Genomic DNA, 72,089 nt, shown 5'->3' with positions numbered 1-72,089 from the left:
CATTCTAAGCAAATGTTTTCTACCACTGAGCTATATCCCTAGCCTTTTTCAAATTTTATTTTGAGACAAGGTCTGTACATTACCTAGGCTGACCTGGAACTTGGGATCCTCCTGCTTCAGACTCCCTTGTAGCTGAGATTCTGGGCATGTTCCCAGCACCCAGCTATTATTTGTTTTGAAATCAGGAATATATGCAACAGAGCAACTGATTGTGGCCACCTTTAGAAGTTATAGTTCAGATTCTGTTTTCAATGATTTTCTCATTAGCACGGCATCTCTCTCCTTGTTACACATATAATGAACTCTCCATTGTTTGGCAGCAGATTTACTGCAGTGTGGAGTTATTTGTGAGATTCAGATCATATCTTCATCTCATACTCAGACTGCTTAGCAGCCCCCAAGCCAAGATGCTTGGAAACACACTAAAGACATCTGAATCTGTCTGCTTCAATTTTATCCAAGCAGCTTTCCTTCTTTCTATTTACAAATTACAGCCAAGAGAACAAACCTTCATCTTTATGGAGATCATGTTTCCAGAAGGTACAATTTAGTGTATTGGCATACAACTCACCTGACCCTATTTATAACACTCATACCTGTTTCTCCATAACTTTCCCTAGAATGTTGGGAACCCCTAACTTCTCTAAAGAGTTTTAAATAAAATCAAGCCCATTTAGGAAAGTATGGACTTGGAATATTTTTGAAGCTGGAAGTAAGTGCAATACAGGCAGTAACAATATAAGGTAGAAATTATTTGCTTTAAAGACAGAATCAAATATTATAGAATGTTCCATTGTGAAAAGCAGTTTAGCACAGAATTAGCAATCAAGGCATTTTGCCAGCCTCCTTAGCAGCTGTTAAAACTTGTTTGGAATCTTAGTATGAGAAAAGCTACAGCAACTGTAAACTACAGTGGTTCATCTGAAATACATTTAGGGTTATGAAAAGGCAAAACACCTGCAAAGGAAAGAAAGCACAAGGGGGGCAGGGTGGAAGGGCAAGTTAGTAAAGTTTCCCAGAATTATCTTAGGGCCTCTCAGGGAAGGTTTATTAAAAAAAAGGGGGTTCCCCAACAGCTGCCAGAGACAGAATTGGAGCTGCCAAGAGTTAAAGGAATCAAACAAAGGGTTGAAAGACCCAAGGGATTTCTGTCTTGTAGTGTCTGAGTATGGAACTACACTGGGGTGTAGACAGGCATTAACCTTCTAAGTAGAGGAATATATGAAGAAACCAGATGGACTAGGCCACATAGATGATCAGCATAGTCTATGCACAAGTAAGAACATATATTCCATACACATTGTGTGAAGTTCTCATTGCAGTAATTCCCAAAGAACAGCTTTTTTAAATTTTTTTTTCTTTTGTTTTTTGTTTTAGTTTAAAATGGACCTTTATTTTATTCATTTATTTATATGGGGTGCTGAGAATCCAATCCAGAGCCTCACACATGCCAGGCAAGCACTCTACCAGTGAACCACAACCCCAGCCCCTGCAAAGAATAACTTCTAAGCAGAAACTTTAGACGGGATAAAACTGAATTTAGCATGTGCTAATAAATCAGGAAGTTGATCAGTCAGAGTCAAAACTGTGTTTTTAAAAGGAAACAGAAAATATGAGGGCAAAGTCCAAGAAGATAGTATAGAGAATTCCAATTAATACTAGTAAAGAATAATAATAAAGAGAGAGAATAATAATAAAGAGAGACATAGACAAGGTGTAGAGGCAAGGAAGGTGGCAGAGTGGCTCCTTGTCTAAGTGGCCATATTTATTTATATAATAGGTTACATTAGGTCATTAGCACCATAACCATATTACTGTTTAGCGTATCAATAAGGTTGTTTATTCTATAGTTTACATTTTATAGTTACAATATGTAATGTTAGGAACTTTATGCAGTTCTCAAGAAAGTCCATTGTCTGAAGTTACTGATAGGTGGCAGCTCCAGGAACACCGGAGCTTAGTGAAACATTGTAGTTATTAGCAAACAAGTTCTATTCCCAGGAGCTATGTGCCTGTAATCAAGGTTGAGGCTTGATGAGGTTCTAACACAGAGGCATTTAGGGCACTGAAATACCAGCTAGACACAGCACATATGTTACCTATATTATTAGATCCTAAGAGAGATTGTAGGACATTCTAAGGGTGGGAAACAGGGTGCCTCTTACCCCTGAGAGTTTTCTCACCAGGGGACTGCTTCCCTGTACATTTCCACAGTCAGAATCCCTACAAATACTGGTAAAGATTGATACACATTTGAGTCAAGTTCACAATAAATTCAGGAAAGTGAATTCAGGAATTTTAGAATACATCAACTATTATCAATGGGTTATTTTTTGCTTCAGTTTATATTGGCCAAATGATTTATCTTCTCTCACTCCTTTTTAATATAATCTTCTAAGTCATTCATGGGCCAAATACATGAAAATATCCTGAGAATTATGTAGAAAACTTTCACAATAAAATGTAAATCTTTGTTGATTATCTTTCCATTATTAAGTGTTTAGTAGTAACTATAGACATACTGTAGAAATAATGTATAAAATGTTCAATGGATTTATTCTGTGAGGAGTTATAAATCTAAGATTGCACTGGATAGCTGCCACTGTCTTCTAAATGTATTACAAGACAATGTTGGTAAGTGCTGTGCATTTAAAGATTACTTTGTTATCAAAACAGCCAGATAACTGGATATTAGAGAGCTTGCTTAAAGCCACACTCCATAAACAAAAAAAATATTTTAAGTTCCAATATAGTTCATATTACTTTCTTTACTCCACCCACCCCCAGCATTAAGGATTGAACCCAGGGGTATTTTACCCCTGAGCTACATCCCTACCCAACCCCCATTCCTTTTGTAATTGGTTCTTGCTAAGTAATTGAAGCTGGTCTCAAACTTATGATCCTCCTGCCTCAGCCTCCAGATTCACTGGAATTCAGGTACACACCATCAGTGCCCATCTGTTCATATTATTTTTTACATGTTGTTGTTACATAAATCTAGAATACTAAGTAAATAAATATGTTGATTAATAATCTTAATAAGGTGGTGATCATATGGTAGCAGGACATTTAGCAAAAACAAAAAATCAGAACAAGATGAAAGTCTTTGTGTTACACATTTCTATTGTTTGTTTATAGAGAACCTTTCATAGACATGTTAATCCTTTATCCATATTCCCATTTTCTTAACATCAGGTCTCCCACATTCCAACTTCCTCCATAGGTAGGTCAACCTATTACCATCATTTAAACTTCTCATAATTATTTTTATCTCTGTACCTTCCTACATGAGTTTCCCCCATTATTAAATATTTTCATAATGCCTCCTGAATCAATTCCCAAATTCTCTAATTCTTTTATAATTCAGCTCAATTTTCATGCATTTATCAAGACTTCTGACTAATGCCAGCTCATATTTAACTTCCACAACATCAAATTCCTCTAGCACTTATCAGCTGTTCATATAAAATCATGATCTTGCTTGGATATAGAAATTATTTTCTTGGAATAACAAAAAATGAGGCATGTTCTCACAAATGGATTTCAAATTCTTTGAGGAAAGAGCTCAAATAATGCATTTGATCTCCTATAATATCTGCCACAGTAATGCTACCATGCAACCACGGGCATCTCTTTGTGCTCTTAGCACAATACAGTGTATTTTAGATATAGAAGTAGGTAAAAATATTGTCTGTGCATAGAGTAGATTATAAATAATGTTTTATATACAAATGAGTCAATGAATTAGTGGATTGTGTATAGCCACCTTGTGTACCCTTCTTGGATTTGGGTATTTTTCTCCTGGGCTCTAGAATTTCCATGGAAGGGCCTCCATTCCAACCATTTTCTTTTCAATTCACCTTCCAATGCAAACATAAAACTGTAACTCTTATCATTAAATTAGCAGCATTTAATTCTAACAATTATTAGAACTTCAAGTGTGTGCCTAAGGCAAATAATAAACTCTAATCTTCAGAGCAGTATGAGTACAAGGGGGCACTGAGCTAAGAGTCACTAAACTAGCCTTTATCATAAGATATTGGACAGGCCATTGGCAACATTAGACTTGTTTTCTCACATGTTCACTCTCTCAATGCTTGTTTCACAAAGTGTTGTACATGATCCAACAACATGAGCATCACCTAGGAGCATTTTAGAAGTGCAGAAATTCAGGCCCCAGCCAAGACCTACTATATTAGAGGTCTACATTTTAACAGGATCCCCAGTGGATCTATATCACATTAAAGTTTGAGAAGAACTACCCTAGACTATGAGATTTTTGAAGATGGAGACTATATCTTTTTGCAATTGTATCCCCTACATCTATTACTAAGCCTGGCACATAGCAGCCATTCAATAATTTGTCAAAAGAATGAATTAAAATGTTAAAAAAGGGGGAGGGTGCCTAAGGTTGTTTGTTTCTCTGGTCCTTTCCAAGTTCAGTACTCTACAATTTTAGGTCAAGACTGGCTTATTTCAACATACACAAAATGGGAATTACAACTAAATCTTGCTTGGCTAATATCTCTGGCTTACTTTTTTTTTTCATTTCCTCAGTGATAATGTATATGCCAATTCAAATAACAGTATTTAAAATTAAATTAATTGAAAAACACAGGAGACTAAAGGGGTTGTGTGTTCTTTCTATAATCTGTATTTGTAAAATCTCACAGAGATACAGTATCTTGGCATTAAAAATATTCAATAAGTTTTTAGAAGTGAAAAAAAAGTTATCCTAGCCAGCTGTTTTTATAGCTCCTGTCTACTAGCTGGCTTTAAATAATAACAAGAGAAAGAGAATGTATACCATTATTTACAGATGCTGTCAAAACTTGTGCACTGAATTTCTTACCCCACTTCCACTACTTGTCTCTGGCTTTCAGAGAGTTTAAATAATCTCACACCCACTCATGAGCTTCTGGTTGTCCCAACTCACTTGGCTTTCAATTTTCTCTAAATATAAATTTCACGAGCTCATATCATCTCTAATAAGACTCAGTTATTTTAGTAACATTCTAAGAACAAAAAAATGCCAAAATATTCATATTGTAATAACATCTGCTAATATGATACTCCCACTGCAGTTTGAAAATACAGGGTTTGTTATCCATTTATCAATAATGCTGAACAGGAAATATCTGTATGTAGGATCACTGGGTGCTAGCTTGTAGGCATCCAAAATACATAAAGGCTTTCACTTATTTCTGAAAAATCTGAATAAATGAGCTACTTTAATTCCTAGTTTTATTTATTGAGTCCCTACACAAATTAATGTAAATGTGCTACTTGCATAATTTCTATGACCAATAATGGTTTCTTTCTGAAAACCTCCAGGAAATTCTCAGTCTTTGACTTTCCCAAGTTCTAACCCCTTATCAAATGAGTGAACTGCTTACCTTTGTGGATCTGTGGGAACACCTGGTATGGTAAGCAGTGACAGCTGCTGAAGCAGAGAAATGAAAATGGGTGGGGAGGAGGAGTACAGCTTTGTAAATGTTCTACACTAAAACACCATTGCTATTTCAGAGCATATAGTGTGAAAGTCAGGATATAGCAAGAAGGTAATATTTCTGTAGGATGAAGCTTTATGTTTCTGACTCTTTTTTGTGCCCCAACACCAAATGGAATTACAAGGTTAACTATATGCCTGTCCCTTCTATCCTGTATGGTCCTAAAATTTATAATGCAAACTCCTCAACTATTCAATGGTATTATAAATATACCCATAACTGACCTTGCTAAAAGAATGGTGAGGAATTGATCACTGATGTCAGAATGCTAATCAATCATGGATGAAAATAATGATGTTTGTTTATTACTACTAAGATTTAAGCAGAATCTCTGCTAGAATGTATAATAGCCTAAAGTTGAAAACCTTACAAGGGAAGAGACATGAACCAGATTGCCACAAATGAATTTGAAAGCTGACTAAAAAGCAAACCATCTAATTCCACACATAGCACTATTTGTACATTTTGAATCTATTAATATCTTAGTTCAGTTTATTTAATGGAATACCATAGACTGAGTCATTTAAGCGGCACACATTTATTTCTCATGGTCTGGAGGCTGGCAGAATCCAAGAACAGAGTGCCAGTATAGTCAATCTGTGGAGGGCCCACATTCTGGTTTGTAATCAGCGATTTTCTGGTTGTATCCTCACACAGCAGAAAGGGAAGAGGGAAGAAGATCTCACATGTCGTCTCCTCATTTTATAAGGGCACTAATCCTGATCATGAAGGCTCTACCCTCATGACCTACTTTCTTCCCAAAGGCCCTGCTTTCAAATACCATCACATTGGGATTAGGGTTTTAACATATGAATTTGGGGTGAGAGGACACAAACATTCAGTCCATTGCAGTTGATAATGTATATAAACAGAATGATTTAAGAATCCAACCTCCTTCTTTCTATACTTATAATATTCTTGAGACACACACACACAAATCCAGCAGCTTAAAAACTCCAGTCACTCACAAAGGAAACATTATTAGCTGCTCTCAGTCATTTGACTGCATTTTCCTGAAAAGTCATTAATTTTATATGGTAGCTTAGGTCTCTGTGGCTTTCTTCCCCCCAGAAATCAAACTCCAGAACTGACCAGTTGCCAGTGATCTTTAAAATTGCTTGGCAGGCTCTAAAATCTAATTGACCCTGTTTAAGTACAATTCTGACAAGAGATACAAAACTGGATGTACTAGTTTCCTAGGACTGCTGTAAAAACTGGACCATACACTGGGTGGCTCAAAACCACAAAATCTTATTCTCTCATAGTTCTAGATGATAAAGGTCTGAAATCAAGGTACTGACAGCTGTCCTCGATTTGTGGCAGCATTACTTTTGTCTGTACCATCATCTTCCCATGGCCACCTTCTCTCTGTCTAGATTGTCCTCTTCTTTTTTTTTAATTTTTATTGTTGGTTGTTCAAAACATTACATAGTTCTTGACATATCATATTTCACACTTTGATTCAAGTGGGTTATGAACTCCCATTTTTACCCCGTATACAGATTGCAGCATCACAATGGTTACACATCCACTGTTTTACATATTGCTATACTAGTGTCTGTTGTATTCTTCTGCCTTTCCTATCCTCTATAGATTGTCCTCTTCTTATAAGCACAACAGTCACATTGGATTATGGTCCACCCTCATTCCATATGACCTCATCTGAATCTGGTTATACCTACAAATACCCTATTTCTAAATAAGGTCACACTCACAGGTACTATGACTTTAATGTATCTTTTAGGAGGAGATAATTCAACCCACCACACTGGGCAAAATGATGTCTGGATACCCCTTTGGGTTCTATCTTTTCTTAATTTTTCTATTCAAATGTTGAGCAAGAAACCCCATTACATTCTAAATCATTAATTTTGCTGTTTTATTTTAAAACACTGACTAAATATGAAACACAGTAGATGTAAGCACAGAGATTCAATTTACTTTACTAACTTTTATATCACTTTTTAAGTATTCTCAGGATCCTACACTGGATAAATACATATCTCGGAATTAGAATCAAGTACACAGTCATTAAAGACCAAAACCACAGATGTCACAGGCTCCATGTGGTCAATGTCTTTAAGCAGACAGTCTGCTACAATCTGTACCAACTGACACTTCCAGGTGGTTTACAAGAGAAGCCCCAGGGAGCCTGCATTGTTTCAGTGTAGCCTCAGGACAACATATATCACAGAAATAAACTTTAATTTTTTTTCTTCTCTTCATTGATCCAGGTGCTTCTTAATTGCCTTCCTTCTTCCCTGTAAATTTGTCCTCGGAAGAAGTGAGTACATAATTTCTATTATTTGATGAAACGTGAATATTTACATGTATGCTAATGTTAGATGAAATCACTATCCCTACTCTGAACTGACAACCAGTCACACTGGCAGGATTGTGTAGGGGTGTCTTAAGAAAAGTACAGTGTAAGACAAGCTCTATTATAAGCCAGTGGGGTATGCATGTAAAAGAAAATGATGAGTCAATTCAGCACTGCCAAGGAAAATGCTTTTCTAGAAGCATTTTTGGAATATTTTGCTCCTGGTTCTGATTAACCAAAATGCAAAATGAAATGAACAGATGGCTATGACATTTGTTATACCATAGGGACAAATGGTGTACTGAGTCCCTTACAACTAAGCCTTTCTGGGCCTTTTAACTCTCAAAACTCAGTTTATTGCTTACCCCAGACTCTCAGATCAGTTATGCTCCTAGGCAGAAGAAAGTTAGGAAGCTCTAGGACAGCCAGAAGCTGACCTGTTCAAAAATCAAGCTGCTTTGCTGATATCCCTATGCTGTGCTATACTGTTTGTGTGTTTGTGTGTGTGTGTGTGTATCAAATTCCAGTATGTGGCCTAATACCTATAATTAGATCTTGTTTTTTCTGCCTCAGCACCTAAGTCTCTGACTTAGTTTTTAGAACATGTCTCTAAGTCTAGGAATATGACTGATTATTGAATCCTAAGAGAACCTCAAGTCCATCCAAAATCTCAGTTCCTATTGCTGGCTTCCTGATGCCCACAGGTTTATCTGAAGCCAGGAGCTTCTACTGATGTCTGCACTGTCTCTCAGGACTCAATAGTAGACCTCCTTGAGACTAGGGCTGCAGCTCAGTGGTAGAGCAGTTGCCTAGCACATGTGAGGCACTGGGTTCAATTCTCAGCACCACATATAAATAATTAAAGTTACTGTGTCCATCTACAATTAAAAGAATCTTTAAAGAATTAGCAGACTTCCTCTGATCCCATTTTTGAGTCTCCTATCCTATATTCTTCTGTTCCTCTTCTAGTAATCAGATAGAGGGTCTGGTCTTCCTTGGTGTGACCCTTTCTAAAATCCAGTTATGATTTAGGATAATAATTTTTAGAGCCATAACTCAAAATAAGCAATTGGCCAAAATATAAGAACCTTACATAAATATTAAGTGTAGTCATATATTCATTTTCTTCAGAGATCAACTGGGATATTGTGACATTGTCTACTAGTATTTGTGTTGCATATTGTGCAAGTTTGGGAATTCTATGTCTTCCCAGATTATCTAGTTGCTTTTTAACTCCCTTCTTTCTTCTTCCTTCTACCAATGGATAGGTTCAAGCTTATGTTTATCTGTTTATTGTGATTCTTCATTTCAAAAACTGTTTCAAGCTTAAATCTTGATGATGGCTCTAATTTATACAGGTTTCATAGTCATTCTGGAAACTTCTTTTATTTGATTATAGCTTTCAAATCTACCAGATGAGGAACATTTACTTAATAGGAAAGCACTCATTATAAACTAAATTATGTTCCCCCAATTTTATATGTTAAAGTCCTAACCCACAGTATCTCAGAATGTATATTTTGAAATAGGGCCTTAAAAAGGTAATTAAGGTTAAATGAAGTCATATGGCCAGGCCATAATGCAATCTGTCCTTATAAGAAGAGGGAGAAACACCAGGAATCACACACAGAGATAAAAAGGCATGTGAACTGGGCATGTGGCACATGCCTGCAATCCCAGCAATCTGGGAGGCTGAGGGGACGGGGCTCACAAGTTATAGATCAGCCTCAGAAACTTAGCGAGACCCTGTCTCAGAATTTTTTTAAAAAATGGGATGGGGATGGAGCTCAGTGGTAAAAAGGGTAAAAAGGAAGCTACCTTCCAGTACCTTGATCTTAGACTTCTCACCTCCAGGTTATGAGAAAATAAGATTCTGTGATTTTAAGCCACATGATTTAAGCCACCAGTACTTTTTTACGCAACTCTAGCAAAACGAATATACCTCCTTTAACATCACAAACCCTCATATCAAGAACAAAGAGAGAAAAGGACTTTCTTTTAGTAAAAGGTAGGAATTGCTGAACATTTATAAAGGGTCTTTTTGTCCCCCCATATTCATCAAATGTTGAAGAATAACTATGAGGAAATGATGAGGTAATGAATTGTACACAAAACAAAAACAATAAAAAAGAAGAGGCCTAAGAAGCCCGTAATCTTGTAGTATACTTGAGAATGGGAAAGACAGTAGAATGAATTGGATATAACTTTCCTAATGGGAATTTATATTCCATGTATTTATGATATGTGAAAATACATTCTACTGTCATATATAACTAAAAAGAACAAACAAAGAAAAAATTTTAAAAAGTACTAGCATTGACCTAGAAAACCTGATCCAAGCTTTGCAACTTACTATTTGACTAATGCAACTCTTTATACTTGTATTTTCTTTATTAATCAGCTTTTCATTACTATCAAAATACCAGATGCAGGCTACTTTATAAAGAAAAGATGTTTCTTTAGCTCATAGTTTGGGAGACTGGAGGTCCAAACAGCATGGCGTTTGGACTTCCATTGGTTGCATCACATCATAGTGGGAACACATGTGTATCTCTGTGTCCTTATAAAGCTATCAGAATTCAATCATAGTAGTTCTACTCTAATATACTAATCTTATCAATTCCAAGGCACCACCTCTGAACACCATAGTTTAATGCATTTTTCACTCTCAACACCATTAGGATAGGACTTTGGGGATTAAACTTCTACACAAGTTTGGGCATAAACCATACTCAAACCATATTATTTTCTCATATATAAAATGGAGAAAATAATAAAATTTCCTTATAAGCTATTTACTATATTAATTAAGATAATAATGAATATAAAGGAGTTAACAGAGCACTGGCCCAATATATGCACTCATTAAATGCAAATTATTATCATTGACAATATTCTTCTTACTAAGCTATTAAGAACCTAGAAATTATTCAGGATATCAGGAGTACACTCACTGTTTCCCAGACCTCATTTGCACTATATTTTTACACCCTCAACCCTTATATAGCTTGCAGAATAAAGAAATGCAAAACCTAGAATGTGATCATGGCTAGGAAGCTGGTTTAAATATTTGAAAAGGCATGTGGTTTTCATTTTCCTGAAAGAAAAGTCAAAGTCTGAGTTTATAGTGTCAGGCCACATATAATGACACAACCCAACTTTGGATTCTACATTAGTGGATCCAGGCGGTCAGGCATAAACCATTGCAAATCTGATCAGTCACAGGTCAGCATTTGACCTTTGAAGTTCAAACTGGGTTTAAATAAAGAAACAGCAGAATTTAGGCCTGGAGATGAAGAAAAGGAGAACAGATGGGATGGTTCACATAGAAGCATGGCTGAAGTAGGACACGAAAGGTGACTGGCAGCCTGCTCTCTGTTCTGACTCACGCGTGCTTAGGGACAAGTAGGAGTATACTGGATGAGACAGTGTTCTCTACATACTGGTGACAACAGAAGAGCTTCATGATTCCGAGGGAGTCCTGAGAGTTCTAAAAGACTCCTTACCTATTTTTACAAGGGTATATGACTCTGGGAAATTAACATATAGATATGTCAGTGTATGGATCAGGTATAACAGTAGAAACTAGCCTGAGCTTCTAGATTATCTGCACTTTGACTGTAGCTTTGATCTTGCTCACTGTATCCACCATGTATTTTTAAAATTTTATTTAAATTTTGTATATGTGAGGTATTCATTATTTTTTAATTTTGGTGCCAAGGATTGAACCCAGGGCTGAGTCACATCACCAGCCCTTTTTTTATTATTGATTTTTTTAAATAAATGACAGCAGAATGCATTATAATTCATATTACACATATAGAGCACAATTTTTCATATCTCTGGTTGTATATAAAGTATATTCACACCAATCTGTGGCTTCATACATGTACTTTGGATAATGATGTCCATCACATTCCACCATCATTGCTAACCCCCTCCCCACTCCCTTCCCCTCCCAACCTTCTTCTCCAACTCCATCCATTTACCTGAAAATGACATGACTTTATTCTCTTTTATTGCTGGGTTATATTCCATGGTGTATATATGCCACATTTTTTTAATCCATTCCTCTATTGAAGGGTATTTAGGTTGGTTCCACAGTTTAGCTATTGTGAATTGTGCTGCTGTAAACAATGATGTGGCTGTGTCCCTGTAGTAAGTTCTTTTTAAGACCTTTGGGTGTAGCCCGAGGAGAGGGATAGCTGGGTCAAATGGTGTTTCCATTCCCAGTTTTCCAAGGTATCTCCATACTGCTTTCCATATTGGCTGTACCAATTTGAAGTCCCACCAGCAATGTATGAATGTACCTTTTCCCCCCACATCCTCTCCAACACTTATTGTTGTTTATCTTCATAATAGCTATCATTCTGACAGGAGTGAGATGAAATCTTAGAGTAGTTTTGATTTGCATTTCTCTAATTACTAGAAATGATGAATATGTGTATATTTTTAGTTGTTGTTGAAAACAATACCTTTATTTTATTTATTTATTTTTCTGTGGTGCTGAGGATTGAACCTAGTGCCTTGAACGTGCTAGGCAAGTGCTCTACCACTGAGTCACAACCCCCGCTGCCCAGCTTTTTTTAAATATTTTATTTAGAGACAGTGTCTTGCTGAGTTGCTTAGGATCTTACTAAATTACTGAGGGTGGATTTGAACTTGCAATCCACCTGCCTCAGTCTCTGGAGTCATTGGGATTATAGGTGGTTGCCACCAAACCCAGCCAGAATGTTGTTTTCATATACTTAATTTGATATGTATATACACAGTGAAAGGATTACTGTTGTCAAACAAATAAACATGTCAATTGTCTCATGTAAATACCTTTCTTTTTACAGATATTCTTTTCTGTTTATACTAGGGTTGGTTAGGGGAGAGAATATACTGGAAAGGAAAACAGAGGCTTTGATGAGAATAATGAGTGAGATATAGTGTTTATCTTGTGCTGTCCTAAACGCTTTGCACATAATTATCTAATTTAATCCTCCCAGTATCCCTGTGAGGTAGGTATTATTATTATCCTTATTTTCCAGATGCTACTCTGAGGCACAGTGAGACTGAGTAGTAAGTGGTTGAATCCAGGATTCAAAACTTATCAGTTGATCTCCAGTTTCCCTGGTACCAATACTGAGCATCTACTAGTACCTTAATAAATATTTGCCCAGAGTGAATAAATAAATGTCAAATACTAAAATTGGTTGCAATTTTATGTGTGTGCCCTGATTCTCTGAGACTGAAATTATATTGGCTATAAAGAAGTGTTTTCTACAGTTCTTCACTATTTCCCCCTGTAGTCATTGCTAACAGGTAACTGGTGCTAATAGTAGAAATAAGATTTAGAGTCAATGCTTAATAGGCAGTTTACACTTACTATGTTTACAAAAACACTCTTTTATTCCCTAAACTTGCCTTACCTTCAGCCTTTCTGATCTCAATCCTAGTGACTTTTTCTTCAAAACATCTGCAAAAACTGACCACATCTCACTATTGCCATTGCTACTACCTTGGTCCAATCACTGCCAATGACTTTATAGATTATGACAAAAACTGTCTTCTTCCATTTTGGACATTTCTTTAGCAGCCAGAGATATCCCATTAATCATCTAAGTCAGATCATGTCATTCCCCTGCTCCACGTCAATGGCTCCCAAAGACCTTACCTATAATGACCCACAAACCTCTACAAGATCTCCCTACCCACCACCATCTTAGCTCCCTGACCACATTCTCTGAATTTCTGTTCCTCCCATATTCATTGCACCCCAGTCATACTAGTCTCTAATAACTAATGAGGAATGTTCCCCACATGGAGAATGTTCCTCTATCTGCCATATATCCCCCATACCTATATAGCTCATTCCTTACCCTCTTCAAGTCTATGCTTATTATGTCACCTTAGTGAGACACATCCTGACCACCCTGTTTAAAATAACTTCCTAGGGCTGGGGATGTGGCTCAAGCGGTAGCGCGCTCACCTGGCATGCGTGTGGCCCGATCCTCAGCATCACATACAAACACTGTGTCTGCCAAAAACTAAAAAATAAATATTAAAAGTTCTCTCTCTCTCTCTCTCTCTCTCTCTCTCTCTCTCTCTCAAAAAATAAAACAACTTCCTCTCCTCATAGTCCTGATCTCTTTATCCTGCTTTACTGAATTTTTCTGAAAAAATTACTTTCTCTTCTCATAGTCCTCATCTCTTTATCCCACTTCACTGAATTTTTCTATTGAAGGGCATCTAGGTTGGTTCCACAGTGTAGCTATTGTGAATTATGCTGCTATAAACATTGATGTGGCTGTGTCCCTGTAGAAACCTGTTTAGAGCATACAATTTACTGATGTGCTATGTTAAATGTATCCCTCTGCTTTAGTCAGCTTTTTCATTAATGTGAGCAAAAGACCTGCCAATAACAATGTAAAAGAGGAAAAGTTTATTTGGGCTCATGGTTTTAGAAGTTCAGTCCATGGCCTGCCAACTCCATAGGTCTGGGCTTCAAGGGGAGGTAAAACATCATGCTGAAAGGATGTGGCAAAGAAAAGCAGCTCAGGACTATAGCAAAAGGAAGCAGAGAGAGCTCCAGTCTCCAAGGTCAAAATATAAACCCCAAGGGAACACACCACAGTGACCTACCTCCTCCAGCACACCTACCTACAGTTACTAAGCAGTAAATCCATATCAGTGGATTAATCCACTGATTAGGTTACAGCTCTTGTAACCTAATCATTTCACCTCTCAACATTCTTATATTTTCCCACATATGAGCTTTTGTGGGACACCTCATATCTAAACCATAACACTCTCCCTCCACTGGACTGTTAACTCTACCAGGGCAGGTCTTTTTGTTTTTCATACACTTATATATCCCAAGAAGCAAGAAGAGTATTTGTCACAGAGTTAGCACTCAATTAATATACGCTTGGTAATTAGACGGAAGATTCCTATGTGAGCTATTGATAAATACATCTCAGGTTTAAGACAATTTATGTGGTTGTACTTAAAGTGATATTTCAAGCTAATTCAGGCCAATGATAAGCTTTTCCAGTAGGTAAATACCACCACTACTCCCTTATTACCACTCCTGAATTTGTTTAAAACTAGTATAGGTATATTCAGAGTGTACTCGTATATTCTATTTACATCCAACAAACCTTATGGTATGCACAAAGCAAACCCACCATCCAGAATAAAATGTAAACCAGCAAACAAAAATGTCTAAATAAAATGGCACTTTCAAAAACCTGACCTACATATGAGCATATGAAAATAGACTGTTCCAAATGTTAACAGTAAAACTGATTAACTTATGAATTAAAATCCATTTATACATATATTTAGGCTAAACTCATAAAAATTGTTTTTAACTTAAAATTTTTGCATTTTTTTCTTTGTTGTTAAAAAATAATTCACAGTCAAGTGTCATGATGTGTTCCATAAAACTTTTCCATTTGCAGAAAATTAAAAATGCAATTAACTGTTGCAAAATAGTATATGTGCATTATAAAAATATTAGAAAATAAAAGTAAGCAAAAACTTAAAACTAAGCCTTCACATTGCTACCCCCAAAGATTCCCTATGTCAATTTTATAATGAATATATATGCTACTTAACTTTCTTTGGAATGTATAGATACAATAGGTAAGTTTATATAGTTTTGTCCCAAATAAGATCATACTGTTTAACACCTACTTTTCTTCCCTTTTTTGCGGTACTGGGGATTGAACACAGGGGTGCTTTCCCACTGAGCTACATCCCCAGTCCTTTTTACTTTTTTATTTTGAAACAGGGTCTTGCTAAGTTGCCCAGGCTGTCCTCAAACTTGTGCTCCTCCTGCCTCAGCCTTCCAAGTTAACACCTGCTTTTCTTAAGTCAGTGATCTATACTTTTCAATATTTCATCTCATCTAACACTCAAACCACACTGAAATTTCTCCCCAATTGAACAACAACAAAAACAATTTTATAGCTGGTTTGTCAAAAATGGCACCTAAGGGCTATGGCTATAGTTCAGTGGTAAAGTGCCTGCCTCACATGTGGAAGGCACTGGGTTCAATCCTCAGCACCATATAAAAATAAATCAATAAAGATAATTTGTCCATCTACAACTAAAAAAAAATATTTAAAAAATGGCCCCTAATTCAGGACAATACATTGAAAAAATATTTTTAAAGTAATAGCAAACTGAACATTTTATAACTGCATTATTTTTATTTATATATTTGATGCTGGGGATCAAACCCAGGGCCTTATGCATGCTAGGCAGGCATTTTACCACTGAGTTATATTCCCAAGCTCTGCATTATTTTATCTTAAAAATTCTAAAACACTCATTTGAAAATATTTTAATTGCTGCATTTATATGAATGTAATTTAAACCTCATTCAAAATAAATTAATCAGTGATTAAGTGAATAAAATAATAGGCTAATTATTAAAAATTAAGAGAACTCAACTCTAAAAACAAAAAAAACTTATTTAATTACAAGAAAAAGCTTTAGATCATTATATTTGTTCAAAAATATATATAGTACCATAGAACAATTCACTTAAGTTTTGATCAGCATGGTCATTACTCATCAGAAACTGATTGTTTAAACATTTATTCATCACTTTTGCCATATGATAGTGTTCTGTGGCATTTTATTAAACATTTTCAGTCAGAACTTGATTCTGTAAATCTTAGTGATTATCAAGGGTCATGTGATAATATAAGCAATACCCTAGAATTAATGGAAAGTATAAATTATTTGTATTCAACAACTGTTTTTCTTAAATGAACTTTAAATTTACATTTTATTGTTGTTAAGAACAATGAGAGAGACCAAGATTGTGGCTCACTGGTAGAGCGCTTGCCTAGCATCTGTGAGGCACTGGATTTGATCCCTGGCACCACATAAAAATAAACAAATAAAAAATAAGGTATTGTGTCCATCTACAACTAAAAAAATATTTTAAAAAAGAACAATGGGAGACTTACTATCACGATTTTCTGAACAAATTTTCTTTCTAAATATAAAATACAAGTACACAATATTTATAAAATTAATGAATTCATTCATTTGTGAAGACCCTACTCTGTCCTTGTATGTTTGAGATTTATCTATTATGTAAAAAAAATCCCATTACTCTCAGGTGTCACTTTGCATAATGTTTGTTGTTGTTGTTTTTTAAGTCTGGAAATAAGGTATTGAAATCTTTGTTAACACTAGAGGGTTACCCCAAAGATAAAACTAGCATATGGTCAGATTAACGTGTTATTTATTGAACAAGCGTACGGCAGTTTCTTATAAACTAAAAATGGAACTGCCATACAACCCAGGAATTGCACTCTTGGAAATTTATACTACAAAATTGAAAACTTACATTCATGCAACATACCTACACTGGAAGGCTCACAGCTCTATTTAAAGTAGCCCGAAAGTGGGAACAATTTAAATGTCCTCCAGGAGGTGATTGGATAAATAGATTTTGGTATATCAATATCATGGAAAACTACTCAGCAATAAAAAGGAAGGGCCAATTGATAAACAAAATGATCTAAATGAATCTCCAAAGATTTCAGCTGAGTGAAAAAAAAGTCATTCCTAAGAGGTATGATTTATTTTATACAATATTATTGAAATGAATAATTCATAGTAATGGAAAACAGATTAGTAGTTAACAGTTTAGGAACAGTGTAGATGTTGCAGAAGATAGTAATAGTGGTCAACACAAGGAAGCCACATGAATCTGCTTTGTATCTTGTCTTTGCTAACAGATGCAAGAATCTATACTTGGGATACAATTTTGTAGAAATAAATAAATATACACACATAAATCAATACAAGTGAAATTGGGGAAATTTGAATGACATCAGTGGATTTCTTTCCATTGTCCATATGGATTTGAATTTATAACTGAAACGTTGCAAATTCAAACATTAGTAAGATATGGGGAACTTCCTGGATAACCTTGTTACATCTGTTAGCTTTGGTGTTGGATAGCACGAGTGATAACTGGTAATATAAGTACAACCACAAAGTTGAAAACTTTAGCAAGATATTAGAAGTTTTCTGGGTAGAGCTACAGGGTTTTGTTGGCTTTGGTCTCTTTTAGGCACTGGCCTTAACTGGTAGTATTTGGCCAAGTCTTTGAGCACGCTATTTTCTCTCTTGCTTCCTTTCTGGAAAGCATGCCTTGGGATGAACATAACATAATGATGGCTAATATTTAATTCAAAATAATTCAGTGACAAGAGGCATTGGATATTTATAGACATAAAACAAGATTGGTCGTGTGTTGATATTCACCAAGGCTACATCATGAATACATGGAGGTTCGTGATAATACTAAAACTACTTCTGTATATACCTACAATTTTCCATTGTCAAAGGTTTAAAGATATGATTATTATAAAAAACAAGCTTAATGGGTAATAGGAGTTAACTAGTAATAAAGTAACAAATCTAAGTGCAAGTAACACATCTGGGAGATTTTACTTTTTTCTATTTTTGTATATATGAACATAATTGAATTTATTTTGTTGACCTAATTTTATATGAGATTGAACAGATAAAGTGACAAAAATAAATGTACCTTTCTGATCTGAATTAAAAAAAGAAGAAATTGCAAAATTTATGTGAAAATGCCAATTTTAACCAGGTGCTACACAATCTATGAGTTTAAAATTTACTGTAATTTTTATATACAACTTTTATTACTGGGGAGAAAACCACATTTATAAAATAAATAATGGAAGTGATGAGACTTGTAAAGTGGACAAAAGCAGAGGAATGTGGTCGATTTATTTTTTCCCTCTAGAACACTGAACAATCCTACAGTTGTGGCTGATTTCCTAAGTAATTAGACAATTCTTGCCCTGCCCTTTCTGGCTCTGCTCTAAAATTATTTACTTCACTGCTCTAAAACAAAAAAATAATCAACATGAAACAACTATGTAGTGTTTCTTTTTTAAAAACATTTTTATTATAAAATATAACAGATATAGAAATGTAATAAGATGAATATAAAGCTTATGTAATTGTTATAAGGTCAACACCCTTGTAAACAACCACCAAGATAAAAAAATTAGAATTTTTCCAGCCATATCTTCATCACAACTCTCTCCTCAGAAATAACCTCAATCCTGAACTTTATGGTTATCAACTCATTTTCTTAATAAGTTTGTTACGCCAATGTTTGTTGTAAAAATTTACTTAACTTAGGCCTCCCTTTGATAATTCTTAAATCTCTTTTAATCAAAGTTCTCCCTGTATCACTTTTTCTTGCAATTTATTTATTGAAGAAACTGTGTCTTTTATCCTTTAGAATTTTCCACAGTCTCAGATTTTGCTGTATCTATCCTGTGTTTCCTGTAAATCTGTAGTTGTTTCCATAGGCTTGGTCAGATTTTAATTAATTGATTCTTTTTTTTTTTGGGCTTCCTAGGTGGTGGTAATATTCCTTTATTGGAGGTATAAAATGTTTGGTCATCTCTTTTTTCCATGAATACTTCTTTTAGCCATCAGTGCCATCAGGCATGAGTTTGAGGATGTCTTCAGATGTTTTTGCTATCAGAAGTGTGTTCTCTAAATGGGAAAAGCCCCATGGGAACATTTCCTGAGTTCTTGCATGTTGATAAATATTTTATGGCCTTTTTATTTGAAAGTCAGTCTGGATGTGAAATCTTTGGCTCACATTTTCTTTCCTTGGCTGTGTTAAGTATGCTACTTTTCTGTTAACATAAAGCTTTGCTGTCAAAGTCTAATGATAATCTGATTTTCTCTTTTTTATGAGTGACTTTGATCCTTTTAACAGAAAGCCCTCCCCTTTAAAGTCCAGTAATTTTACTAGAATATATTTCTGTGTTAATTGATCTGGGTCAATTTCCTCAGGCACGTAGTTGTGCTCTTTTAATGTGCAGTTTTAAATCCTATTTCAGGGAAGTTTTCTTGCATCATACTTTGTAGAAATGGTTTTGTTTTCTTCCCATGATTTTCTTCTTTGGGGATTGAGAGCTTTTAGAAAGTAAAAATGATTTTGAACAGCTGCTGGGGGCATCATCACAGGGATGAATGAAGAATTGCCAAGCAGCATTGAAGGCCCAATTGAGATTAAATGGCATAAATTTGTAGTAGAGCCAATTGGCACTTTTCTTCAACTTTCTGTAGCAGAACTTAGCACCAGCAAACAAAACAGATGTTTGGGTTTATCCAATGCTGTATATTGGCAGGGTAGATAGAGAATAAGGTCAAGGGGATGACAGATTCTAGGTGTTAGTTGAAATGTAGTTGAAATTATTATCAAAAAGTTAATTGTACAACTAAGGCAAAAGTGCATTCTTGAATTTGTGGAAAATCTCCAATGATATACTATTTTATTTTCTATAAGAGGAATTGAAATGTATGACTGAAGATGATCTAGTTCTTATTCTTCTGTGAGAACACTCATAAATCATTTTTAAAAATCAGAAAAAAATGTTTAGTAGATTATTTGTCCGAATATTTGAGTTGGACAGAAATAGCTTTCTTTGGCCAGAGTATAAAAAATGTACATGGATTTTGTTGTGCAGTAATAATGTTAATAAAAACAGTGCTGGAGGAAAAAACACCCTTTAATTTGAGCCTTATTTGTATCAGTCATGTATAGTGGTATTGGTACATTTATAATTTGTGTTAATATTATTTCTGAAAAATTTTAGGATTGTGGAGCAGAAAGTACTGCAAACCTAGAAAATTTGTATTTGTCTATGGATTTGTCTATGGATTTCCTTTCTGAAGTTTGAGTTGATCAGTGTTTCCAAGTACTTTCTACATTCACATCCAGCATAAGGTGATACTAGACAAGACTGTAATAACAAACAGCATGTTGTTTTCTTGATTATTCATTCCTCATGGAAGTGGTTAAAATACCCTTTGTTTAAATCTCTTCTTATTCTCCTTTGAGTTTCTTAGTCATCCCTGCTCTTTGCTTGTGACATCCTTTATGCCTATTGACTGGTGGCTTTCTTGATCATTGTACCCTATCTTCCTGTTAACTAGCAGCAATCTACACATTTACTGTTTATTAACTGGTGGTGGTGGCCAAAGTTCCAGCAAAGTTAGATATACAACAAATCCTATTCATAAATCTGAAAAAATACTGTAACCAACTTAAAAAAATTTCATATAAAGTTTATTACCTCTAGTTAACTTCTCTTTGCTTTTCTTGTAACTATGAAGTCCATCCTTCTTTCCTAGAATTTCCTTGCAAGGATCCAATCAATATCCAATTTGTTATCTTGGTCATACTTTTGACTTTAATATAATGATATTTAGTTGTAATAAATTGGGATCAACAAGCAGAAATGTAATGTGAGCTTTTTGACAAATTTATCCAGATTCTGGCCTTTATTACAAGGATTTCTCCTTTCCTCAGTTTCTTTTAAGATGTTTCCTACTGCTGTTCTTTGCAGAGGGTTTTAGAATCCTAACATTTTTATTCAAGCTTCCAATGCCTAGCTTCTTTGCTGGAATGAGACAACATTACAGATGCTGAATCCTTTCTTATAATAGTACTATAGATGCCCATTTTGATATTACTAATTATAATGAGTTAATAATATCCTCCCCATGTTCCATGTTCACCTGGAATCTCAGAATGTGACCTTCTTGAAATGGGGCCTTTGAATATAGAACTAAACTAAAGATCAAGAAGGTATGAGAGCCACCATGTTTGTGATAATTGGATATGGTTGCCTTAGGAAACTAATACACTGATTATGCACCAAGGTTACTGCATCATATTCATGCCAAAACTGTTAGCACCAATGCTGTAAAAGTGTAGCCACTTCCCTAACTCCTCCCTGTAGGCTTAGGAACATTCTGACTCTAAGGCTGAGGAAGGTCCTTTCTGACACCCTGAAATACAGGTTTACTGTGGTCTTGGATGAGTAGCACTGTGGGTAGGTGTTTCATTTATTGTGAATACAACAAACCAAGCCTATATCCTCATGTCTCTCCCATTTTTGCACTCACCAGCCAGGGTAAAAAATCTCACATAGAATTCCAGAACAGGGATCCCTAACTCTTGTGGCTAGTGATATAAATACTTTGGGTTCTTGCTAAGGATACATAAAGAAGGGCTGGAGATTAGCACCATACAACATACAAGGTTGTTTTGAAAGTAGTCTGTTACTACTGCTCATTAGCGGAAACAGAGTAACCTATATATGGAAGTGATTCCCAATAACATCCAAGAAAGCAGATGCATTCCAATCTCAAGATAAGCCTGGGATAGTGGACTAAATAATTAATTCCTATTAGTAAATTAGTAAATCTATGCATTTTGCTTCTGGGTGGGATAGGTGGGACTGCTATGAATACTTTTATTGTAGAATGACCAAGTTAGCAGAGCTATTCATCCACTGTTATAGTATGCAACAATGACATCTAGATTTAAATACTTTTGCATATTTTAATTAAAAGAGGAGTCTCATTCCAACTCTTCTTTTAAGAAGATTCCAAGGAACTAAAGGTGTACAATAAGCTGCTTACAAGGAGGCTTAGGTCAAAGAAAAGCAGGCTTGCATATGTCCAGCTCACTACAGAAGGTGGCAAATATCAAAGTTATATGAATAAAGCACATTTCCCTTGTATTTCTTCCTGAATAACTCTTGTTATTCTCAAGGGCAAGATATATAATATTGTTTTTATATATTTAGGATGATAAAATATTGAATTCCTACCAAAAAGTTAAAAGCACTTTGTATTTGGGGTTGTGTGTTCTCTCAGTATGCAGACTCAAAGTATATTAACCCATACATGTTGGAATCTTTCCAGATTTCTTATTACTATCATGATAGGCAATTCGACAGTGGGGTTTGGTAATGATCCTCTTCCCCAAAAATCCTTTGATTATGATTCTCTGGCATAGCATTTTTCTTCCATTATTCTCAGAATCACCTTGAGTCATCCAGCTTTTGATGCACTGATCCTCTTGCTGCTCACTTCATATTTTATGGAAATAGAGAAACACCTAGGTCCTCACCCTAAATTTCCTCTTCAACTTCACCTTCTACCCTCTCTCCTGGCAGGTTACAAAACGACAGTCATTTCAATTCATGTTTTGGGATTTCCTGGAATGATTGTCAAGGGGGATAAATTGGACTTGGGAGTTACTCGCTCATTTGCTCTTATAAATTATTGTGCAATGTGTAGAATGATTGCTGGAAAATAGCAATTTACAACCTAATGTGGACATTCATATGTCAGGTGTTTAAAGTAGTTAGAGACAGTCCCAAATAATGCCACCACTTTCTCCACACTCCGGATATAGTCAGTAGCCAGTTTGCTTTTTAATTTCTGCAATCTCTTACAGAAGTTTCAAGATAACATTTAAAATGCCAGTTATCTACCTAAAAACTATCCTCTCTACTTGTCCTTAATAATAGAAGCTATTTTCCCCCAGGACATAGGCAGAGATCCCTTAATCTCAAGGTTGAAGGACCCCTTACCTTACTCCTGGGAATAAATTATTTGCTCTAATCATTTTAGTTCTGTTTTTTTCTAGGGTTGAGCCCATAGCCCAGAGACTTATGATCCGTAAGATGTAAAAGGAAATGTGGTAAGCTATGTAAGATTATGATTTCTTTTCTATCAAAGTTAACATCAACATGGTTACTATAACTTGTTTCCCTTGTATAATGGAGCCATATTAATTTAGGGAAGCCTGTGGTCAGAAGGAAGCCATCTTGAAACTAATCATGTGATTAAACTAGGACCATCTTGAAATTACAGAATCATGTGACCAGAGATGCCATTTTTTAAATTCCCTAACAAATAGCCAGTCACAATTGTAGCTCTTCCCTTTTGTCCACTCCAATTTTAAATTAGTTAATCACATAGATTATACCCTTGAGCTCTTCCTATCAGGAATGAGAGGCAGTATGTTGTGAGGGATAAATGTTGGCAGACTGCCCACCCAGGTGTGTTTGCTCACCAGATTCCCTTTGGGAGCACACCCTTCTGCAAAGTACATGCCTTGCTGACCCCTTCTGAACATGTATTTGAGTTCTCACTGTACCTTATTATTTTTTTATTGATTTAAAAAAATGACAATGGAATACATTAAATTCTTATAATACATATATAGTACAATTTTTTATATCTCTGGTTATATATAAAGTATGTTCACACCAATTCATGTACATACATGTACTTTGGATCATGATGTCTATCACATTCCACCATCCTTGCTGCCCACTCCATTTCCCTCCCACCCCTTTGCCCTATCTAGAATTCATCTATTCCTCCCATGCTCCCACTCCCTACCCCACTATGAGTCAGACTCCTTATATCAGAGAAAACATTCAGCATTTGTTTATTGGGGGGATTGGCTCACTGCACTTAGCATTATCTTCTCCAATGCCATTTACCTGCAAATGCCATGATTTTATTCTCTTTTGTTGCTGAGTAAAATTCCATTGTGTATATATGCACATTTTTTTATCCATTCATCAACTGAAGGTCATCTAGGTTGGCACCACAGTTTAGCTATAGTGAATTGTGCTGCTATAAACATTGATGTGGCTGTGTCCATGTAGTATACTGTTTTTGAGTCCTTTGGGTACAGTCTGAAGAGAGGGATAGCTGGGTCAAAAAGTGGTTCCATTTCCAGTTTTGCAAGGAATCTCCATACTGATTTCCATATTGGCTGCACCAATTTGCAGTCCCACCAGCAATGTATGAGTGTGCCTTTTTCCCCACATCCTTGACAACACTTATTGTTGTTTGTCTTCATAATAGCTGCCATTCTGACTGGAGTGAGATGATATATTTGAGTAGTTTTGATTTGCATTTCTCTAATTGCTAGAGATGATGAACACTTTTTCATATATTTATTATGGATTATATATATTCTTCTGAGAAGTGTCTGTTCAGGTCCTTGGCCCATTTGTTGATTGGGTTATTTGTTTTTTCGGTGCTTAGATTTTTGAGTTCTTTATACACCTGAGATACTTGTGCTCTATCTGATGTGGGAGGGATAAAAATTTGCTCCCAGGATGTAGGCTCTCTGTTCACCTCACAGATTGTTTCTTTTGCTGAGAAGAAAATTTTTAGTTTGATTCCATCCCATTTATTGATTCTTGGTTTTAATTCTTGTGCCATAGGAGTCTTATTAAGGAAGTTGAGGCCTAATCCCACATGATGAAGATTAGGGCCTACTTTTTCTTCTATTAGATGCAGAGTCTCTGGTTTAATTCCTAGGTCCTTGAACTACTTTGAGTTTTGTGAATGGTGAGAGATAGGGGTTTAATTTCATTTTGTTGCATATGGATTTCCAGTTTTCCTGGCACGATTTGTTGAAGAGGCTATCTTTTCTTCAATGCACATTTTTGGTACTTTTGTCTAATATAAGATAATTGTAATTTTGTGGGTTAATCTCTGTGTCCTCTAGTCTGTACCAGCACCTTATTATTTTTGATAGGTATTCCTAAGAGACATTTTGTTTCCTGGCAAAAGGACAGAGCATTAAAAGAGTTTGCTGATACTTTCCTTCTCTATTCTAGCCTTAGACTAAGAAGCAAAGCCTAGAATTCTGAATCATCTTAAAAAAGTGAGATGACAATTTTGAAATCAAAAATTTATAGAACAGTAATGTCTAGGTCTTCAATGGTATTTTTGACCAGCAAAACCAATACCAACAATTGCCTACCTGTAGACCAGCAGATCTCAAACTTCTAGGGCTCAGAACCCTTACAATTATACTCATTACTGAGGAATGTTAATTTCTTAGCTTTGACAAATGAGACATGGCTATGACATTAGAGGAAATTGGATAAATGGAACTCTTACATCTACAACTCTTCCATAAATCTAAAATTATTTCAAAGTAAAAAATTTAAAAACATCACTGAGGCTTCCGGCCCAAAAAATCTTTGACTTGCTTGGAACATATCTATTGACATTTGCCAATTTTCGAAAAACATATAAATAATATGTATTGGGATGAGGACATACATTAGTAGGAGAGCATTTGCCTAGCATGCACAAGGGCCAGAGTTTGAGCCTCAGCCCTATCAAAAATAAAATAAAATAAAATGTCTCTTATACTTACTTGGAAGCTTAAATGTTATTGGAAAGAAATACTGTTTTGTTTTTTTTAAAATAACAGGTTCACTTTTTTATTTATTTAAAAATAGTATCTGCCAAATACTCAAGTCTCTATTACCATAGTTTGCCTGTATGTCATTGTTTTAAGTAAAAATGATGTTTCATAAGAAAAACAGCCAGGTTAGTTTGCTTCTCAACTGTGAAAGCTCTTTAAGTTCCAGTGTACTGAGAAGTACTTTCTGCAAACTTTGCATTTCATCCCACAGAATATTAGAAATAATCAAGGGTTGAGATTTGATAAAATTATTATTTTTTCTTGCTTATTAAAGATCAGTTGAAAGTATATCAGGCATTCCCCAATCCACTCCCCACTCTTGTGATTTGTGCTAAATTTCTAGTAATTTCTTCCTTCTGTTATCATTTGGAATATGAGGTTTCCTCCCATAAGCTCCTGTGTTAATGCAGGAATGTTCAGAGGTAAAGTGATTGGACTGTGAGAGCTATAACCTAATCAATCAGTCCATACTAGTTTGAATGGACTGACTAGGTAGTTACTGTAGGCAGGTAAGATATGGCTGGAAGAGGTAGGTTACCAGGGGTGTGACCTGTGAGGGTGTATCTTTCCTTTGGCCCTTTCCCTCCCCCTCTGCTTTCTGACCATATCACAAGCTGAGAAGCTTTCTTCCCCGGGGCCTTTCCCCACTGATGTGCTGCCTCACCTTGAGGAGCCATCTATAGCCTGAGAACTTCGAAACCATGGACCCCAATAATTGTTAAGTATTTTGGTCACCGTGATAAAAAGCTGACTAAAACACCTCCTTTGCTTTGAATCATTGGTACCAATGTCGACACAGTGAAAACATCAAACCATTTCTTATTATTATTGTCCTTAAAGGGTTTCAAGGATTCATAGGAGTCCATGGATCACACTTTAAGAACCACACTGAGACTTATGTGAGGAAAATAAATCCTTATTTGCTCAACCCACTCTTAATCAGGTTTTCTGTAATTTGCAACTAAAAGCATTTCTGATACATTCAGCATTTTAATGCTAATCAAAATATCCATGCTTTCACTCTGCTTAAAGAAAAAAAAATATGGTTATCTTTTTTAATGGAGCCTTTTCCTATATGGATCCAGAGATAATTTACTCCTCAAATTTCTGTGGCATTTCCCTGACTGATCTGTATGAGCTATATTTCTCCACTTATTGGAACAATGCTAAACAACCCTCAGACTGCATGCAATCTATCTAGCTTTGAAATATTTCCAATGATTCAATTTCTGGAATAGAAATCTTAAATTATTAAAGTTACTAAGCAGTGAATCCACTAATTTTCATAAGTGTATTTAAAAAATCTTTCTTTGTATTATTGCTGCAACAGACAAGTTACAGAAGCTGCTTGCCTCAAGAGAGCTGAGTCAGAAACAAGGACAACACATTGCCAAAGGAGTGGCAACAGAGACCTTAGAAACAAGGTACATGACATAGTTCAAGTTGAAGGAAAAAAATAATAGACCCAGGAATAAAGATTAGCTACTCCCTGCTTCTATTTTGGGAACATATTGAAGCAAGGATGTTAGTTCCATTCTAACCTATTTAATAGTTTAGAGGTAGTAAAGAAAGTCTCTTGTTATTTTAAATCCCTACCCATTGCAATATGTAATCATAACAATTCACATTTGAGTATATTTTGTATTAAAAAAAATCAGTAGGTAACATTGGGAGGGAGTGAGAGATTTGGGGACAGAAAAATAAATTTCAAAAGTCCACCTCAAGAAGACTAGGGCATTCCAATATTCTGAAATGTTAAACAGAATAATGAAACCCCAAGTAATGTAGAAATAGTGTGTTTTAATGTCTAAATTTAATTGCAGATATTTTATTTTAAAAGATAATTTCTTAAAGCACTATAAAAGAAATTATTCAGTAAATACCTTTTCTGTTAAAGGCATCTATGAAAAATTCACAGCTAACACCATACTTAGTGATGAAAGACTAGATCTTAGAACAAACGTTCTAAGATCAAGACAAGGACTCCACTCTTCTTATTTGTTTGCAACTTTGTGTTGGAAATTCTAGCCAGAGAAATTTAAACAAGAAATAAAGTGCATCTGAATTGGAAAGGAAGAAATAAAACTATCTTTATTTGTACATTACATGATCTCATGTATAGAAAATCAAAAGGAATTTGTTTTTAATAATACTACTAAAACTAATAAACAAGGTTAACAAGGCTTCAGAAAAGAGGATCAATGCACAAAAGTAATTATGTTTCTACATTTGAAATGATCAATTTGAAATAAAATAACTTATAGTATTATCAAAAATAATAAAATATTTCAAAGAAATTATGCTAGAAAACATCCCAAATTTAGGGAAAGAAATAGCCAGATCCAGGAAATATAAAGGACATCAAAAAATATAAATCGAAACAGACCAATGTCAAAACACATAATGATCAAATAGTTAAGTTATAGAGAAAGTGTTGAAAGCAACCAGGTAAAAGTGATTGTCACATATAAGATAATTACTATAAGACTATTAGTTGATTCCTCATTAGAAATCTTGTAGTTCTGAAAGGAATAGAATGATATATTCAAAATCCAAGGGGGAAAAAATCGCCAACCAAGAATAATATACCCAACAATCCTTTCTTTCAAAAATAAAGAAAAAATAAACTTTCTCAGACAAAAACTGAGAATTTATCTTCACTAGACAAGCCTTATAAGAAATACAAAAGGGACATACTTAAGCTTAAAGAAGAGAATGCTAATTAGTAACATAAAAACTTATGAAAGTATAAAACTCACTAGTCAAACCCAAAACACTCTAATTCTTTAATGGCAGTGGATAAATCAAATTTATCTCTAAAAATTAAAAGGCAAAGCTACTTTTAAAAAGTGAAAGCTACAAGTTTGTTAAGGAGTACATATAAAAATGTGAACTGTGACATCATATACATAAAACTTTAGAAAAGGAGGTGTGAAAGTGTATGGCTTGTGTTTACAATCAAAATTAAGTAATCAATAACCTATTATAAGTATAAAATATGCATGTATGCCTCTTCGTAATCACAATGCAAAATCCTATAATAGATACACAAAAGATAATCAGAAAATATCCAAAACACACCACCGGAGAAAGCCAGAAAGACACAACAAAAGCAAGTATTTCATAAGGAAAGGAACAAAGAAGCTAAAAAAGAACAACCAGAAAACAATTAACAAAACATCACTAGTAAGTCCTCACCGATTAATAATTACTTTGAGTGTAAATGGATTAAACTCTCCAATCAAAAGGCAAGGAGTAGCAGAAATCTTGATTTTAAAAATGTGGTGACATAGAGGCTGAGGCAGGTGGATCACACATTCAAAGGCAGCCTCAGCAACTTTGTAACGTTCTAAGGGAACTTCGCAAGACTCTGTCTCTAAATAAAATATAAAAAAGAGTTGGCAAAATGGGGATGCAGCTTAGTGCTTAAGCAACCATGGGTTCATTCCCTGGTATCAAACAAACAACTATGTACCATCTATGAGAGACCCATTTTACTTAAAGGACACTCATAGACTGAAAGTAAAGGGATAGAACAAGATAATCTATGGCAAATGGAGACCAAAGGAGAGTAAATAGTTATTAAGTCAAAAAATGTAAAAAGAGACAAGATCATTATATCACGATAAAATGGGTGAATTCATCAAAAGGGTACAATAATTGCGAGTATATATGAAGCCAGCATTGGAGCCTCCAAATATATAAAGCAAACATTAAGAAATCTGAAGACAGACACAGTCTGCAACATGAAGGGAATTTTAATACCCCACTTTCAACAATGGACAGATCATCTATACAGAAAATCAAGGAAACATTTCACTTGAAATGTACTTTAAAACAAATGGACCCAATAGACATATACAGAGCATTCTACTCAATGGTAACAGAATGCATGTTCTTCTCAAGCACATTCAGAAATTTCTTCAGGACAGATCAGATATTAGGCCAGAAAACAAGTTTTAACAAATTTAAGAAGATCAAAATCATATCAAGGGGCTGGGACTGTGGCTCAGCGGTAGAGCACTCACCTAGCATGTGTGAAGCACTAGGTTCGATCCTCAGCACCACATAAAAATAAATAAAATAAAGGCATGTGTCCAATAACAAATATATATATATATATTCTTATAAAGTATGTTTTTCAACCACAATGATAAGAAACTAGAAATTGATAATCTGAGGAATCATGGAAAATTAATAAATATGTACAAATTAAACAATATGCTCGACAACAAATACTGGGTCAAAGAAACTAGAGGGGAATTTAAAAATATCTCAAAACAGGGGGCCGGGGATATAGCTCATTGATAGAGTACTTGCTTAGCCTGTGTGAGGCACTGAGTTCCATCCTCAAAACTACATAAAAAATTAAATAAAAATAAATAAAATTCTAAAGGTATTGTGTCCATCTACAACTGAAAAGAAAAAATACTCAAATCAAACAAATGGAAATTGAACATACAAAACTTATGGGATATAGCACAAGCAGTTCTAAAAGGGAACTTTATAGTGAAAAATACCTACATCAAAAAAGGAGAAAGATCTCAAACAAACTAACTTTATACCTTGAATAACTACAAAAGGAAGAGTAAATAAAGTATAATATTAGAAGATGAAAGGAAATAATAAGGATCAGAGTAGATGAAATAGAAACTAGAAAAACAATAGAAAAAAAAATCAACAAAACTAAGTAAACTTGACAAACTCTTAGTTAATCTAAGAAAAAAAGAGACTTCTCAAAAATGAATTAACAAAAACACCAAAATCAGAAAAGGGGACAGTACAATTGATAACACAAAACACAAAGGATCATAAGAAAGTATTATGAGCCATCATACACCAACAAACATGGCAACCTAGAAGAAATGAACAAATTCCTAGAAACATAGGATTTACTCAGACTGATTTATGAAGAAATTAGAAATCTGAACAGAATTAGTGTATAGAAATCAGCAGCATTTCTATGCACTAACAATTAGCTGCCTAAAAAGAAGTTAAGAAAATAAAATCATTTATAACAACATCAAAAACAATACTCAAGAAAAAATTTAACCAAGGAGATAAAAGATCTTTATAATGAAAACTGTAAAACATTTGTGAAAGAAATTAAAGATGACACAAATGAATGGAAAATATCCAGTGTCCATGAATTAGAATAATTAATATTATTAAAATGTCAATACTGCCAAAAGCAATTTATGGATGCATGCAATCCCCATTAAAAAATGTCATTCTTCACAGAAATAGAAAAAAAAATCCTAAAATTGGCATGGAATTACAAAAGAATCTAAACATCTAATGCAATTTTTACCAATAATACCAAGGCTGGAGGGAGTAATGCAAACAATAGAGTGAAGAGACAACCTACAGAGAAAATATTTGTAAATTATACACTGGAGCCAAATGTTCTCTCTCAGTGGAGAATGAAGGGAAGAGAGGAGGAATGGGAATAGGAAAGAGTAGAATGAACTGGACATAACTTTCCTGTGTTCATACATGTACAACAAAGGATGGGAAGGTATATTTCGTGTATGTATAATAATGTCAAAATATACTCTACTGTCATGTATATCTAAAAATAAAAAATAAAAAGTTTTAAAAAATCATACATGGGAGGGGGGACTATTATCTAAGATATGAGAGGAACTCAGATTATTCCATAACAAGAAAACATGTACCTGTGTTAAAAATAGCAAGACTAATGTAGACATTTCTCAAATGAAGAGACAGAAACATCCAATGGATACATGAAAAATGATTAACATCTCTAAAAATTGAATCAAAACCAGAAGGATATACTAAATCACACCTGATAGATCAGTTATTATCAAAAGTGTGGGAAAGGATAGGAGGGAAAAAGGGATCCCATATCATTGATGGTAGAAATGTCAATCAGTATAGCCATTTTGGAAGGCTGCATGAAGGTTCTTCAAAAAAATAAAAACAGAACTACTATATGATCCAGCAACCCCACAACTGTGTCTATATTCAAAGGAAACAATATCAATAAGCTGAAGGAATATCTGCACTGTCGTGTGTACTATGGCAATATTTACAATAGCCAAGAAATGGAAAGAACCCAAGGTCCCATCAAGAGGTTAATTGATTTTTAAAATGTAGTATATATAAACAACAGAATACTATTCAGTTAAAAAAAAAACAGGAAATTGCATCATTTGTGAAAACATAGAAGAACCTAGAGGACATTATATTAACTGAAATAAGCCAGGCATGGAGAAACATATACTGTATAATCTCAATTATGTGTGAAATCTTAAAATATCTGAAGTAGACAATAGAAGGATGATTATCTGAGACTGATAGGGGAATGGATACAGAAAGGGGAAACATTGGTCAATAGGTACAAAAGTCACAGTTTTATAGGAAGAATAACTCTTGATATTCTATTTTATAGCAAGGTGGCTACAGTTAATAATAATGTATTATTATTATTAAATATAACCAAGAGAAATGATTTAAAATATTCTCACCACAAAGAAAATGGTGTTTGAGGTGAAAGATGTGCCAATTACCTTTATTTTATCATAATATATACATGAATCAAAATGTTACATTATACCCCATAAATATATACAATTATTATTAACAAATTAAAATAAAACTAAAAGAGAATAATTTACGTGCAAACCTTACACTCTAAGATCTACAAAATGTTGTTGAAAATAAAGAAGATGTAAATAGATTGAAAAACATTTCTTGTTCATGAATCAGAAGATTTCACACAACAATCCTCATTTACCAACATCTTCAACATAATTCCTACCAGAACTTTGTAAAAATTCACAACTGGTTCTAAAGTTAATATGGAAATATAAGGGAATAATCAAAACAAACTTAAATAGAACAAAAGTTTAATGACACAATTTCCAATTTCAAAGCTTACTACAAAACAATAATAATTAAGACATTGTGATACTAGCATAAGGATAGACAAATAGACCACAGGAATATTACTAAGATTCCAGAAATAAACCATATGTATAAAGTCAAGTGATTTTCAACAAGGGGACAAGCTCATTCAATGGGGAAACAGTATATTTAACAAATTGTTCTGGGACTACTAGATATCCACATGCAAAGAATGAAGTCAGATACCTACCCCAAACCATAACCAAAATTGATTCAGAATTAATTGAGAATGGATCAGCAATCTAAATATAAGAGACAACACCAGAGACTCAGAAGAAAACATAAAAGTAAACCTTGATCTTGTGTTTGGCAAAGGAGTGTTAGATATAACATTCAAAGCATAACCAAGAAAAAAAAACACTGATGTTAGACTTCATCAACATAAAAAAAAACTTTTCTACGTTGAAGGACATTAAAAACAATGTGTTGAAATGATCTAAAGAAGAGAAGAATATATTTTCAAATCATGTATCTGATAAGGGTCTAGTATCTAGAATATAAAGAATTGTTAAAACTCCATATCACAAACATTTAAAAATGAACAAAAAACTTAAATGTTTCTCAAAAGAAGATATGTAAATTGCCAAAAAGTACATGAAAAGATTCTCTACATTATTAGACATTGGGAATAAAAATTTAAAACACAATGAAATACCAGTTGACAAATACTAAAGATAGCTATAATTGAAAAAAAGAAAAAGAGCAAGTATTGGTAAGGATGTGGAGAAACTAGAATCCTCAGACATTGCTGGTGGAAATAAAAATGGATTGGTGAGGTAGAAAACTGGAAGTTCCTTAAAAAGGTAAACATAGAATTACCATATAACCCTGCAATTTTACACTTAGGAATATATTCATAAGATTGGGAACAGGTAGTTAAATAAGAACATGTACACGCATCCTTATTGCATCACTATTCACACTAGCTAAAAAGCAGAAGTACCAGGCATGGTGGCACACTCCTGTAATCCCAGCAGTTTGGGAGGCTGAGGCAGAAGGATTGTGTGTTCAAAGCCAGCCTCAGCAACTTAGTGAGGCCCTAAGCAACTCAGCAAGACCCTATCTCTAAATAAAATATTAAAAAGGGCTGGCAGTGTAGCACAGTGGCTAAGCACCCCTGGGTTTAATCTCTGGTATAAAACAACAACAACAACAACCACAACAAAATGTCATAAGTGCATCAACGCAGGAATGGATATATATATATATATATATATATATATATATATATATATATATATATATATATATATATATATTGGTATGACCATACAATGTGATACTACTTTGTTATTTTGTCATAGAAAGGAACAAAATGATGCATGCTACCACAGGAATGAGCCCTCAAAATATTATGCTAAGCAATTATAGAAGCCAGGTACAAAAGACCATGTGTTATATGATTTTATTTATATGAAATTCCTAGAATAGCTGAACTTGTAGAGATAGTAATTTAGTGGTTGCTTAGAACTGGTGAGGTCTTGAGCATGAAGACAATAGCTTAATATGTACAGGGTGTTTTCTTGCTGTTGTTTTTTGTTTTGTTTTGTTTTGATTTTGTGAGGTGATAAAAATGTTCCAAGATTGACTATGGTGATAAATATTTTGAAAAACATTAACATGTATACTTTGAAAGAGTAAAACAAATGTATGATATGTGAATTGTATCTCAATAAAACTGTAAAATACAAAAATCCATTTTCTTAGAAAAATATTTAAATAATGAAGTTCACAAAAACTTCCTATTTCATTAATGTCTCTCAAGCCAAACAGACTTTTCATTGCGATATTCAGGGGTCATTTCTCTGACAATTGTCAGTTTGCTTGTGCCTACTTTTCCTAATGGGGAGAAACAGGCCTGGGAAAACTGCTTATGAAAAAAGCACCTGGCAATCCCCACTACCAAAATTATTAGAAATTGGGACAGAGTTGACAGCATTAAACAATCACAATATGTTGGGATAAGGACTTCACTGGTTGTACCTTGTAAGATATGAGCTGAATAGATTGAGAAAAAAGCATTCTGGCGCCATATCTCTTCCTTGAGCCAGAATCACAGAGGGCAATAATAAAAAGTTTGCATGGAAAGTTGCCATGCATAGAGTGAGTTCAAGCAGCGGGGAAACATGTGGATGGGAGAATCAGGATATATAAATTAAGGGATGGAATTGAATCACCAAGGACAGAAAATACCAGGTGACTTAATTGCAGAAAACAATTCTCTTTTTTCAGTGGCTCTTAACACCTTCCAGATCTTACATCAAAGCATCTTAAAGATGTTGCTTATAATTTGAAAAATAAAATTATTGGAGTCCCAACTTGAGATGCTACATGATCCAGACAATAATAGACATGTCCAGCACAGTATTCAAATAAACTCAATCAAAGTTCATGTGTATGAGGAGCCTATTAGAATCATTCCTCCTGAGAGAAGAGGGATCCAGAAGTCCTCTAAAGTGTGAAATGATATGGCAGGTGTTGTGGCTCAAAGGTAGGGTGCTTGCCTAGCATGCATGAAGCACTGGGTTCGATCCTCAGCACAACATGAAAATAAAATATATTGTGTCCACTTAATTAAAAAAAGATATTTAAAAAAATAAAAAATAAAGTGTGAAGTGATATTGGGTAAAATGTGGTGGCTGTTATTTGTTTTGGTATCTTGAATGTAGTCTCCAACTTGACTCATGTATAAGTCCTGAACTCCTAAGTTCTTGGGGGGGGGGAGGTGTAGGCATTTTTGCAAGGGTTCCCTTATATACAGAGGGTAACATGAAGACAAATAAGAGCAAAGGAAAACAACAGGTAATCTGGTAGAAGGCTGATGAGTTTAGTGATTTGTTCAGGAATACACATGAGGGAGCCCTTGAAACCTTCCAGAAATACCTAGGAGAGGGCTCTTTGAAGAAACTTGCTGTCATGTGTGATGTACGTGAAATATACTTAGTGAATATACTTAGTGAAATCCTGCCATTTGACAAAAGTAACTATTCAAAGTAGCTCAACTATTTCTCATAACTGTCAGAATTATTAAAATACTAGAATTGTAAAGAACCAAAGATACCGTCTATTTCCCCCTCCCATGCGAGAGGTAATTGCAAAGCTATTAGTAACCTCCAAGGCTCAATAAACATCTTGCTTATATATAACATCTGCTTGGTCATATAAATTTAGAGGAACTAAAGATCCCTGTAAGATTTAGAAGGCTGGAGGGATGCCAAAAATTGGTCAGCAGCTTCTAAGTTTTTCTTTTGTTAATCCTATGATCTAGTAATTTGACATACAATGACAGCAGAAGGTTACCTCTATAATTTTTTGAGGTTCAGACAGCATTTATACTTATGACACTATATTGGCATGGAGAAAGACAAAAGAAAATGCTAGGAAGGGTGTTATGTCTAATCGTTAATGGAGCACATAGTTTAACTCTAGCATCTAAATGTCTTCATAGAGCCCACAAACCAGACATTGTGATTCTAACAAAGTCTTTTTTGTGTCATTTTATAGTGCTTATTTCTTTTACAGTGTCTCAAATAAGTGGTTGAATTAATCCATCAGGAACTAAACAAAGTAGAATGTGCCTTATATAGAAAAAGAAGACAACCTTGTGTTAGTGAGGTTGAATAACCCAGAGCAAGCCCTGAATATGATTTCTCTGAAAACCCAGGTCAAAAAAAAGCAACTCTACAATTCAGTAAACAGATTAAAATAAAATGTTTCCATGGCTTTTCTCCTCCAATGTAATTTGACTATGGAAGTATTACAAAGATTATAAATGAAAACCTTGGTAACAACAATAACAAAATCTAAGACTACTTATATGCAAAGGCATGTGTATTATGTTTAGCCTTTCTATTTTGAGATTGATTATCAAAACCACATTTTTAATAGAATTAAACACCAAAAAGTTATGTGCAAAACTAACTAAATTAGTCACTAATATTTCAGTTTTAGTAACTTTAATTTTAAATTATTCTTGAGCTCATAGAGTAAAATTACTAAAGTACTCTTTCATTATTGTCAGGCATTATAAGCAATAAAATTACTTAGAATAAAATCTGTATATTATGCACCTTCCAGTAAAACTCTAAATTAACACCATCTATACATAGAATTGTTGGAGATGTGAAGCCTAATGCTATTTTCTTAAAGGACTTATGGTCTAATGGAGGAGATAAGATGCATACACAAAATGGGAAACTATGACAATACACCTGTCTCAAGTAAGTGTAACAGATGATAACAGGAATTCAGAGGAGGGTCTGAGATTCCTCTGTATATACACCTTTGCAAGCCTACAATTTTAAAAGTGCTTTCCTTATACTGGGTAGTTAAGCTGCATTACAGCCCAGATGATATTTGTTAGATAATAATGTACTGGTTATTATTTCATAACTCTGGGATAATTATGTCAATGTACTTTTTTCATTCTTTATTGGTATACCTAATCATATATTATCATATTTAAAATAAAACTGGAACAAAGTTTAGAGAAATTTAAAAACCCATGTATCTTATGGTCTTAATTTCTTAACAGCTGCACATCTTTTTTTTCTCTTTACCCGATGTGGCTTTCAGAAGCAGGATTCATTAAGTTTTATTAGCTTCTGTTTCCAAAGTTCATATAGACAATTTGACTTTGAGGTTTTTACTATGGTATAGATTTTAACTATAAAAAAAGAATATTTGCCTTGAAAATTGGTTTCCTCTTAGTACAATTTAGGAATTCACTGTCACCAACCAGTCCCTTTCAGTCTCTTTGCTTATAAAAAAGTCACCTATTCTTTAAATAAATGTGTTTTTTTGTGATAAGACATGATAAGAGAAATAATAGTCACATGCAAGCTGAGCTTTGTAATGATGTGGCCTTCCAATTGTGAGAGAGCTATTTTTCCTTTACTTCATTAATTCAACAAGCATTTATAGGGCACTTACTATATATCTGGCACTATACTTGACATCTAGGATACAAAAATGAAAAGGGAAAAATGTCTCTGTAATCATTTATTCAAACAATTGCAGTAGAATGGGATCAACACCCTTGCTTACCTTTCTAATCTCATATTGGTCTCTACCCTCTCAGCTCATTAGCCTCCTTTTTACCTCAAATGCTCTAAGTTTTAACTTCAGAGCCTCTGCACATGTTATTTCTTCTTCCAAAAATATTCTTTCTTACATTCATTGACTAGCTAAGTCTTATTTACTTATTATAATCTATGAAAATATTGCATCTGCAGAAAACTCTTTCCTAACCACTCAGGTATTCTTCATGTGATATACTCTCAGTGTACCCTTTACTTTCCAACTAGCCTCAATCTCAATTGTAATTAATTATCAGTGTAATTGTTTATTGTCTGTCTTCTCCATAGACTATAAACTCCATAAAGGGAAGACTATATTATATTGTTCACTACTGTGTCCCCTGTGGCCATTATAGTACCTGACACATAGAATTTGCTCAATACCCATTAGTGGAAAGAAAAAAAAAGGAAAAGAGGCAGGAAGCAAAGGAAGATTGAATAAAAGAAGAGTGGCCAGGCATGGAGGTGCATGCCTGTAATCCCAGTGGCTTGGGAGGCTAAGGCAGGAGGATTGTTGAATTCAAACCAGCCTGTGCAACTTAGCAAGCCCCTAAGCAACTTAGTGAGACCCTGACTCAAAAAAAATAAATAAATAAAAAGGACTGGGAGTGGGCTCAGTGTTCCTGGGTTAAATCTCTGGTACCAAAAAAGAAAAAAAGAGTGACTTACCCCTGTTTATGGGAATACAGAGAAGACTTCAAAGACCTGCTGTAAATTTTCCTTCGTCATCAGAGTGGGTCCTAGCTTTTGCATCACCTCTTTTCTGACTATAAACTTATATCTCTATTTTCAGACCCAAGAAAAATGTGCTAACACCATCTACAATTACTGCACCATTAGCATGAAATTTTAAAGAGACCTAAACACAATATGATCCCATTGGTTTTAGGTATATATAAGACCCACTGAATGAGTAGTTTCTTACTCATCCAAAATTCTGGATTTTCCCCTCCTTCCCTCTTTAGTAAAATCTCATATTATGTCTCCATGTGTCTGTACCTCTGTTGTAGTGATGGATAAAGTAGAAATAAACACAAAAATTATATCCTTGAGACCATTTATAAATATACTGCTTCATTCAGTGTGCCCTCCATTCCCACACATAATTATGACTTCCTTAAATAAAGTGATAGTCATCAGTCTTAGGGAAATTATACAAGCAAAACCAATACCAATAGTTCTCTTCTCTTATAGTTAATTCCTGCAGTCAGAGGCTTCCACATTTATTTTTTTTATTATTAAGAGACAAGACAAAATCAGTCATCTTAGAAGGTTAAACAGCAACCTAGTCTCTTTCAAATATCAAACAGCAACTCTTCTTCCCCATACTTCAGAAGATTAATATAGCATTTGAAATTATCTTTTCATTCCACTTTCATTGTAATTCTGCAATTTTAAGTTACTATAGTAACTATTTTTTATTTGAGTGAAAGCTTCATTATTGTCACTTTGTTTGGTTTGTTTTCCATTTTAGCTTCATTTGAATTTAAAAAAATAAAAACTGGATTATCTTTTATCATTCTCTAAATATTATGGAACATAAAGACAATTAAGATAGTGATTCTGTATGATTACTACTGAAAATATCTGTTTGTATACCAATCACCAATGTCTATTTTGGAAACATTAGACATTGTAGTAGAGCCGATCATTGTTCCACATAATTAAAATATTTGTACTAGTAATTAATTTCTAACACTCCACTGAAAGTATATAATATGCAACTGCTTATACAACACCTAATTATTAAAAGAACATCTATTTTCTACTTCATATGATATTGACAAACATACAGATATTAGCCATGATATTTATATCATTACACAACTTGTGGATTAGGAGAACCTCATAATGGATTTAATCTGATTTTTCCATGGTATTCAATTAATATAATATAAGTTGTCCATGTCTGATTAACTTTTTAATAAGAGCTACACTCATGGCTCAGTGCATATCTAGGCAAAATAACCAATTTTATTCCTGAAAGGACAAATCAGTAACACTAGGCACCACAGGATATTACAGTGAAAGTGGCATTTTTTTGTCTTATAGAGGCAAAACATACCCTTTTCATTAAAGGCACAATTTGGGAATTAACATATCTCAAAATATACACTTAAAACTTGGCTAAATTACCCAAGGTTTACCAAATGAAAGTGTAGAAATGCATTTTAAAAGTAAAAAAAAAAAAAAAAACACCAAATTTAAAATTACAATACTTCTTTGAACATAGAGGTAATAATAGACGAAATTCACTGAGCATCGATTTATTGTTTTTGAATGTACATAAATAGCACATTTCACCCTAAGAAACTGGAGTGTTTTTGCAAATAACTCATCTGTTAAAATCATTTCAAAACCTTCAGAAATGAAAAGACTGAAATACAAAACAAAGTCTATTCATGAACAAATTCAAACAATATTTGTATTTAATGGTAAAACAAAGGTACTAACCTGCTGGGAGCCATTAGCCAAGTAGGTATGACAATTTCCTTGCCAGCATACCCCATGTTGCTTAGTGGAAGGACTCATGGAAATAGGACATTTTGCGGTGACCTTGCTCAAGGACCAGGGCGGATCCAGGTTTAGGGCGTTCCCGGTTTAGGAAGGTTATTCCTGCTGGGAATAGGGTGTATTCTGCTGCCTGAATTCCTCTTGAGTTCTCACTGGATTCAGACAGTATTTTTTGGAGACAGAAGCCCAGTGGTGGTGTGGATTTGGGCAGAGAACGTGGATTTCCCCAGAACGTGTTTGTAAAGGGCGGGTGTGAATTCGGGAATAAAGAATTGCTGTTTGAATCTACAAGCTGTGAGTGGCTTGTGATTTTGTGCCCAGCCAGACTGTGGCATTTGGTGGCTCGTATGCAGAACGCCTGAAGCTTGGGGGTAAGTGAAATTGCTCGCCCCTGAGGGAAGGCGAGAGAATGGGTGACCATTTCAAAAAACAATGTGTTCTTGTTTTGATTTGTTTTGTTTTTATTTCAAGTTGCCTGTTCTTAGAACTTTCTCAGGCAAACTGGGGAAAATGGTTGACTCAAGGTTTGAAGTTGTTCGCCTCTGAGGAAGAGAAATTGTTAGAGAAAGGAGGCACCCCAGTAAGACCAAGAACAGTTAGAACATAGGTTGATACAATACAAAAATGTAGCCCATGGCTTTTTAACGAAAAGTTGTTAAGTATATCAATGGGACCATCATGGTATCCTGTAGAAGGATTTTTCTTCAACAAGAAAGAGATGGCTAGTTCTGTTTACTACAATTGTCTAAGATCTTGTTTTTTACAGACATCTGATTAATTTACAAAGCTAAAGTGTTAAAATATCAACCACTAAATATGAAATCAAGTACTCTTTACTTATTAAGTTCCATAAGGTAATATATTTAAACATTATGTGTGTTTTCATAAATTGGTAAATGGAAAAAAGGTTTATTATTGCTTTGGTCTGTGTCTTTGCCGAAACAAGGTTACTAAGTGTTAGATTCTATCATGTGTAATTTATATACAAAGAGTATAAGAAGTTTCTGTTGGGTTTCAATTATAGTATTATAGTACCATTAAAAAAAAACATGAAAGTGTTTCATCTTTTTAAAGTGGAGTAATTTATCTAAATCAGAAATTTTATAAGAGTTGTTTCAGAATGTGAATTTATAAAAAGGGTTAATGGCTAGAAAATAGATAAATAGAGTCAAGATGTGGAAATATATTTTAATATAAAAGGTTAAAAGAATAAGAAATGTTTCTAGATGAGATAATCTCTATGTGGTAAAGTAAAAAGTTGTGAAATGCCATTTAAAAAGATTTTGAGGAAACTAGACTTACTTTAAAAGCTTGAGAAATGAAGAAAGAAGAAAAAGGTATTTGTACATGGCAGATTGAGACAAAGCTTCTCAATGGAGTAAAAAAGGCCTTTGGTTGAAGGGCAGCCATGTAAACTAATATTAAGCAATTTAAACAGAGTCTAAGCAGGATATAAAATCAACACGCATAAATCAAAGGCATTCCTGTATATCAGCGACAAATCCTCTGAAATGGAAATGAGGACAACCACTCCATTCACAATATCCTCAAAAAAAAATAAAATACTTGGGAATCAACCTAACAAAAGAGGTGAAAGACTTATACAATGAAAACTACAGAACCCTAAAGAGAGAAATAGAAGAAGATCTTAGAAGATGGAAAAATATACCCTGTTCATGGATAGGTAGAACTAACATCATCAAAATGGCAATATTACCAAAAGTTCTCTATAGGTTTAATGCAATGCCAATCAAAATTGTAGAAATAGAGAAAGCAAACATGAAATTCATATGGAAAAATAAAAGACCCAGAATAGCAAAAACAATGCTAAGCAGGAAGTGTGAATCAGGCGGTATAGCTATACCAGACTTCAAACTATACTACAGAGCAATAGTAACAAAAACAGCATGGTACTAATACCAAAACAGGCGGGTGGACCAATGGTACAGAATAGAGGACACAGAAACCAATCCACAAAATTACAACTATCTTATATTTGATAAAGGGGCTAAAAGCATGCAATGGAGGAAGGATAGCATCTTCAACAAATGGTGCTGGGAAAACTGGAAATCCATATGCAACAAAATGAAACTGAATCCCTTTCTCTCACCATGCACAAAAGTTAACTCAAAGTGGATCAAGGAACTTGATATCAAATCAGAGACATGGCGTCTGATAGAAGAAAAAGTTGGCTATGATCTACATACTGTGGGGTCGGGCTCCAAATTTCTCAGTAGGACACCCATAGCCCAAGAGTTAATAACTAGAATCAACAAATGGGACTTACTCAGACTTAAAAGCTTTTTCTCAGCAAAAGAAACAATAAGAGAGTTAAATAGGGAGCCTACATCCTGGGAACAAATCTTTACTCCTCACACTTCAGACAGAGCCCTAATATCCAGAATATACAAAGAACTAAAAAAATTAGACAATAAGATATCAAATAACCCAATCAACAAATGGGCCAAGGACCTGAACAGACATTTCTCAGATGAGGACATACAATCAATCAACAAGTACATGAAAAAATGCTCACCATCTCTAGCAGTCAGAGAAATGCAAATAAAACCACCCTAAGATACCATTTCCCTCCAGTAAGATTGGCAGCCATTAGGAAGTCAAACAACAACAAGTGCTGGCGAGGATGTGGGGAAAGGGTTCACATGTACATTGCTGGTGGGACTGCAAATTGGTGCCGCCAATTTGGAAAGCAGTATGGAGATTTCTTGGAAAGCTCGGAATGGAACCACCATTTGACCCAGCTATTCCCCTACTCGGTCTATTCCCTAAAGACCTAAAAAGAGCACACTATAGGGACACTGCTACATTCATGTTTATAGCAGCACAATTCACAATAGCAAGACTGTGGAACCAACCTAGATGTCCTTTAATAGACGAATGGATAAAAAAAAATGTGGCATTTATACACAATGGAGTATTACTCTGCATTAAAAAATGACAAAATCATAGAATTTGCAGGGAAATGGATGGCATTAGAGCAGATTATACTAAGTGAAGCTAGCCAATCCCTTAAAAACAAATGCCAAATGTCTTCTTTAATATAAGGAGAGTAACTAAGAACAGAGTAGGGATGAAGAGCATGAGAAGAAGATTAACATTAAACAGGGATGAGAGGTGGGAGGGAAAGGGAGAGAGAAGGGTAATTGCATAGAAATGGAAGGAGACCCTCAGGGGCATACAAAATTACATACAAGAGGAAGTGAGGGGAAAGGGGACAAAAATATAAGGGGGAGAATGAATTACAGTAGAGGGGGTAGAGAGAGAAAAGAGGAGGGGAGGGGGGAGGGGGGATAGTAGAGCATAGGAAAGGCAGCAGAATACAACAGACACTAGTATGGCAATATGTAAATCAAAGGATGTGCAACTGATGTGATTCTGCAATCTGAATATGGGGTAAAAATGGGAGTTCATAACCCACTTGAATGAAAGTGTGAAATGTGGTATATCAAGAACTATGTAATGTTTTGAACAACCAACAATAAAAATTAATTAAAAAAAAAGAAATCAGTGTCCTATTTGTGATATGCCTATGTTTGTTAGATTAGCTATGGTTGTTAACAAGGAGCAACTGACACTAGCATTCCTCAAAAAATGGCTTGCACTCAAGTTTGGGAAACATGATTATCCAAATGGGAAATTTGTGGGTGCTAAATTTGGAAGTGAATAGAAAAATGGTAGGCTTCAAAATCCCATTTGGCTCCTAAACTAGACACAACTACAGGGCTGTGTGGGGCTTTTTTCTCCTGTTTTTCCCCCTTTTCTATTTTATTCCCATGGCAGTTTTAGAAGAAGGAGCAAGAATTCCTTTCAAGCAAGAATGTTTATTGCCTGCATAATGCAGGCTTCCATTTAGTTAGAAAAACATGTTTTTCAACTAACTTTCCCCTGATAAACAATGATTTATTTTAAAGGATGACTGTTTTTCAAATTGAAATAAAAGACATTTTTGTTGTTGTAAAAGAAAACTTTTCTTTTTAAAAGAAGAAGCAATTAGTTGCCAAAGTCTGTAGAAGCTGAGTAATTTTTGAGCTCTTGTTCTGATTCCAAAATATTTTTAGTAGTATACCTGGAATGCAAATGTCTGTATAATCTCACTTGAAGTGTCTAAGAAGATGGCATCCATCCAACCTAATCCATTTGAGTTTTCTCTCCTCTGCCTTTTGGTGAACAAATTATCTCTGCTGATAGCAATTTACTTTAAAATTGACACTAGATCTCAATTTGATGAAGAGTGAATAACTCATTGTTTCCTCTCAAATAATCACATTTAATTTTCTCCCTTCTTTCACTCTTTCTCATTTGCTATCTAGATGCATGAGGATCATGAGATTTCTTTTCCTTCTTTGATTACCAAGATAAGTAATTAAAATATGTATCTCTTGAATTCAATTCATTTATTGAAATATAGAGAAGTCCAGGTGGTTTTATATACTATGTACATTAAATATCTAAAATAATGAGAAAAAAAAACCCTAAGGATAAAGTATTCATCTGGAGAAAAATCACTGCATAAGAAATTACAGTAAATGTTTCTTCCATAAAGGCAAATGGAAAGTACACTCATTTAACAAGAAATGATAACAATGATAGTAATTAGCTGAAGATCCTGTTTCACCCACTCCAAAACAAAGAACCTTTCTCTCCCACGTGCTCCTCTCCTCCACCACCACCAGAAGGTGTGGGGAAGAAAAAGTCATGTTTAAGAACTTATTCTCTTAAATGTGACATTTAAAAATCTTTAGCTTGGTATTTGCACAACTAAAGTAGTAACACTAGGTAGGATTTGATCCATAGAAAGGCTTATCTTTTTTAATTCTAGCATGGGTATGCACTTTGAGAATGGGTATGCGATGAGAAAACTACCTACACAATTATAACTAAATAATAACTTCACTGTAAGTTAGATGGTCTTACCTATTTGGGAGGCTATTAGGAAAATATATTCCACAAAACATATTTAGGTGCTATCCTGAAATGTGTCTGAGAAATGGGTGTGTTCAGGTGTAAGTGTACATATGTTGAAGACATTGAATAAAATACAAGTTGGACATAAAGAAGAACAAAACTATGTGCCTATGTGCAGTTTATACTTTCCAAAAGAACTAACTTGGTCTGTTTGTGGCTGCTCTAAAATTTACTCCAAGTCTTAGTGTTGCCCCCTGGCTGGGCTGGCAAGTAAAAGACCACACAAACACAGAAATACCTTTTTCCAGGGGTCAGGGACAGCTCTGAGACTTTAGGTGTCAGCTCCCAAGCTGGAGGACAAAGAGACCAAGGGAAACAAGAGGCAAAAGAGTAAGCACACCCGAATGCCAGTATTTATTAGGGGAAGACATTTTATAGAATACTCCACCCAAATAAGGCAAGGCATTGTGTTACAACAAACAGGGTGGTGTGTAGCCCAGTCCCATTGAGTGACACCCAATCCCAGAGCTTCACTTCCTTGTCCAGGAAAGGTAAGGCCCACTTGCTTCTCACTTCATGGGATGCCAGTTCCACACCTCCATTACTCAAGGCTAAGGGGGTGTGCTCAGCTCCTGTTCAGGGGGGCCCACCAACTAAGGGTATCTAAGCAACCACATAAAACTGGACAATCCTTGAGTCTAGGAATGCCAAAGGTCACCATGAACTATCTTGGTAACACCGTAGAGTGTGTTCTTAGAGTAAGGAGAACATACTCAGGAGGGAATTCAAATCAATGGGTACATAGTAGCCTTTCTTTTTTTTTTAAAAAAAAAATAGACATTTACAGGGTAGAAATTTGATATTATCTGTGGGGTTATTTTTAAAAGGTAAGTGTGAGGACAGGAACATCAAAATAGGAACTGGAGACATCTGTGAAATTCCCCCACTGAAAGATGTAACGCTTTTGATGTCTTTTTTTTTATATAACAGTTAATTCAAATATAGTATAGTGAAAATAATTCATTTCCTTTCTTATGGTATTTAGGTATCTCAACATTCAGCAAAGATAGATATACCTGTATATCATCCTGTGATGTTTTCATGGAGAAAGAGTGACTGTGAGGAGGGGTCATCAGTCAACAGCAATGATTAATCTTGAATTTTAGGTAGTTAATAGAAGTGAAGTGATTGGTTGACTGTACATACTGAGAAGCAATTGTCAGATGAATGACTCAAGACGAATATGAGTACCATAAAATTCTAAGTGTATCTTGACCAAAATATAAAAGAAGAATATGATTCTTAGAGTGGAGAAAATACTTAAACTTGTTAAAATTGATAAACTTGTGTTTAGTGTGTACTGTGTGCTCTTCAAATATTATTTTATTTTATAATCACGAAAAAATACCACATTACAAATGAAGAGAATACACTTCAAAGAGATGAAATGATGTTCCAAAGTTTACACTGTTTAATGGTGATAGACTCACCATCCATCTCAAATTTTTTGAACCTATAGCTTGACTATTAACATGTCGTGGTTGTGTTTGCTTTATTAAAAATTGACATATTAAGTATTCTTAAAATTCCAGAGAACCTTTAATATACCACTTGGATTGTATTGATTTCAACATACAATCTGTATTCAACAAAAGGAAAATTACTACTAAGATAGGGAAATCATTATACACTTATGGATTGAGACATATATGTGATGTAATAGCTTCCCCTCTTCTTTAATACCAAGAGCAAAAAACTACTTCATTTTCTTTGGGTTTTGGAAAAGAAAAAATATTTGTAGGATTTGGAGTTTAAAAGACTAGATAGGCAATAGAAGATTGCAGTATAACTATCTTATGTTTGATACATGGTTTGTAAATCATCTCAGAGTCTAGACTATAATGTCAAAAAAGTCATATGTATATCCCATGACACTACATTTCATTGGTAGTACTTTTTTCTAGTATTTGGTATTTCATAAAGGAAGTATGAGAATGAGTTATCATGTCCTGGTTGTGATGTGCAAATGTAATCTAGTCTTCAGTAGTCTTACTTGTAAATGGGTTTTTTGACTTCTTATTACCTCTTATGCCTTGCTCTTTATTGAACTAATTTTTAATTTGCTAGAGCCACTGTAACAATGTACTATAGAGTGCTTAAACAACAGAAATTAATTGTCTTAAAATTTCGGAGGCTAGACATCCAGGATCAAAATATTAGAAGCACTGGTTTCTTCTAAGCTATGAAGAAGAATCTATCCCATGCCTCTCCCCTATTTTTCTGTTGTTTTGATAGCATTGCTTGGTATTCCTTGAAGGACAGAAGCTTTACCCACATTTCTGCCTTTATTTTCACATGTTGTTCTTCTGTTTTCATCTCCATATATTCCTTTTTTATATGAATACCAGTCATAAAGGGTTATGGTTCCATCCTATTCCAGTATTAACATGTCTTAACCAATGATATATGCAATGATCCTGTTTTCAAATATGGCCACATTCTAAGGTACTAAGGGTTTCATTAACTGAAAATGAAGAGAATATATCAATCCATAACAGTTTTTAATTTACATGTGATTCCTCCATGCAGACAACTATGTGTCCAAAGATTCATGTGGGAAAAATACTGGTTTTAGACAATTGACACTTGTTTTCATAATGCAGCTTATCTCACCTCTGCTGCGGAGTCTTCCCTATTCTGTAATTTCCCTTCACCTTTCACCTTGTCTCCTAACTGGGCTCCCATATTTTTCTTCTTCCTCTCACTAATAAATATTTTTATCTTTCACATCCTTTCTTCCTGTTCATTTTTTAACCCCACTGTTATATGAGAGCTACTCTTTTTAAGGTGATGAGAACTTTCTGATCAGCCATTCAGCAGCCTCAATGTTTATTCAGTTTACCCCTATGGAACAACTTATATTTTTCTAATTTCTTTCTTAACGAAGTATGGACTTCTGACTTCTACTGACTTCTGGGATACTACTCTCAGTATTTATAAATGGGGTCTCCCCCATCCATCTGACTACATTCTGTCATTTCTTCCCATATGCCAGTGCTGATTTCAGCCTCCCTTAGAGTATGCTTCCTAGCCTAAGGATTAGTGGTTAGCATTAAAATTAGGGTATACTATAGAGCTAGTAGACTATTGAAGAGTAGCTGCAGAACCTAGCCAGGATTTATAACATCTCCATAAGAGCAACGATCACATGTATAAATGAAATGTGGGGAATACCACAGTTTTTTAATTAGAGATGTTTTGATTATCTTAATGCCTGGAAGATATCAGTCAACATGTTTATGTTAACATTAGTAGTCCATTTAGGAAGGAGTACAGTTTATATATTTACATAGTAAAGATACTTTAAAAATAAATTGATGATAATTTCTCCCTCTTTGTTTTTATATCTGTAGAATATTGAAGTGTATGTCCAGTGATGATTAATGACTTGCTATTGTTCTGTTACTATCTAAATGTTGTATGTCTTTATATAAATACAAGCGCTGGTCTAACATTTTCATATCAGAAAACCAAATGTGACTCTGAATGTTGAAATTTCAATATTTAGTAATAAAATAATTAATTAATGTATTGTTTTGACACTACATTATCAATATAATAACATTATTTGCATGTTTTTGTTTAAGATATTTAATTCTAACTGCTACCAGAGAAGCTCTTTCTGTCTCTGTTTCTGATTATGGACAATCCTCGTTAAGCTGTTAAGAGAAAAGAATATTTGTACCTAAGAATTTTAAGGATTTTTTTTGCTTTCCATGTTATTTCTCAAAAGGAATGAAGAAATCTTGGGCAGATCTTCCTTTCCCATGCAGTATTTTCCCATTAATAATACTGCTTTACCTCAAGAATATTTTTTCTTTCAGAAAATGGTAAGTTTGATACCCATTTAGTTTAGCATATATATGACACAAATTTATGAAGAACATGAAAAACATTCATAGTATTTGGTGCTCATATAGTTAATATTAATGAACAACCACTCATTACCTGAAACTATGAAAGTATTTTTCCCAACATATTCCATTCTATTCTTCTCTCTCTCTCTCTCTCTCTCTCTCTCTCTCTCTCTCTCTCTCTCTCTCTTTCTTCCTCCCCCCTCTGGTAGAGATGGAAGTGAGTTGAAAGACAAGTTCAAGGTATCACAGTTTATTTCTAATCTGCTGTGAGTAGTTAGAAATTTTAGTTATCATGTCTCTATCATATATTGAGATTAATACATTTGTAAAAATTTTTATCTGTTTCATTTTTTTCTTATATTGTGGCTCCTAGAAGAGTTAAAACTACATATGTGGTTTGCATTATATTTCTTTGATAATCTATATTGTAGTAAACTAATAAACCTTTAAATGTTTATGTTAAGGATTTAAGGAAGCTCCCACACTCCTACTATGAAGTCACTGCCTTTCTTATACCAAAATACAATTTGATTTACTCATGACTATTTGCATAATTCATATTACTTTTAACATGCATTAGACTTTTTAATGTGCATTTAACTTAGCATTTTGGATTTGTTTTGGTATATAAGTTGATTTTTTTTTCCCCCACAGCAGCGGCATGCACATAATCCAGTGCTGCAGCTTCCTTACTATGAGATGACAGCCCAACTTCCCAGTAGCACGTCTGGGTCTTCCTCACTGAGTCATGTTCCAGATCTAGATGCTAGACCTAGCTCCTATGAATGGACTATCCAACAACCAAGTGACTCTGACCTTTATTAGATGAATACCCGAAAGAGGCAAAAGCAAACCAGTGACAGTGATAGTAGCACAGAAAATAATAGAGGAAATGAATTCAGCCAAAAATTCCGAAAATGTAAGAAAAAGAAAAGATATTAGTATTAGCTTCAGATAATACGTATCTTCATTGATCTCAATTCTGTTTAAAGAAAACTGACCAATTTCTTGAGTGTCTTGTCTTTTTTAAAATATATGAAAACATGACTTATCTGATTTGCTATTCAATTTTTGCCTCAAATGATAAAAGCTTTTAAAAATAATATAATGTACTTCTTTTGTATGTCATAATACATTTGACCCATTGCCAATAAAAATATACTTTGTATCATTTTATTTTAGTACTGATGATGAAATTTCATTAAACTATTAACTAAAAGTCAGCTACTGAACACTTGTGGATAAAGTACTGTGATTTCTCTATATTGTTAATATAATACTCAAGTACAATTAGGCTGTAATTAGGAACATTAGATTTGCCAAAAGAAAGTAATGCAAATATTTAAGAGTTGCATGTGGTTCCTAGTGAATATGTTATAAATAGACTTTGTTTCCTTTGTTAATAACATTTTATTTTTTACATTCACTCAAGTTGTTTCTGTGCCTTAATGTACTTCAGGTTTATTTTATCAAATGAAGACATATGACAGTGATACCAAAGGAAAGATTATTATCATGTAATTGGCTTTTGAGTCATTAACTTGTTATATGAGTTCAATGGGGATTCCTGCCTCTTTACTTCTTACTTGTTTATAATGAACATTAAGTTGGCTATGTAAGTATTACATTATCTACCTCTTTTGCCAGCCGGGTTTGAAAGGATATGTTTAATGTATTTAAATCTTGATAATTAATAAGTAAATAAAATGATATTTCATTAATGTTTGATATCTAATACTTAATTGTCCAAAAAATGTTTCTATTTTGGGTTCATTTATTTTAGAAGATAGAATACATGTTAAACAAATTGGGTTTTTTTAAAACATTTTTGTTAATTTTATAGCCCACCATAAATTAGAATGATAAGAATTATATTTATTAAAGCTAATTGAAAGAATCATGCAACTCCTTTGTGAGTAGAGCACCAAATTTAGTAGGAAGGGCCACGCTTAGATGTTTCTTTTGCATGTTGAATAGCACTTTATAGATATTTACTGTTTAAAAGAATAAAGATCTGTTTTTAACAAGAGGAGTAACTGAATTTAATTAAGTATATTAGAATTTAGAACAAACATTAACCTACTTTAATCTGATCAATATGAAAACCTGACCTGTGCTTTATGTAGTTTTAACTATGTTTTCTTGGCTTTTGAAACACATACTCTTCTCGTTTTACATTCACATTTTTTTTTTTTCAATTTAGAATCAAGCCAAAGGGGAAAATGGCTTCTGCATAATTAGGAAATAGCATATCTTTAAAAAGCTTAGCTTCACCTTCACCTCAATCTTTTCTTTAATTCTGTAACTTACCTTAAACCTAAATTATTTTGTTGTGATTGGTATTATTGGAAGTATATAAAAAAATGTTTCTTAGCAATTCAGAATAGCTTTGTGTAAGAAATATATCTTGAAATACTATTACATTAATTAAAATGTTAGAACTGTAATATATTTTTGTTAAATTCTTCCATCACAGACAGGAAAGTGCACGTTGTGATTTAGATATGTTGGGTCCCACAAAGACTCATGTGTTTGAAGATGTGGTCCCAAATGCAGCAGTATCCAAAGTGGGAATCCTTGGGATGTGAATATATCATGAGGTCTCTGCCATCATCTGTGGGTTAAATGAGAGACTAATGATTTGAATGGACTATTGGGAGGTAGTGGACAGTGTAGGAAGTGGGACTTAGTAAAAATGAGTGCATCCTTGAGGATTTACTCTTGGGGACTTTATCTTGTCCCTGTTTCTCTCTCTCTCTCTCTCTCTCTCTCTCTCTCTCTCTCTCCTCTCTCTCTCTCTCTCTCTCTCTCTCTCTCTCTCTCTCTCTCTCTCTGTCTCCCTCCCCATCCTACCCTTTATCTGTCTCTATCTACCTATTTATCTGTCTCTCTCTGTCCCTCTCCCTATCTCTTTCCCTTTCTCTCTTTCCTCTCTTTTTCTCTCTTCCCCCTCCTTCTGCTGCCATGAGTTGACCAGCTGTCCTCCACCATGACCTTTCTTATGATGATCTGCCTCATCTCAGGCCCAGAGCAATGGAGCCAGCTGACCATGGACTGAAATCTCTGAAACTATAAGTCAAAATGATTCTTTCCTCCTCTAAGTTATTCATGCCAGGCACCTTTTCTTCACAGCAATGAAAAGCTAATACAGTATCTCAGTATTAACTTGAACAAGTCAACCAACTTGAAACACATGGAAGACTAAAAAAGTCACCTTTACCATGGTGTATTTCATTATTAAAAATTTTAAAATAGGGGCTGGAGTTGTGGCTCAGCAGTAGAGCACTTCCCTGGCATGTGTGAGGCCCTGGGTTTGCACCTCAGCATTGCACATAAATAAATAAAATAAAAGATCTAAACAACTAAAATAATACATATATAAAAATATAAAATATCCCTGGAAATATCTATCACCATCCTATAAAATTTTGAGTTTTCAGTTTTCCCCAATGCTGTATATTTGAGTTAAGAATTATTAAAATTATTTAACTTTGGGGATTTTATTTTCCAATTTTTAATCTCTCCCTCTCAAAATCTGTTCACTTTTAAGTAAGCCTGAACCCATTCTACTATGCTGCAAGAATCTTAAATATGAGAACAAAATTAGACAGTATGCATATTCTCATATTTTCTAATTTTTATAAATCAATATCTAATGCATGAGGAAGTGGCAAAATCAGAAAAATTACCTACAATTAAAGTTAGATCACAGTCCCAAACAGACAGATTAACAGAAAAGTTTAGAGCATATGAGAACACTCTATAAAAAAAGTGGCTCCAAGGGCAGCCAGGGTAAATGTTTATATACAAACTTAACTAAAGACAATGAGTTTGGGGTTTCAGTGGTAACATATGGCAGGTTCCATTGGGAGCCTTCCATTTTTCACCCAGACGCTGATGGGCAGTCTCCTTCCTGGCTGGGAGCTCACCAGGGAAGGATTTATGGCAAGTGAACTCTCTCCTTCCAGTGCTAAGAGTCAAAGAGGGAGATTTTTGGCAGCTGTGCATTCAGAAGGCTCTGGTTAACTCCATGAAGATAAGCTTGGAAAGGTTTCTTTCAATGACTGTTGTTTGTTCATATGTTTTCAATTTAAAGTCATTTTTATGCCATTCTGGTGAGTTGGTGGTTACTTCATTTCCCCTACTTGAAACTTCACAAGAAGTTTCACAAAGAGCTGAACCAATTGCTATGGAAAGAAAAGACAAGTTCATATTTATATTGTATGATATCTGAAAAGGAAAATAATAATATAGATTAAAAGAATGAACAAGAAAGAAGAAACAAATCTAAACACATTTCCCCACCCCCATTGAAGCAGTCTTCTAGTTCTGGGAATGGGTCAATGCAATTAAATGGCTATGTCTCCTTAATGTGATATAGAATATTACCATCTTTGAAATGGTGTAAATCAGATGCTACTTGTCCATTCTGATTTAAAAACAATCAGAAGTGTTCACTGCAGACTGCACAACCTTCTCCTTGTTGGGTAGTCAGTGTATCTGAGATGGGATGATTTCAGAGTACAACTGGAAGCTTCCAAGAACCACATAGAGACATTAAATATCTAGATAATTGCTTTGTAAATTCTTATAATTGTTCTTTCTAAATCATAAGTCCTCAATTTGGAAAAACTATCCACATTATTTAATGAAACTTGATGTTTCAGTTCAAAAGTGAGTTTTCTAGGATGACTTACCTGGTACATCTATACTGTGATGTTTGTGTACAAAGGACCTCACACTTTGGCATTTAAGGCAGGATATCTGGTGAGGAAAGTGGCACCAGGTATCTGAGTCTACATTGCCCTGACCACTTGAATAATAACTTTTTATATACTTCATTGTCATAACAAATAAAGAGATCAAGGTTGAACATGACCAAGGTCAGGCTAGAAACTGTGACCCACAAGGATGAAGTCTGGTGACTTATGACATTTATCATCAGCTGTATTAGCATCTATACATTTTCGTATTCCCTGCACCTCCATCAGGCTACAATAGCAAAATCAAATTGAGAAATAGAAGGTAGAGGAAACCTTCAGCTTAGCCTCCACAGAGGAAATATTACCTGATCAGGATACTCCAGATCTTAAATGTACTCATCTATATTTCTGGTCACCAGGAAAGATAAGAATAGGTAAGCTCTATTCCATGTTCCCTTGGTAGAGCCTTAAGCCCAGGAATATTTTCCTGTGATTGAGCAAATATCCATCTAAATGTCATTCTCTTTCCCTGTGATATTATTAGAGAACTGAAAGAAACCTACTTTGCAGTCAAATTATAGAGAATGATAATAGTATTTCTTTGGTATTTTTTACTTAAGAACAGTTCAATGCCATTTATGTTTTCAATTCAAAGGAAGAAATTTCCTTCCAGTAATTTTACCTCAATGAAATGTAGACCATGCTGAGATGGTGGAGCACATCTGTAATCTCAGTGACTTGGGAGGCCAAAGTAGCAGGATCACAAATTCAAGCCCAGCCTAGGAAATTTGGTGGGTCAATGCCCCAAAATAAAAAATAAAGAACTGGAATAAAGTGCCCCTGTGTTCAACTCTTAGTACCTAGATCTAATTTTTTTTTAAAGTACTGGAGATACAGCTCAGTGGGAGAGCACCCCTGTGTTCAATACTCAGTACTGCTAAAATGCTTCTGCATAGCAAAGGAAAGGGTCAATAAAATAAAATAGTAATCTACCATTTGGGAAAAATTTCTTTACAACCATATATCTAAAAAGGGGCCAATGTCTAAATTTTAGAAGGAAATCATACAATTCAATAACAGAAAAAAAACTTATGGGAAAGGATTTTAATATATACATTTATCTAAAAAGACACTAACATAGTCAGATGTTAATGAAAAGGTGCTTAACATTACTCATGAGAAAAATGCAAATCAAAAGTACTGTCAGATATAACCTCACAGCCAGTAGGATAGCAAGTACCAAAACATCAGGAAAGAACAAATATTAGCTATGTGGAGAAAAAAAACCTTTTTGCACTGTGGGTGATAATGTAGATTAATGCAGCTATTGTGGAAAAAAAGTAGGAGATTCCTAAAGAAATTAAAAATTGAACTATCATGTGCATCAGCAATTGTCCTTTTAGGTATACACCCACAGGAAATGTATTTAGCACCTTGATGCGATATCTGTACTCCCGTGTTCATTTCAGCGTTATTCACAATATCCAAGATATGCACACAATCTAAGTGTTTATCGGTGGACAAATGATACAGAAACTGGGGCTGGGGATGTGGCTCAAGCGGTAGTACGCTCGCCTGGAATGCGTGCGGCCCGGGTTCAATCCTCAGCACCACGTACAAAACAAAGATGTTGTGCCCGCCGATAACTAAAAAATAAATATTAAAATTCTCTCTCTCTACCTCTCTCTACCTCTCTCTCAAAAAAAAAAATGATACAGAAACTGTGGTGTGTGTATGTTTAATATGGAATATTACTGAGCCTTAAAAAGGAGACTCTGTCATTTTTCACAACATGAATGGACCAGGAAAACATTATGCTAAATGAAATAAGCCAGACAAAAAAGAAAAATATTTCATAATCTCTCTGATTGTGGGATCCAAAATAGAAGTAAAACATACAGAGTTTAGAGAACAGTTACCTGGGTTAGGATTCAGAGGAAATGGAACAATGAATATAGGTCAAGGGATAGAAATTACAAAGATTTAGGATGCACGAGTCTGGAGACTAGTGTACGACATGAAAAACCATAGTTGGAAAAATTGAATTGCATTAGGGATTTCTGCTAAATGAGTAGAGTTTGCCATACACACACACACACACACACACACACACACACACACACGCAAAGGTAACTATGAGATGATGAACACAGTAATTTGCTTCACTATAGTAATTATTGTACCATTTCTATGTGTCCCATAGCCCTCTGTTGTATACCTTAAATATACACTATAACATTTATTTAAAATAAATAAATAGAAACTTTGATATATACTCTATCTCCTCATTGAAAAAGATGGCAGGATTTGTCAGTGGGTAGAAGCCACACTTTTTATACCTGTTGATGATACATTCCAAATATATATATATATATATATATATATATATATATATATATATATATATATATATAGTATGTAAATAGACATCATAACAACTCTTCATTGAAAATCCAATAATGCTTGCTTAATCCTGGAATGAGAGGCTTAGAGATGCCTGGCTATAGGGCAACCAAAAGCTAATTCAAAGAGGGTGAATCCATGTCTCCTATTTGGGTATTCCAGATTTGCATGTGTGTGAGTGTACCAGGGATTGAACCACATTCCTAGTTCTTTCTTTATTTTGAGACAAGATCTTGCTAAGTTGTTTCAGCCTCACTAAGTTGCTGAGGTTGACTTTGAACTTGGGTTCTTCCTGCCTCACCTTCAAGAGCTGCTGGGATGTGCCACCACACCCAGCATTGGACTGGATTGTTATAAAAGGAGAAAGAGGAGAGAGGTAATGCTTCTCTGCTTCTGAGGTTTGAGAATGATAGGAGATATCAAATTTCAATGACTACCCTAGTATTTTCCATCAAAATTATTTCTACAGTAAACTGGCTTGATCTGATTTGATCTATAAAGGAATGTCAAAATAAGGGAAAACCTCAGTTTTTATTTTTTTCACCACTATTTTAGAATCAGCATATCTGGTTTGATAGTTTCAGTTAGTCCACCAAACAGACAGACAATAACCAAAGAGTGAGAATATGCAAAGGCTGGAGATAAATTTTTAGAGTATTCTTGGACTACTGCCAAGAGCAGAATGTGTCTTAAATAATTCCATGAAATATGATGATAACTTCCAGAAACTTGTTGAGATTAACAAACAATGCATTGGGAAGTGGCTTGGTCAGAATGTTTGGGATTTTAGGACAGAACCAATTGTCTTTAAGTTTCCTGACCTCCTCTCTTTTTTACATATGTCCTATTAGTTGGGAGATAAAAGTCAAAGGATAGGGGGCTACAGCATGTGCATTTGTTCCAATGTATAATAAACACATCTAATCATTGTTTGGCAGCCTTTGATAGCCATTTGTCTTTTTCAGGTTGTTCAACACTTGCCTGATAGTAATATCAAGGACAAATGCAGGATACTTTCAGCAGCTTTTTAAGCTCCATTGTTTCTTAGAGATTATTAGTTTTATTGGTGTGTGCTGAACAATAGCAAGTTCAGTAGGAAGATGAACAGTCTATCATAGGTCAGCATATTTATGTCCATTAGCAATAGGAGTGCTGGCAAAGGCCAAGAATCTAAGACTTGTAATTGTCCCAATAACATGCAAAACTTCAAAACTATGTCTAGAATCAGTAAATATGGCAATTTTCTCCTTTGACAAAGTATAAGAGCTAGTAAAACTAGCATTTTGACAATGAGCTGATCTTAGAGAAGGCAAAGAGTATGCCTCAGGTGTTTCTTGTGAAAAAACTATTGTGTAACCAGTTATTATATACATTAGACTATATGGAAGAAACAGAACCAATAGGATACATGTGTTGCTAAATGTATGAATATATGTTATCTACAGATATATAGTCATATGTCATTTAATGATGGAGATCCATTCTGAGGAAAGTGTAATTAGGCATTTTTATTATTGTGCAAATATCAGAGCATGTGTACAAATAAATACATGGAATAACTTATTATATAGCTAGGGTATATGGTATAGACCGTTGCTCCTAGGCTATACACTGGTACAGCATGCTAGGCTGAATACCTAATGCTATAGAAAATTGTAACATAATGTTATTTTTGTGTCTATAGAGAGAAGTTACAGTAAAAGCAGGGTACAAATGATAAAAATGGCTACATTTATTAAGACACAATGAATATATCTTATAGGATTGGAATTTGCTTTGGGTGACTCAGTGAGCACTCTGTTCATGAGTAAATGTGAAGGCCTAGGCTGTTACCATTGACTACTTGTTTTAGATAGCTTTTTTTTTTCTGCTGTGACTAAAAGACCTGACAAGAACAATTTTAGAAGAGGAAGAGTTTGTTTAGGGGTTCATGGTTTCAGAGGTCTCAGTCCATTGACAGCTGGCTCTATCCCTCTAGGCCCAAGATAAGGCAGAAATTCATGGTAGAAGAGTGTGGTGGAGGTAAACAATTCATATGATGATCAGGAGGCAGAGAGATTCTACTCACCAGATACAAAGTATATGCCCCCAGTGACCCACTCGTCCAGCCACAACCTACATGCCTTCAGTTCCCACCCAGTTTTCCCAGCTCAGTTAATCCCATCACGGGAAATTATTCACTGATTAGATTAGTATTCTCATAACCCAATCATTTTTCCTCTGAACCTTGATTTGTCTCACACAAGAGCTCTTAGAGGGACACCTCACATCCAAACCATCACACTACTGTAGACTTTGTTAACCATGTACATTGAAGTTACAGTATATGTATTAAATAATTTTCTTTAATGCTAAATAAATTAAACTTAGTTTATCAAAATATTTTACTTTTTTAAACTTACAAATTTTGACTTTTGTAATGAAACAAAACAATGCACGTCTTTATAAAAATATTCTTTTGTCATATTCAATTAGCTTTAATTTTTTTTTTTTTGGTTTTTAAACTGAGATATGAATTAGCCTAGGCAGACACAGGGTTAGGATCATCACTATTACTGCTTTCTACCTCTATCTCTTCTACCAATGGGAGGTTTTCAGAGATGATTACATGCATGAAGCTATCACCTCTTATAATAGCAATGTCTTCTAGAATACCTTCTAAAGGACCTGCCTGAGGATAGATGCAGTTAACTATTTTCTTTAAATAGAGGAAGTACACTCTAAAATAACAATAAAAAATATAGAATAATGAATACATAAGCCAGTGACCTCGTTGTTATCATTAACACATATTTTATATTGTATATAATTGTCGTGTGCTATACCTTTATACAATTGGAAGGCAGAAGGTCTGTTTACACAAGTAATACATCATGTGTGTCTGCTCAATGATGTTACAATGGCTGCAATGTCAGCAGGCAATAGGAATTTTTCAGTTCCATTGTAATCCTATGGGACTCTTGCCTTATATATGGTTCACTGCTGATGGATATGTTACTGAGTCCATGTCTGTATAAGTGTGTGTGTGTGTGTGTGTGTGTGTGTGTGTGTGTGTGTGAGAGAGAGAGAGAGAGAGAGAGAGAGAGAGAGAGAGAGAGAGAAAGAGAGAGAGAGAGAGGTGTTTATTATAGGAATTGGCTTTCAAGTTTATAGAGGCCGGAGACACCATCATCTGCCATCTGCAAGCTGGAGAACCAAGAAACCAACAGTATAATTCAGTCTGTCTAAAGGCCCAAGAACCAGGAGACATAAGGATCTAAGTCTAAGTCCCAGTCCAAAGGCTTGAAAATGGTGTATGAATGTGTGTTGGGGGTGGGGGATGCAGTTGTGTCAATCCCAATTCAAGTCCATAGGCCTGAAAATGCAGAGTTCCAGTGTCTGCGAGCAGGGAATATGAATGTATTAATTTAAACAGGGTGCAAATTCATTCTTCCACCCTTTTATACTATTCGGGCCCTCAACAAATTGGATGATGTTCACCCCTATCAGCAAAGATGATCTTCTTCTGTCAGACTACCAATTAAAATGCTATTTCTTTTAGATACAGTCTCACTGACACTAAGAAATAATGTTTTAGCAGCAATCTTGGTGTTTCTTGGTCCAAACAAGTTGATCCATGAATCAGCCAGCAGATTGTGTTTCCCTAAAAATTTCATTTGCAAGGGATATTGAAGAAGAGGGTTAAGTCTAAGGAAGTGCCTGAGAGAATAATTTTTTCAGCTCTGAGCACACTTCTATAGATGTAAGGCAATCATGTGGAATAGACTGGGGATCTCCATCACTGAAGAGGAATGAGAGCTGGATTGAAGTAAGGGCCATGGCAAAGACCATGGAGTAGTGAGGGATCATGAAAGAGTTTATGATTCATACTTTTTGCACAAATTAATAGATTTGACTTCCTCCTGAATCCAATGTCCTTTATTTCTTCACTGAAAAGACTGAAGTAGTGTGGAGTGAAAAGGTGAGGATAAGAACACCCTGTTGTAAAAGGAAATCTATAATTAAACCAGTTCTTCAATTTCATATCAAGAAAGAGGTTTGGGGGCTACTGATGGGATAGGCCTGTATTTTCCCTCTAGATAATGTGTCTGTGAGGCCAACTAAAACAACATACATATATAGTACCTTTGACTGTGTTTTACCCTTTGATTCTCATTTTTTATAACAAAGTACACTTAGTATAAGACAGAACAATAGCAAAAGAGAGAGACAAATGGATACAGTGGCTATCTCTTGGAAGCCTCTGAAGTACTAATCAAACCAAGTCAGAACAGTCAAAGAACTTGTTCTAAACAACAACAATAAAAAAATTGTAAATCTAAATTTTGGAAATTCCTCTTTTGTAAAGGGCAAGTAAAGATTGTTTTTACCTTGCTCCACCTGATTCTGAGCAGAGACCCAGCAGAATGACCTGTGGGAAAGCTTACCTTTTTCAGTTTGATCAGAGTTCCCTAGATTTCATCTGCAGCCTCCAGAATAAGCAGGAAGTCCTGACCATACTTTGAGAACTTTCCTTGTTCTCAAAACATTTGGAGGGAAAATATTTCCCTGCTAAATCACTTCTGGGTGGTCAGGGTACACAATTTAATTGACAATAAATAGATAGATTAGCAGAATTTATCAGAGTTCTCCAGAGAATCAGTGTGCACTTTTATGGGTAAAGAGAGTTATTATAATGAGTTAGCTCACACAATCATGAATACTGACGAGTCTCAAGATTGTCAATAGACCAGCTAGAAACTCAGGGCAGTCAAAAGAGAGCTCAGTCTGAAGACCTGAGAACCAGGAAAGCCAATAATGTAGCTCTAGTCCGAAGGCCTGAAGATATGTTGTTTCAGCGTAAAGGCAGCCAAGCAGAAAAATTAATATTTCAGGCAGGATTAGTTCTTTCCATTCAGGCCTCCAACTGATTGCAAGAGGCCTACTCACATTATGGAGAGCAATCTGCTCTACTCAATCAATTAACTAAAATGTTAAGCTCATCTCAGATACCTCCACAGAAACACTCAGAATTATGTTTTACCTGGTGACTCTGTCAAGGTACAAAAATTAGCAGTCATACAGGATAAAAGTTTAATTCACACAGGTGCAGTACTCTGTGAGGAGTGGCTTCCCAAACAGCCAGGTGCAAGTGCTTGTCTACCCACTTAACAAAGGAAAGGATGTTAAGGGCTTCAGGGGGAAAGTCTGGAAGGTCTGCTGGGCTCATTTACACAATTTTTCATACCAGTGCTGATTGGCAGCCTTCTTCCTGGCCAGGAACTCCTCAAATGGATGAACTAAAGCAGCTGATTATTCACATCTAGTAATAGAAATCAGTCTAAAAGTTGAACAGGAAACTCCCTCAGTGGGGGATTTATGGAAGCTGTAAGTTTGGGTGGCTTTGGATGTCAGGAAAGGGAAATTGAGATAAAGTTTCTTCCTGTGGCTTCTGTTTGTTCAGATATTTTCGGTTTAATAAAATCCTTATACCATTTTGATGTGTCTTGGGTCCTTTAATAACAAATAAACTTGCCTGTTTATATAAAGAATCTGGCATTATATTTCGAAAAAAATTACTAATTGGTAAAAATTTAGTAACTCTTAAGCAACATTTATTATGATAAGGCATTTTGCTTCAACTCACCCAAGCCTTTAAGTCCAGACAAGTACTGTACTTAAAAAAAAATAAAATCCAAATACCTATACGATACTTTGGTCTAAAAAAAAAGTGTGTTCTATTAACTAGAAATTCTTACCAGAAATATGTAGGAAAAGAGTGCAATATACCTGTCAGTTTCTGAATTTAAATCTAAATCTTCATCAACTGGATGAAAAAAAAAATGTAAATATTAAAATGTAACTGGTAGAAAAATATAAAAGATGAATATTGTTCTTTAATCAACATCTCAATTTGGAGTGGTGGTTAGAGGGGATTGAACTCAGGGCACTTTATCACTGAGTCACATCCTCAGCATTTTTTATTTTGAGATAGGCTCTCTCTCTTGCTGCTGCTGGCCTCAAACTTGCAATTCTCCTGACTCAGTTTCTCAAGTTTCTGGGATTATAGATGTGTGCCACCATGCCCAGCCAACCTCTCATTTTTTTATACTTTTCAAATTTAGATAATTTTAGGAGAGTATCTTGGGTTTTATTTTATTTTTGAGCAAAAATAAAATTTGTACTCATCTTTAATAGTTATGCACCTTTAAATTATGTTTGGGTCAACAACAAACCACACATAAAAATGTTTCCATAAATTTGAAATAAAGCCAAGAATTTCTGTTTCCTACTAACACCATAGCACTTAATATCATTAAACAATACATTACCCACGTTTGTGGTGATACTGATTTAAATAAAACCTATTGCACAGTCATATGAAAATATAGTACATACAATTATGAATAGTACATAATGATTTATAATGATAACAACATGATTTATAATCATAATAATAATGCTACTTTTTATGTATTTACTATATCTTTGCTGTTTTATAGTGTACTTCTGCTAATAAAGAAAAATTTTACTGTAAAACAGTTTGATGTGTTACACTGACAACAGGATCTTATGTTCATTATATCTCACATTCACTAAATTAGTTTACTTTTCTTATTTGATTGCTTGATTTTGATAAAATGACCTTTAAATAGTAAAAAAATTTTAACTTTCAAAAAGAAAAAAGAAAGATACCACATCTGGTGATTGATCTATACTCCTAGATTTGTATAAATGCATAAATACATACTGCGATGTTCACACAAGAAAATCACTTAACACATGTCTGAATATATATCCTTGTCATTAAGCAATGCATGTCTGTACTTAATGTTATTTATGTTCAAAACTGTAGGAGAATTTTTTAAAATTCTTCCCATTGTCTATAAAAATATGAAGAGAAGCATACTGTCTTCACCAACAAAATTTCACTTGTGCTTGGGTGTTCTCTCAGTGGCAGAGTGTTTGCCTTGCCCATGTGAGACCATGGGTTCTACCCTTAGCACCACATAAAAATAAATAAACAAAAAAAAGGTATGGTGTCCATGCGTAACAAAAAATATATTTTTAAAAAAAAAATTTATGTTCTTTGGGATAGAAAGTGGTATACACTAATGTTTTTAATTAAATAAAAATTAATATTTCACTTCTCAATATATAAATTGAATTTGTCTCAGACATGTCCAGATAAATCAATGACAGTGATAACTACTCTGTATTTCTTTTGCACAGAAGAGTTCATAAAACATTTTACAAGCTTTGTATCATAAAACTCATGCATTTCAATTTATGTAGACTCTCAAATAACATTGATTAAATGGAAAGAATTCTCTATTAAAATCTTCCTGGGTCACAACATAGCCTGTCCTAATGACAGAAAAAGTACACCCTAACAAGTGTGTCAAATCTCTACCCGCACACTCCCTTCATATCCAGAATTTCCCTTGTTTTATTCACCTTTGCTTAATGTCCTTTAATTGTAGATTGTAATCATCAACCTAACCACCCCATCTTTTATCCCTCTCATTGGTACATTGATCTCGGGAGTTGGAGGCATTGCAGACACAAAAAAAATCATGAAGAGATCATCCCAACCCATCCCAATTTAACACTCTTATTCACCACCATGCCTGGCACCTCGCGCTTTTCCTCCCTCACTTCTCCTCACTATTCAAATCTAATTCTAAGTCAAAATAAACTTTGCCATTGGTCATCAGCAACCTTTCTTTTTCTCATCCCTGCCCTCCCCATTTTACCACTGCTCCTCCTCCAAGACAACCTCTCCCAGTGCTTAGAGGCTTGTGAGAGGAGATTAAACTAACCCCACCCACTGACAATCTCACTAAGCAGTTCCTGAGTAAATTCCAAAATTCCTGCCAAGCAATAGAGCTGGGGAGGAGGAGGGAAGAATTAATGTAACAATCAGCACATTATAGTAATAACTTCTCCATGAACATTCTTTCCCTTTTACTAATCCCATACAAAGTTGGGAGAAAGTATAAAGCATGGAGGGTGTGGGGAATGTGGGGGGAAGGAGGAATAACAATTATTTTCTTTTTTCTTTTTAAATATAAATTAATGAACTAAGTATGTTGGCACCACCACCTCCCTTCTTTTTAAAGTAATTTAATCAACCTCTTTTCTTCAAAAATGAGGATGAGTGTGTAAATATCCAACCTTTAAGTGGTTTTGGATTGGTTCATTTGCTAATTAATACTGAAGAAAGTAGACTAGAAAGACTGGGCAGGAAGGAATAAGGCAATTTTGGAGTGTTTTGTCCACAGCATATTTATGCCTCTTTCTGTAACTCCAGTTCTGAGAATCAAGGCAGCTGAGAGCCATCAGTTCATCTTTGGGAGAGGGTAGCTACTTTCACTCACTCACCAGTGTGTATAAATTATCTGGATCAGAGGTCCTGAAAAATAATAACAGGCAACATTTGAATTGGTATCTTGAATCCCTCCAGCATTCCCAGCATTAGAACTCTCATCATTATTTTTTGAAGGAATGAATGTGAGTCTCAAAAGCTGAGGTAGGCAGAGGCAGTCATTGCCAGTGGCTGTGTAGGGGGTAAGAAATTTCTTTTCAAATTAAGGTGAATGCAACTGGTGATGTTTAGAAAAGAAGTGGGAGAGGTTCTAGGGAAAGTTTAGCCTTGGGGGTAAATCCATGTTTTTCTTCTTCTTGGCATTCATTATATCTAAGAATTCCATGTTAAAACAAAATAGAAAAAAGTTCTAAATAAACAAACAAAAAGAGCTCCAAAGACACACTTGAAGGGCTGGAGCCACATTGAGGGTAAGACCAATAAAACTAATAGGTGGTGCCTTCTATAATAACTCAGAGAAAGACTTCATCAATTATGCTAGCATTTAAGAAAAAGGGCTTCTAACTATTCCCCCTCCTCAAAAAAAAAGTGCATTGTATTTAGAAAGGCATTTAAACTGTAGTTATGCAATGTCAGACTTCCCAAAGTTGGAAACAGATCTTTCCAAATACTCTCACGGTTTCCCAAGAAACTTCAGAAAGACAACATCCAAACACTTAATTTGGATTTCACTTTATTTTGTATATATGTTTTTTTTTTTTTCAGGTGATTTGGAATGAAGACGCCATCGTGAATCTTTGCTGTCCATTAGTTATTAATAGGAAACAAAAAGTAAAATCATTCTATATTCAACAAATGTTTAATGGTCACTTATTCTTGGGAAATTACTGTCTTTAAGAAATACTTTTGTGCTATAATTGCTTTTACAGTTACATTTCTTAAGTTCAAATATGTAAAGATTACTCTTGTATTTGGAATTTGGCTTGTATGGGGTTAAGTGGTATCATATGGATTATTTTAGGCATATTTCAGGCATAAACAAAGAGGAGGAACAATTTGTTTTGTATTTCTTGTGCAATAGTTTTATCACTACTACAGTTGTGAAATTTGAAGTATCATCAAATACATGTAAATTCACGAGAAGCAATACAATTTGTAAAGTACTTTCAAAGTGTCTTCACTGTGAGACCCTGTCTCTAAATAAGATACAAAATAGGGTATGGGATATGACTTAGTGGTTTAGTGCCCCAATATAAAAAAAAAGTGGTGAGGTCTTAGAATGGGATTAAGCCTTTACAATATCCTCATAAGTGATATTAATTACCTTATAAAAGGACTAGAAGGAAGTAGCTATGCCCTCTTGTCCTTCTGGCATGTGATGACTTGGTGGTCATCCCTCCTGCCCAGCAAAGAGGCAGGAAGAAAATGCACACGAGACAGTGAATCTCTTGGTGACTTGGCCTTAGACTTTCAGCCTCCAGAACGGTGAGAAACAAATTTCTGTTCTTTAAACATTTCCCAGTTTCAGGTAGTTTAATGTAGCAATGGGAATAGACTTGTGCAAATTCTGAGAATGATGTTTGGAATGTAAGTGCTATATAATTATTTACGTAATTGTATTATTTCTATTTTCTCTAGCTTCCAACATACAGGCAAGTGTATGTTGGGTAATTTAAGGCTAATGCTATGTTAAAATGAAAACCTATAAGTCACCTCATCTTTAATCATAACCTATTAGTATTTTCTCAGGAGACAAATCACCATTCTCAATCTCCGTAGTTCTTACAATAAAAGACACAATAGCAATATAATGGTTTTCTTTCAAGTTTAGAAAGCTGTGAGTTTCTGAATGTTTCTCTGTCATTATAGTTATTTTTCAGTAAAGCTAGGAGGAACTCTCGTGAGACACAAGATTCCAATTTAAGCTGGAAATTTATTTTCCATTCTGAAGATCAAGAAATTAACATTCACTCAGCTTTTACTGTGTATGAAAACTGCAGTTAATAGGTATTTTTAAGACAATATCAGTCCCATTACAGTATGGTGGCATTGAGAAAGAACTTAGAATCAAGTAAAATATATCTGAATTCTGATTTCTTTACTTACTGTTTGCTATGGAGAAAGATAATTTAATATGCCTGTGCCTGGATTCCTCAACTTTAAAATATTAATAATGGTGCCTAGTGATGTTTTATTCATGACACAATTGTTATATTAAGCTAAATAATGTATGCATAACTCTTTCTATAGTGGCTATAACATTTACAATTCTTCATAATATTTGCCTTTAATTGGTCAGACTAGAAGGCAGAAGTAAAGCAAATACCTCTAAAACAACCTATAATAAGTCTGATCATTAATGAAAAAATATGTACCACAGAAATATAGAAGTGGAAAAAATATTTTCTTCAGGTATTTCAATGAGAAGTTGAACTCCATTATAGCAAACAAAGGTGTATTTATTTTAATTAATTAATTTTGTTTGTTTGTATTATTTATTTATTTATTTATTTATTGAGAAATGATATAACCCTGAGGTAGGACAGTATGTTAGTCATTTTTCCATTACCTCAACAAATACTTTAGGAAGAAAAGGCTATAAAGACAAAGGTTTATTTTGTTTCACAGTTTGGGAATTTTCAGTTAATGATCAGTTGACCCCATTATTTTGGACTTCTGGTGGCACAGTACATTTTGGTGGAACCATGAGGTAGAGAAGGCCATTTTCCTCAGAGTGAGGAATCAAGAAAGAAAAAGTAGGAAGGGCTGGGGTCCCAAACTCCAAGTGCACACCCTTAATGACCTAACTTCCTCCCATTAGGCCCTACACCTTAAACCTTTCATATCCTCCATACACTATTTAGGGTCTGGGGACTAAAATTATAACATATGGACCTTTGGGTGTATATATTTTTAAGCTCTAAAATATAGGACCTTTGGGTGTACATTTTTAAGCTCTAAATTGTATATGAAAGTGAACACGTGTTGGTGATCTTGCCAATGGAATTCAAAATATTTCTGGTAATTTCCATTTGCAGGTTTGGGTACAAAAGTATTTGCCTTATTAATGGCTGCATGGCAGACATCAGAAGATGTATTAGTTTGTTCAAGCAGTGCATCTGGTACAACTGATTAAATTGGAAATAACACTTATGTTTGATTATTAAAAACTACTGCTGTTCTCTAAGATTCATCTTCTTTCTGCAAAATTCAAAGAGCTAAATTGAATGGAAATATAGTAAGACTTACCACCTCTATATATCCTACAAATTCTTCATAGTGGCACTAATTTCTGAAATCCTTCCAGGAAGGTAATATTACTTTTGGTTTATGATTTCCTAGGTAGAAACAGTTCAAGTTGCTTCCACTGAGTTTTTCCAACATAATGGCTAGCTCTGCATTGGTCAGGAAACAAATATGATATTTCTGCCAGTTTCTAAGTAATTCTATTTCATTTATACATTTAATATTTGAGGAAATGACCATAGAATCAATTCAGGAAACTACTGGACCTATTTTGAGATGACACTAAGCAAAAACTTTATGAATAATCTGATTTCTATAAGCCAATACTCTGGAAGAGCACAGTGACATTTTAAATTTTCTTGATTTAATCTCAGTTATGAACCTTCTACTAATCCTAGAAAAAATAGTATTTCCTTCCCCTATATGAGCATTTACCCTTGAAAAGGCTGTATGTCTCTTCAGGGAATTCTGGGAGAAAGGTTAAGAGTACACATTTTTGACAGGGAATCATAGACCTACCTCAAAGAATTCAGACTCCCCTTTATTCAAGAGGCTCAGGATTTGCAAATTTATTAACAATAACTTTACATTTTTTATTAAATTGGATGTTAGTTCAGCTGACCTAGAATTCTTCCACTATATAGAGAAAGTACCAATTAGAAGAAGTAGACATCCTGTCTGTCTATTTTAATTCTAGGAACATAATGATCCACTAACCAATGATACAGGTTGTGGGGACAAGTGCATGGAGTACTGAATACATGGCATATGTTAAGGGTATCTGAGTGGCCTACCATTCCCCTGTGCTAGGCCTATGAATGGCAAACTGCTTACCCCATAGGCACAGCCCTAAGCTGAGGCTGCATATTGCAATCCCTGCACTTGCCCCACTGCCTGCTTCTTTATTGGTCTTTGCAAGGCCAGTTGGCCAGAAATTGTGTTGGTGGCTGCCTGTAATCTGCTTAGCTACTGCCTGAGTATATATACATGGTAACTGCATATTAAAATCACATCTGCTTCCTGCTTGGTCTCCAGAGGTCTTGATTAGCAACTCCACACTCACACTCTCCTCTACCCTGTTTTGTGGACCTCCTTGCTGGATGAGAAAGAGCCCATGGAGCTGGCACTTGAACAGAGACCTGAGGTAATCCAATAAGGCAGGGTGTGACTCCTCACAGAGCAGTGAGGAAGGGGAAAGGGAGAACCACTAAAGTCTCACAGCTGCAAGTGCTACCCACTCTCTTAGATACCAGAGGTTCTACCCTGAATAAGAGTTGTGATTGATACCAATGCATGGATAAGTGCTGCTAATGTTCTTTATCCTAGGATATGGGACAAGATAATGGCAAATGTGTGGCAAGCTGAAGTAAGACAGGGGTATAATTTCCCACCACATTTTTTCCTACTGTGACAGCCATTCAGCAAAGTTAAGGGGGCCCTGCAACAGACCTTTGCCATATAATAATGGCCCTGAGGGAAGATGAGGCTGTGAAAGACAGGCAAGGGGAAAAAAAGCAGAGGCGACAATCTACCACTAAGCAAGCAATCACAGCAGGCAAAGGAAAGCAGGGATGAGAATCTATTTCAAAGAAAGCAATCACAACTGGTGCAAAAGGGAGAGAGGCAGGAAACAGTACTGCTAGCCTTCATGGCACAGGAAGAGGTGACCACAAATTATGTAAGTGCACTTTCTATTGACAGGCAAAGATTGTATCCTTTCCTGAGTCAATGGCACCTGCCTCCTTATGAGGCAATGTCACAGCAAGCAAAGGACTATGACAGCTTAGAGATGACCAGCCCATCAGACAGGCCCAAGCCATGATCTCCCAGAAATCCATTCCAGGAGGCCAGAGATCCTTTTGAAGATTAATGTAAGAGATGAGAAGTGGGGTAAGGGAATACAAGCCTTCCCCATCAATACGGCACCCTGCCACTTGGTAACCACATGCATAGGTTACCCTAAAGGAGTTCAAGAAGGCAGTAAAAGAGGATGGGCCCCATGGGCCATTTAAAACAAATGTTGGAATCACTCAGTCTTGGACTTAATTGCCCTCAAGTTTGGAAAGACCTAGTCAGAGCAGCTCTTGAGCCTGCAACATTTTTTAAGTGGAAGACACTCTTCTATGATGAATGTGAACAGCAGGGGGATCATAACCACATCACAAATGTTAACCTCCCAGCTGAATGCTTGCAGGAAGAGGGAATCTACAGTTCCCCTGTGGTACAGGCTACAGGCCCACAAAATTATTTTTATCAGGTGCAGCTCTGTGTTCTGAGAGCCCAGAGAAAGTTACAAGCTGGGGGAGGCACAGTTTCTATACAGGGCTTAAGGCATAAAGCCACTGAGGACTTGCCACAGTTTACTGACAGAGAAAACAAGGTGGTAGAAGGGAAGGTGTCCCTTGAAGGAGCTAGGGAAGCCCTAGCCAAGGAATTGATCTGGGATGGACTCAATAAATAACATAAAGCAGCAGGAGTGCCAGTGCAAAATGGCACACTTTATGACTGGATTTTGGGCACCCAGGTTATAGGGACACAAGCAGCTCAGGCCTCTTGCTGGCCTTGGCCATGGCAGTTGCATAAAAGCAGATTTACCAACAGCTTGTCAGAGACTGCAAAAATGTACACCTTTTCTCCCCATTGGTCTTTTACAATCTGCTAGAGTGAATACCTGAGGATTAACATGTAATGGTTTATGGCAAATGGATGTCACTCATTATGCAACTTTTGAAAATTAAACATATATTCATGTAATTATTGATATCTATTCAGGCTGTATAATGGCCACAGCCTTCACAGGAGAAACCACAAAAAGGGTCATCTCCCATCCACTTAAATATTTTGGAGATATGGAGGTTCCCATGTCTATAAAAACTGAAAATGGGCCAGCCTATACTAGCAAGACATTTCAAACCATTTGTAATGATTGGCATATACAACACTTAACTGGGATACCCTATAACCCTCAGGGTCAAGGCATCATAGAAAGAACACACAAGGAATTAAAGATCATGCTACAAAACAGAGGGGGTGGGGAATTATAACAAGTCCCCTCGCAATGCCTTGAACAAAACCTTATTTGCTTTAAATTTTCTCTCAATGTCAAAATTTTCTGTTTAAACAGCAGTCCATAAAGATAGGCCTCCCCTCAGGGGGCCCTCCCATCTACCTATGGTCTCATGGAAGGATCCCATAACAAATGCATGGGATGGTCTGGGGCACCTCCTAACCATTGGTCGAAGGTTTGCATATATTAAGAGAAGCCTCACCCCATCTGGGTGTCTGCCAGAAAGTCAAGCCCTGAAACCCCAGAACCACCATCAAAAAAAGATGAAGGACCTAACTCTGGAGGAGAAAACTCACAAGCAAGACTCAACAAGGCAAACGGACCTCACGTAAAGTAACTTGGGCTCATCTTAAAGGTCTTGTTAACCAAGACATCAGATTGGCACCTTTGCCTGGTGGCAACCTCATCCCCAGGCCTATGATGATGGTCTTAATGTGTTCAGTACTCACTGCTTACAGTGAAGCCTCCTGTCAGGTAAATTGGGCTTTGGTCACTAGGCCACCACTTTTAGTAGTGGCCAATTGGGAAGGATCCATACCTAAGCTTCTCTAATAATTCCAACCTTATTGATCCCTCCATGAAAAATGCAAGAAACCCTTGCTGCCTATATGCCCAATGATGCTTTTCGGAAAGCCCCCTCAGATAATGATAGAATCCCATGGAATCAATATGTCACTGCATACCTTATCTCCTTGATAAGAGGAATTCCTCTGGGGAAGAGCAACATCTATGCACCTGTGTGGGCACAGCTTTCTATATGAAATGCCCCAAAATTACATGAGCTACTTCAGTACCTGCTAAACGGGACAAACAATTACCAACTATTATGCAGGAAATCAGTATGGCATGATGGATATTACGCCAATATCGCTGGCTGCTGAGCCCATCAAAGGGGCAGCAACTGGCTGGATTAATGGATCTATATTTTTCCAGACCCTCATCATGGATTTGTCTTTGTGACAAACTATACCCACATCCACTATGCACAAACTTGTGTTATGCCACCCTTTGCTATGCTAAGAATCAATGATACTGATGCATAAATA

The 72,089-nt window shown here is 35.1% G+C and overlaps 1 pseudogene; it reads left to right on the top strand.

Moving 5' to 3' along the window:
• The first annotated feature begins 26,467 nt into the window (after positions 1-26,467).
• LOC143389225 (splicing regulator RBM11-like) lies at positions 26,468-50,258 on the top strand (annotated as a pseudogene).
• Positions 50,259-72,089: the final 21,831 nt, after the last annotated feature.

The sequence above is a fragment of the Callospermophilus lateralis genome, chromosome 11, assembly GCF_048772815.1.
Source record: "Callospermophilus lateralis isolate mCalLat2 chromosome 11, mCalLat2.hap1, whole genome shotgun sequence".
NCBI classification, from domain to species: domain Eukaryota; kingdom Metazoa; phylum Chordata; class Mammalia; order Rodentia; family Sciuridae; genus Callospermophilus; species Callospermophilus lateralis.
Note: the sequence above shows the minus strand (reverse complement) of the source record. Positions and strands in the feature narration are given on the sequence as shown.